At 57.2% G+C, this 51362-nt stretch overlaps 5 protein-coding genes across 6 annotated transcripts; 3 read left to right on the top strand and 2 right to left on the bottom strand.

Annotated features, from left to right (window-relative positions):
• The first annotated feature begins 2232 nt into the window (after positions 1-2232).
• LOC102453687 (hemoglobin subunit beta) lies at positions 2233-3834 on the top strand. Its single transcript, XM_006130979.4, has 3 exons — positions 2233-2389; positions 2467-2689; positions 3578-3834. The coding sequence occupies exons 1-3, from the start codon at positions 2298-2300 to the stop codon at positions 3704-3706; spliced, it is 444 nt and encodes a 147-aa protein (XP_006131041.1). The 5' UTR covers positions 2233-2297; the 3' UTR covers positions 3707-3834.
• Positions 3835-17354: 13520 nt separating this feature from the next.
• On the top strand, positions 17355-19007 carry LOC142818157 (hemoglobin subunit beta-like). Its single transcript, XM_006130980.4, has 3 exons — positions 17355-17513; positions 17616-17838; positions 18766-19007. Exons 1-3 carry the CDS (start codon positions 17422-17424, stop codon positions 18892-18894), a joined length of 444 nt encoding a protein of 147 aa, XP_006131042.2. The 5' UTR covers positions 17355-17421; the 3' UTR covers positions 18895-19007.
• Positions 19008-22533: 3526 nt separating this feature from the next.
• LOC102455583 (olfactory receptor 51I1-like) lies at positions 22534-29827 on the bottom strand. Of its 2 annotated transcripts, XM_075919714.1 has the most exons (2): positions 28913-29827; positions 22534-22610 (listed from the first exon to the last, which is right to left on the bottom strand). In XM_075919714.1, exons 1-2 carry the CDS (start codon positions 29814-29816, stop codon positions 22570-22572), a joined length of 945 nt encoding a protein of 314 aa, XP_075775829.1. In that variant the 5' UTR covers positions 29817-29827; the 3' UTR covers positions 22534-22569. The 2 variants fall into 2 exon arrangements, with proteins under 2 accessions (XP_075775829.1, XP_075775828.1); XM_075919713.1 differs by lacking the exon at positions 22534-22610 and having other exon boundaries at positions 28872-29827.
• Positions 22555-24110, top strand: LOC142826610 (hemoglobin subunit beta-like). Its single transcript, XM_075919715.1, has 3 exons — positions 22555-22714; positions 22793-23015; positions 23882-24110. The coding sequence occupies exons 1-3, from the start codon at positions 22623-22625 to the stop codon at positions 24008-24010; spliced, it is 444 nt and encodes a 147-aa protein (XP_075775830.1). The 5' UTR covers positions 22555-22622; the 3' UTR covers positions 24011-24110.
• Positions 29828-49470: 19643 nt separating the features above from the next.
• LOC142827393 (olfactory receptor 51I1-like) lies at positions 49471-50415 on the bottom strand. The gene has a single exon (XM_075922792.1). It carries the CDS (start codon positions 50413-50415, stop codon positions 49471-49473), a length of 945 nt encoding a protein of 314 aa, XP_075778907.1.
• Positions 50416-51362: the final 947 nt, after the last annotated feature.

The following is a 51362-nucleotide window of genomic DNA, read 5'->3' as shown; positions in this document are numbered from 1 at the left end:
TCCCAGTTCTCCCCCACAGTCCGGAGGGCCCGTCAGCGAGGCGGGCGGGTGTGTACCACAGAGATGGAAACCAAGGCCGGCTGCGGCCCACATGGGGGTAGATTTATCTGCCATGGGCAGCCGCTGCGCCTGGCGAGTTATCAGCCCGGTGGGAGGGGGCTGCGCTCTTCTCTGAAAGAGGCCACCCGAGCTGGGTCCCTGGCTCGCCGTGCACCGCCGGTTTCTGTGCCGTGTGAGTGAGGCACAAAACGCAGCAGGCCCGGGCCGCCGAGCGGTTCCATCGCTGCTGCTCTGCTGGGCTCAAGGGAGCTGGGCTGACAGCGGAGGGGCCATGAATTCGTCCCCAAATTCATTCTGTGAAGAACCGCATCCTGAGGCCATCGCTGGTCACTGTGGGCTGTGCTCACCGAGGCTGGGTGAACGCCAGAGAGTCGGGACCCCAGGAGATCGGGCGGGATCACCTGCCCTGTGGGGAGCAGACCCCTCCCCCCTGAAAATTTTCACACCCCTTGTTCAGACTAAAGCCCTAAAAGGATGGGGAGCCACTCGGAATTGCAGGCCGGACCCTCTCCTGCCTGGGCAGTCCCCTGCAGCCAGGCCCAGGGGGTGCAAACTGCCATGGAGCCATCTGTCCGGGTTCTGTGCCCAGCTGGCCCTCCCACTGCACAGGGCGAAAGGAAATGGGAGCCCAGGCCGGCACAGAGCTCTGTGTCGCCAGGTCAGATCCTCAGCAGGCACAAACAGGCACCGTGCCATGGACGGGACTGGCGCCCATTAACCCCTGCTGAAACTTTGTCACCAAGGGAGAGTTGCAGCAGGCATGTGTCTGCACTGACCACACTGTGCACAATCGCAGTGAGAACCTGCCCCGGGGGTGCACGTCTGTCTGCACTGACCTCACTGCGCACAATCACAGTGAGAACCTGCCCCGGGGGTGCACGTCTGTCTGCACTGACCACACTGTGCACAATCGCAGTAAGAACCTGCCCCGGGGGTGCACGTCTGTCTGCACTGACCACACTGCGCACAATCACAGTGAGAACCTGCCCCGGGGGTGCACGTCTGTCTGCACTGACCACACTGTGCACAATCGCAGTGAGAACCTGCCCCGGGGGTGCACGTCTGTCTGCACTGACCACACTGTGCACAATCGCAGTGAGAACCTGCCCCGGGGGTGCACGTCTGTCTGCACTGACCACACTGTGCACAATCACAGTGAGAACCTGCCCCGGGGGTGCACGTCTGTCTGCACTGACCACACTGTGCACAATCACAGTGAGAACCTGCCCCGGGGGTGCACGTCTGTCTGCACTGACCACACTGTGCACAATCGCAGTGAGAACCTGCCCCGGGGGTGCACGTCTGTCTGCACTGACCACACTGTGCACAATCGCAGTGAGAACCTGCCCCGGGGGTGCACGCATGTCTGCACTGACCACACTGAGCACAATCGTAGTTAGAACCTGCCCCGGGGGTGCACGTCTGTCTGCACTGACCACACTGCGCACAATCGCAGTGAGAACCTGCCCCGGGGGACACACGTGTCTCTGCACTGACTGCACTGCACACAAACGCAGTGAAACCTGCCCCGGGGGACACACGTGTCTCTGCACTGACTGCACTGCACACAAACGCAGTGAAACCTGCCCCGGGGGGCACACGTGTCTCTGCACTGACCGCACTGCGCACAAACGCAGTGAAACCTGCCCAGGGCAGGTGCATGTGTCCAGGAGCCAGCAATGGGCCTTAGAGAGTGACCGTCTATAGACCCCAGCCTGGGCAGGTCCCAAGGGATTCACACCCCTGACCACAGGGCCAGACCCTTCCCCCGTGTGAATGGGTGTACTCGGCACGGCTCTGTCACTTTGCACCAGTCAGGGATCTGGCTTTCGGGTGCCCCTCTGGGCAGGGGGGTCTTCCCCCCACTTCACGGGCCCTGTCCCGTCCGACAGAGGACAAGGGCTAAGGGCCGGCGGGCTGACGTCCTGTCTGTGTGTCATTCTGCCCCTGGGCCTCGGGCCCGAGGGTGGGGGAGGCGCACGCTGTGCGGAAGGGGCAGTGAATGGAACGTGTCTATCGAGCCGGCCGGGGGCCCCGACGCACCAGAACACCCCCGGCCCCCGCGGACCTGGCCAGTGGACTGTCCCCTCCCCATCCAGCACAGACCCACCCCCGGGCTGACCAATGGCCAGGAGGGGGAGGAGCCGAGGCCAGAGGATAAAGGTCCAGCCGAGGGCCGGCCACTCATCTTCTTGTTCCCATCAGTCGCCTCTGCAAGCGACCCCCCGCCCGCTACCATGGTGCACTGGACAGCCGAGGAGAAGCAATTCATTACCAGCCTGTGGGGCAAGGTGGACGTGGCCGAATGCGGGGGCGAAGCCCTGGCCAGGTAGGCTCAGCCCCCTGGCCTCTGCCCCCCGGCCCCCCGGCCGCTCCCCCGCTCACCCCGGGTGTGTCTCTCCCTAGGCTGCTGATCGTCTACCCCTGGACCCAGCGGTTCTTCTCCTCCTTCGGGAACCTCTCCAGCCCCACGGCCATCCTGGGCAACCCCAAGGTGCGGGCCCACGGCAAGAAGGTGCTGACCTCCTTCGGGGAGGCCGTGAAGAACCTGGACAGCGTGAAGGCCACCTACGCCAAGCTGAGCGAGCTGCACTGCAACAAGCTGCACGTGGACCCCGAGAACTTCCGGGTGAGTCGGGCGGCGGGGTCCCCTCCCCAGGACAGGACAGGGCCGCACGGTGGGTCTCCCCTGGGGGCTTGGCAGAGCACGGTCCCAGAGGGGCACCGGGTGACCATCCAGTCCAAGGTGCCAGGCCTGCGTGAGCAGCGTCGTCCCTCGGGAGGGCTCCAGGCCGCAGTATCGCAGCTGGCACGCTGCCGAGGCCGCCTGGGAGCAGGATCCGGAGGCAGGCATGGGGCGCTGAGGGTGGGGTGATATGGGTCGGGGCCATGAGAAATAGCAGCGACGAGGGGAGGGGATTGAGAGGGGTCTATGGATGGGGGGGGTAGGCTTGGTGGACTGGGCCCTTTAGTGGGTGCCATGTGCTGCTCCCCCCAAAGCCGCTGACCCCATAGAAGCCCCCCTTCTTGGCTCTCTGGGCTGGGGCTGGCAGCAAGAGGGGAAGGTGCTGAGGAAACCCCGAGGCAGACCTGGGGTGCAGGGCTCTCCAGGGGGAGCCCCCAGGGTCCTGGGGAGATGTAGGCGAGGCTGAGATGTGCAGGACAGAGATGCTCAGGGATGACGGGGGGTGGGGGGTGGAAGGAAGGGGAAGGCCGGCAAGGGGTGGGGGGCCAGGAGGGGGGAAGGCTTGGTGTGAGAGGAAGGGGTCTGAGCCAGTCGGAGTCACCTTCCCCTGGTGGGGTGGGGAAGTAAAGGCCGAGAACCCCCCCCCCCCCCCCAGCCCCACTCCTGCCCCATTGTGAGCACCGAAGTCGCTTAACAGCCCTGTGCTGTCCGGGCCCCCCGAGAAGAAGCCGACAGTCGGGGGGCTGGGAGGCACAGAGCAGCCGCCCAGCAGGACCTGGGGGGGTCGGTGCCGGGTTGACCGGGGCCCGTTTTCTTCCTTCTCCCCCTCAGCTCCTGGGCGACATCCTGGTGATCGTCCTGGCCTCCCACTTCGGGAAGGAGTTCACTCCGGCCTGCCAGGCCGCCTGGCAGAAGCTGGTGGGCGTGGTGGCCCACGCGCTGGCCCACCAGTACCACTGAGCCCCCGCAGCGCCCCGCGGGAGGGAGAGAGCCGGCCTCGGTCCAGGCACACCGGCGTGGCGCGCGTGGAAAGGCCCCTCCGGGCACCAATGGCTGTAACAGTCCAATAAAACCCACCCTGCGCTTGCCGACAGTCCCTGTGTCTCTGTGCACGGGGAATCCTGGGGGTTGGGGGCAGCAGGGAGGGACTCGGGGGGCTCACTCAGAGGCTGGTTTGTCCCCTGTGTTCTCTAAGGAGCGTGGCCTCCTCAGTCCCCGTGTTCGAGCCGCTAGGCTGGTCGATTGGCCACACAACAGGCCACAAAATGGAGTTGCCGCCGTCTGGGCCGCTCGGTTCATCAGTAACGTCTTCTAAAGTCGCTGTATCGGGAGGCGGCTGGTCTCCCCTCCCACACCATGCCCAGTCCCTCGCCCCTCGTCTGCTTCTTTGTCTCTCTGGGATGCCAGGCCTGCAAAGAGGAGCACACAGAACGAGTGGTGGGCTTGGAGGCTGTGAATCCGTGCGTCTCCCTGTTTGTTCTCTGCCTCCCTGGCCCGTGGGGAGAACAGGAGGGCTTGCATTGCCCCCCAGCAACGGCTGGCACTTGCAGAGCTCCACTAAGGTCATGGCTGTAATCTACTCTCATGCTTCAGGGCTTCAGCTTGCCAGGGTCAGGAAGGAATTTCATTGAGTCATAGAATCCCAGGGAGGGCAGAGACCTCAGGAGTCATCAAGTCCAGCCCCCTGCCCAAAGCAGGACCAACCCAACTCCATCATCCCAGCCAGGGCTTGGTCAAGCAGGGACTTAGAAACCTCTAGGGATGGAGATTCCACCCCCTCCCTAGGGAACCCAGCCCAGCGCTTCCCCACCCGCCTAGGGAAACAGAGACAGGCAGCTGTACATGGAAGGGGGTAGAGGAAGAGGTGGTCCTGATCCCTTCTGCCCTGCAGAGGGCAGGGGGCTGACTGAAGGGGGAATTTGTAGTCCCTGAATATGGCTGGGGAGAGACGGGTGGGGTGGGGGGATGCCGCACAAGGTTGAGTCCTTTCCTCTGACTCACAGAGCTGGAAAGCAACCAGCTGAAGGACACGGGCTTGCGACCAATACGCCCCTCCCCTACAGCCCGCTCGCCAGGCTGAGATGCCCACGGCTGTGGGAGTTGGGTTTGCTGAGTCTGCGGAAGAGAAGAGTGAGGGGGGATTTGAGAGCAGCCTGCGACTTCCTGAAGGGAGGGTCCAAAGAGGATGGAGAGAGGCTGTTCTCAGTAGTGACAGATGCAGAACAAGGAGCAATGGGCTCAAGTTGATGTGGGGCAGGTTTAGGCTGGATATAAAAACGATTTCCCTAGGTGGGTGGGGAAGCGCAGGGCTGGGTTCCCTAGGGAGGGGGTGGAGTCTCCATCCCTAGAGGTGTTTAAGTCCCGGCTTGACCAAGCCCTGGCTGGGGTGATGGAGTCGGGGTCGGGCCTGCTTTGGGCAGGGGGCTGCACTCGGTGACTCCTGAGGGCTCTGCCCGCCCTGGATTCTGTGCTGATATGCAAACATTGCAAGTCAGCTCCCCCCTCCCCTCCCTGAAAGTTATGAGACTGGCTTCGACATCATCCGATTTTAACAACAGGGCCCCCAGGGCCCCTTTCCTTTGCCTTTTGGTTCCCGAACCCGGGGGCGTCACAGTTTCCAGCTTGTCTCTTGCCCCAGAGCAGGCTGGGAACAGCCCACTGTCTGTGAGACAAAAGCTGAAATGTTCACCTCCCCACATGACTCCAGCAGCTGGGGCTTGCAGACCCCCCCAATATCCGCACAGCCGGGGCTAAGATGGGGAGACCCGGCAGCCCTGGTTCTGCACCCCGCTTCTGACCTCTCTGCAGGCCTGCGCTCCCCGGGAAGCCCAAGTTCTCAGCGCCCCACATGAGGCCGGCGCCCGCCTCGTTTCATTGCTGCTGCGAATCCTTCCAGGCGGTGAAGCAGGAACACGGGGCTCAGGGAACTGGCGGCCTTTGGTCTCGACAGGTTTCTGCGCACAGAGCGGGAGGCTGAAGGCCGGGGGAAGGGGCTGGTCTGGCTCCCCCAGGCCTTGGGTGCCCACCCAGGGCTCCCTGTACAAAGTGGCCTTTCTCTCCCGCCCTGTCGCGCTTGAGAGAAAGCTCTTGGAGAAGGGGCTGTCCTCCCGGCTGGGCCTAGGCTGTGGAGGTGTGTGAAAAAAATCCTGCACACCCCCTCCCCCAGAGTGGAGCCAGCCAAAATCCCAGTGTAGACAAATTGGGGCGGGCACCGGCACGCTCTGGTGCGGGTAGTTATTCGGATGGCAGGAGCGATGCTGGAGAAGGACATCGGTGCCTGGCCTAGGCTGCATCTCTAGGCGGCTTTCCAGTGCCGACAAGGCCTTGCTCCGTGTCTGTCCGCAGGCTGGACCAGCCCCGCTCCTGTCCGTGGGCCTAGGAGCTGGCGTGACGCAGGGTCTGGGAGGTGGGGTGGGTCACGAGCCAGCAATGCCATGCGGTTGCGAAAAACGCCAATGCAAGGCGAGGGGTATGAACAGCGGCGTAGCAAGCGAGACGCGGGTGGGGACAGTACTTCCCACTGGTTAGACCCCGGCTGGAGTGCTGGGGGCCAGTCTGGCCACCATTGTGTAGGAAGAGTGTAGAGCAGGGGTGGAGAAAATGAGTCAGGGGCCGCACACCAGGGAGAAGGGGGCTGGTTCCAGGCAAGTCTGGGGGCCCCGGGCCTAAGATTCCCCACCCCTGGACTGTAGAGAAACTGGAGACGATCCAGAGGCGAGAGACAAAGACGATCCAAGGGATGGCGCCCAAGAGGGAACTGGGGGGGGGGTTAGTTTGGAAAAGAGGAGAATACGGGAGCGGGGCACAGGACAGCAACCCTCAGACCCTCGCAAGGCTGCCGGGCAAAAGGGGAAACGTCATTTAGCGTTGGAAAGGGCGGGGTTACAGGTTGGTACCCCCCAGCCAGCCCTCAGCGCCGCCCTGAGCGTGCTGCACGGGGCGCCGGCGGCGATTTATAGGGCCCACGGCTCCGGCTGCAGCTGTTGCCGCGGTAACAGCAAACGCCACCCAGAGCTCTGGGCCCTTTTAAATCTCCTTTGCCCTTCGGCTTTCCCCCCTTCAGTCGCCCTGCTTAGAGCATCTGGCTGGGACACAGCCAACCCAAGATGGTGGCAGGAGTCAGACTAGCAGACCCTTGGTCCCCTTCTCCCTTGGGCTCTATGAGTCTAGGGTCACACAGGGCTCTCCCCAGCCCACACGCTAATCAGACCAAGGGACATGTGCTAGCCTCTGCCCCTCGCCTGCCTGACACCCATCAATCCATGGGCCATGGCCCCCTCACACACACTCCCCCGACGTGCCAAGGGCTTGTCAGCGCTGGCGCAGGAGACACTGACGGCAGGTGAAAGTCTTAAGCAGCAGCTACACCAAAGCATCCTGTGTCCTGCTCTCTCCCGAAGTCTGCGGGTATCATCTCTGCCCAGGAAAAGTTGGGGTATGTCTACACTACAAAGTTAATTCGAACTAACAACTGCTACATAGGCGCTACACATGCAAACCGCTAGTTCGAACTTAATTCAAACTAGGGGAGCACTTAATTCGAACTAGGGAAACCTCATTCCACGAGGACTAATGCCTAGTTCGAATTAAGGGCTGTCTAGCCCCTTAATTCGAACTAGTGGGAGGCTAGCCCTCCCCAGGTTGCCCTGGTGGCCACTCTGGGCACAACCAGGGAACCTCTTCTGCCCCGCCCCTGGCCCCGAAGCCCTTAAAGGGGCATGGTCTGGCTAGGGTGCCCGTGCCAGGTGCAAACCTGCCAGCACCCAGCCAGCAGATCCTGCACCTGGCACGGCACGAGCCAGCCACCCGCTGCCCCCAAGCCCTCCGCCTCTTCCCGGGACCAGGCTGGCAGTTCCCAGGAGCCTGCCCGGGGCCGCAAGAGGCGGGCGCCCGCCTGGTCTAGTGCGGAGATCGTGGACCTCATCGAGGTTTGGGAGGAGGCCTCCAACATCCACGACCTCCACACTAGGCACAGGAAAGTGGCTGTCTAGGGCAGGAGAGCTGCCAGCCTGGCCACCAAAAGTCATATGCAAACCCAGGAACAGGTTTGCATGAAAATCAAGGTGGTCCAGTGAGACCCCTGAACCTGAGCCCTGAGCTTAGAACATAAGAACATAAGAACGGCCGTACTGGGTCAGACCAAAGGTCCATCTAGCCCAGTAGCCTGTCTGCTGACAGCGGCCAACACTAGGTACCCCGGAGGGGATGGACTGAAGACAATGACCAAGCCATTTGTCTCGTGCCATCCATCTCTAGACTTCCATAAACAGAGGCCAGGGACACCATTTCTATCCCCTGGCTAATAGCACTCCATGGACCCAACCTCCATGACTTTATCTCACTTCTCTTTCAACTCTGTTCTAGTTCTAGCCTTCACAGCCTCCTGCAGCAAGGAGTTCCACAGGTTGACTATTTGCTTTGTGAAGAAGAACTTTTTGTTATTAGTTTGAAGCCTGCTACCCATTCATTTCATTTGGTGTCCTGTAGTCCTTCTAGTATGGGAACTAATGAAGAACTTTTCTTTATGCACCCTCTCCACCCAACTCCTGCTTTTAGAGACCTGTATCCTGTCCCCCCTCCGTCTCCTCTTTTCTAAGCTGAAAAGTCCCAGTCTGTTTAGCCTCTCTTCATATGGGACCTGTTCCAAACCCCTGATCATTGTAGTTGCCCTTTTTGGAACCCTTTCCAAGGCCAAAATATCTTTTCTGGGGTGAGGAGACCACTTCTGTACACAGTACTGAAGATATGGCGTACCATAGTTTGATATTTCCCCTCTTCCTTCTTTCCCTGGCTTCCCCCTTCCAGCTCCCTTCTTCCGCGTTTCCCCCTCTCCTCTTCCACTGTCTCTCTTCCCCACTCTCTCCTCCTTTTCCCAGTCTCTCCAGAGGTTAATCCCCTCACCCTAGTTTTGTTCAATGAAGAGAGTTTCCATTTTTGAACACATGTGTCTTTTATTTTGTACATCAGGAAGGGGGGCTAAGGAGGGGTAAGTGGAAGGAGGTGAGGGAGGAATGGGGCACGAGCCCCCGATGGGGAGGACTGGGGTGGCTCTGCAGGCTCCTCGGGGTGGAAGCTCTCCTGCGGCCCCCCAATTGACCCTCCCCAGATGACAGCCTGCGGCAAGTGCAGCCGGGCTGATGGCCGAGTGCTGTGATGTGCCGAGGGAGGGCACTCAGGGCAATCTAAGCCAGGACTGCTTTGCTGTCCCTCATCGAGTTAGACAAGCGAGCGGGGAACCCTGAGAACTGTCTGTCCGGGGTGGGAGTCGGGTCCCTCTAAGCACAACCCTCGGCTAACCTGAGACAGAAGCGCCATACTCTTAAGTCCTAACCTGATGCCCTGCCGGCACTGTTTCCGGCCAACCTTAACCTCGGTTCAGGGTCCGCTCAACGTGGACATGCTAGTTCAAATTAGCAAAACGCTCATTCGAACTAGTTTTTAGGTCTAGATGCCCTAGTTCCAATTAGCTTAGTTCAAATTAACTAATTTGAATTGTTAGTTCGAATTAGTGCTGTAGTGTAGACAGACCCTTATTTACTTGTTCCCATAACGTAAGAACTAGGGGTCACCAAATGAAATGAATAGGCAGCAGGTTTAAAACAAACCAAAGGAAGTTTTTTCTCCACGTCTTTCCCCAAGTGCAGTGCCCAAAACAGGAGGCAGAGCCCAGCCGAGGCCTCACTAGTGTAGGGCAGAGCCGGACAATGCCTCCTTGTCTCTCCCATACTTCGCTCTTGCTGATCCAGGCCAGAGAGGGCCGAGGGGGGACCTGGTAACAGACCTCAGCAGACCAGGCCAGAATCTCCGCTTGTTCACTGCAGCACCACACCACTACCGCAGTTTTCGTTTGTGATCTGCGCTATCCCCTGAGCAATGTTCTCTCTCATTTTTCCCCTCCATGTGCAGAATAAATTTTGTTCTGTGCACTGAGGCATGTGCGGATGGGCACCACCAGCAGAAACACAGGCTGCCAGATGTGGGCACTCTGCTAATCAGCTGGGCAGCACCTGCCTCTCCCCTGGGTGCCCACCCAAGTGCTCGGCTTACAAGGAACTCTGCCCCCCTGCTTTGGCAGGTATTCCCAGCTTGTCGGCGTGCTTGTGCGGTTCCCTTCCTACGAGCAGCATGTTGCGCTGGTCGTTAGTGCACTTCGTGGGGTTGGATTCAGACCCATTCTCCAGTCAGTGACGACCAATTGGAATTCAAACCCCAATCCCCAACGTGCTTCCAACCCCTCCCGGCTCGCTGTCAAAAGCAACTCTTACTCCCGTAGAGAACATGAGCTATGAGGGAAGGCTGAAAGAATTGGGCTTTTTTAGTTTAGGAAAGAGAAGACTGAGGCAACATTTAAACTGAAGCTTCTTTTGGAAGCTTTTTTCAGAAGAGATCGTCCGAAAAAGCTTCTTCTGAAAGAGAGTGTCCACACTGCAACAGCACATCGAAACAGCGGTCTGCTGTTTCAACAGATGGCGTCCTGACTGAATGGACGCTCTCTCGCACGTCCGCTGTGATTACTATGGACGGAGTGGCCACCAGAACACCTGTGCTTTTTCCTGGAGACCTCTTCTTTCGAAAAAAAACCCCTCTTCCCCGTCCACGCACGCATTTTTGTGAAAGAGCTCTTTCGGCTTCTACCTCGTAGAATGAGGATTACCAATGCTGGGAAAAACCCCTCTGTTCTTTCGATTTTCTTGCGGAAGAACGCAATTTCAATGTGGATGTGCCTCAAGTTTTGTCGGAAAAATGGCTGTTTTTCTGACAAAACTCTGTAATGTAGACATACCCCGAGAGGGGACACGATAGCCGTTTTCAAGTATCTAAAAGGATGTTATAAGGAGGACAGAGAAAAATTGTTCTCTTTGGCCTCTGGGAATAGGACAAGAAGCAATGGGCTTAAACTGCAGCAAGGGAAGTTTAGGTTGGACATTAGGAAAAAGTTCCTACCTGTCAGGGTGGTTAAACACTGGAATAAATTGCCTAGGGGGGTTGTGGAGTCTCCATCACTGGAGATATTTCAGAGCAGGTTGGACAGACACCTGTCAGGGATGGTCTAGACGGTGCTTGGTCCTGCCATGCGAGCAGGGGACGGGATGCAATACCTCTCATGGTCCCTTCCCGTTCTAGTGTCCTAGGATTCTATGACATGTGGAGTGGAGAGGGCTCCTTCTGCTGCTACCTTAAGTAACTAACTTACCAGGCCATTAGCAACAGAGGCCAAGACAAACACACAGCCTCTGGCCTCATGTTCCCTGCAGGCTCCCACCCAGAGACAGCTGCACCCTCCCTCCATGGAGCTGCCTGAAGCAGCTACCCTACTCATGGCCAAGACAGCCAGGCGCGCCCAGGTTCCTGAGGCTGGAGGGGGTTTATGCCAGAGGAGACAGAAAGGAAAATCTTGCAGCCTCCGCCCAGGACTGGGACTCAGGAGGGGCTCATGTTCTGTGCAGAATCCTGGGCCAGACACTTCGTGCCTCGATTTCCCCCCTTCCACTGGGTACAGTGACACAGCTTAGCCATGTCCAGTGGGGGGGCGCTGAGTTGTGAGCGTGTCTCTACCCGCCTTTCCACAACTGCTGAGCGGTGACCCCTGGACCCACAAGTTTTTCTGCTTTTCTGGAGAATGTCTCCAGCCCCGCCGCCAGCCTCGCTACCCCCAGGTGCGTGCCTTCGGCACCAGGCTGCTCAGTCCCACACAAGGGCCAAGCCCCGTTCATAGAATCGTAGAATACTAGGACTGGAAGGGACCTCGAGAGGTCACCGAGTCCAGCCCCCCGCCCTCATGGCAGGACCAAATACTGTCTAGACCATCCCTGACAGACATTTATCTAACCTACTCTTAAATATCTCCAGAGACGGGGATTGCACAACCTCCCTGGGCAAATTATTCCAGTGTTTCACCACCCTGACAGGTAGGAACTTTTTCCTAATGTCCAACCTAAACCTCCCTTGCTGCAGTTTCAGCCCATTGCTTCTTGTTCTATCCCCAAGGCCAAGATGAACAAGTTTTCTCCTTCCTCCTTAGGACACCCGTTTAGATACCTGAAAACGGCTCTCACGTTCCCCCTCAATCTTCTCTTTTCTAAACTAAACAAACCCAATTCCTTCAGTCTTCCTTCATAGCTCATGTTCTCTAGACCTTTCATCATTCTTGTTGCTCTTCTCTGGACCCTCTCCAATTTCTCCACATCTTTCTTGAAATGTGGTGCCCAGAACTGGACACAGTACTCCAGCTGAGGCCTAACTAGTGCAGAGTAGAACAGAGCTCTGTTTGTCTAGCCCTGTGAACCGTGCTGAGGTAACCTGCCCCTGGATCCCCAGAAGCTGGGGATGAGGCATGCTCCGTGCGGGGCAGACCATGCGCACACGGGACACGGCTCCAGGGAACTTCCGAAGTGTCTCCGAGTGGGTAACGTGCCGAGTCGGTAACGGGAAAGGGGTGGGGCTCAGGGACACGGGAAAACCTGTGAGGAGACAGGTGCAGTCGGGCTGACTGGGCGAAGGTGCAGTGGGAGGTAGCTAGAGCAAGGAGTCGCAGGTGCAGTCGAGAGTGGAGGAGGGAAGGGAAAAGCGGAGCGCGAAGGCCCGGAGGTGGTTAAATCCCAGGGTGGCCAAAAAAAGGAGGAGGAAGTAAAGTGAATGCAAGCGCTGGAGAACAGACTGGTGGCTTGAGCCAGAGAAGTGAGGAGAGAGGCTGGAGCCAAGGGGAGGGAGGGGTGGATCCCCATCCCTAGAGGTGTTTAAGTCCCGGCTTGACAAAGCCCTGGCTGGGATGATTGAATTGGGGTAGGTCCGGCTTTGGGCAGGTGGCTGGATTCGATGACTCCTGAGGTCTCTGCCCGCCGGGGGAGTCTGTGGTTCTATGATTCTATGTCGCCGGTGATGGAGAGAGGATGGGGCAAAGACAGGAGAGGCCCAGAGGGCAGGATCCAGGGGGGCTGTGCCCGGTCTGGGCGTCCCAAGGTTAAAATCCTCCCAAACAAGCCTGGAAGTGGCTTGAGCCCTTCTGGGAGGTCAGCCTTTCCCTGCCTGGGAGGGAGGGTGAGGTGGAAGGCACCAGAGAGAGATCTAAAGGGGGGAGGGGAGGGGAGGGTTATTTTCTTCCTTCTCCCTCCAGGTCCTGCCTCACAGCCTCATAGCTGCCCTAATGCCTCCCCTCCCCCAGCTGCCCCCCAAAAGCTGGTCCGTGGGGGGGCCCACAGGTGGCATGAAACTGTCCGCCCGGAGGCACGAGACCAAGAGATCCTGCTAGGTTCCTGGCACATCTGCAGGCAGGGACCTCACCATGGCCGTCCCAGTCACATCACAGCCCTGAACAGCTGTGGGTCCGGAGCCCCCGAGTCTGTGTGCGCGGCGGGATGGAGGAGCACAGGCAGCGGAGGACAGACATTTCCTGCCCAGGAAACCGGGTCACTCACGTGTTGGTTTCTAAGAGCTGGTGGGAATGAGACTTCCCTGCACTCGGAAAGTTGCACAGTGAGAGGGGCCAGAGCAGGGGCTAATCACACCTCTCACAACTAAATACACTCAGAACTACACACACAGAACTACACACACAGAGACACACGCAGAAATAAATACACACAGAACTACACACACAGACACACGCAGAAATAAATACACACAGAGACACATGCAGAAATAAATACACACAGAACTACACACACAGACACATGCAGAAATAAATACACACAGAACTACACACACAGAGACACATGCAGAAATAAATACACACAGAACTACACACACAGAGACACACACAGAAATAAATACACACAGAACTACACACACAGACACATGCAGATATAAATATACTCAGAACTACACACACAGAGACACGCAGATATAAATACACACAGAACTACACACACAGAGACACACACAGATATAAATATACTCAGAACTACACACACAGAGATAAATGCAGATATAAATACACACACACACATACACACACAGAAATATGCACACAGAGAAATACATACGCACAGAGAAATATGCACACAAATACACACCCAGAGAAATACACACACCCAGGAGCAAACACAGAAATACACACAGAGAGAAATAAATACACACACAAATACACATAGAAATACATAAACAGAGAAATGCACATAAAGATATGCACACAGAGAAATACACAGAAATATATACTCACATGGAAATACACACATCGAGAAATACTCACAGACACACAGAAAATACACACACATCCCAAAATACACACAGACACGTACACCACACACCCAGAAATACACACACACACAGAGAGAGAAATACACAAACTGAGATGTTTGAAGGAGGCACCGTATAACATCCCACAGGTGTCATGTAAGATTTCTGCAGCAGTTTCTGCAAGTCCAGTGGGGCTACTCACGTGTGTAATGACACTCCCACACAGAAGTGTTGGTGGGAGCTGGCCCTTGCCCTAGGGTGGGAAAACTCCTTCTCTGCCTGCACCAGTGTGGCCAGCATAAGAAACAGAGGGGGAGCCGTGTTAGTCTGAATCTGCAACACCGAGGAGTCCTGTGGCACCTTAGACACTAACAGATGTATTGGAGCATAAGCTTTCATCTGAGGAAGTGGGTCTTTGCCCAGGAAAGCTTCTACTCCAGTACATCTGGGTATGTCTAAACTACAAAGTTAATTCAAGCTAACAGCCATTAGTTCAAATTAACTTCCAGAGGTGCTACACATACAAACCGCTAGTTCAAACTTAATTCAAACTAGCCGAGCGCTTAATTCGAACTAGGGAAACCTCATTCTACAAGGACTAACGCCGAGTTCGAATTAAATAGTTTGAATTAAGGGCTGTGTAGCCCCTTAATTCGAAATAGTGGGAGGCTAGCCCTCCCCAGCTTGCCATGGTGGCCACTCTGGGCCAAACCAGGGAAACTCGTCTGCCCCCCTCCCGGCCCCGGAGCCCTTAAAGGGGCACAGTCTGGCTACAGTGCTTGTGCCAGGTACAAGCCTGCCAGCACCCAGCCAGCAGACCCTGCACCTGGCACGGCACGAGCCAGCCACCTGCTGCCACCCAGCCCTCCACCTCTTCCCGGGACCAGGCTGGCGGCTCCCAGGAGCCTGCCTTGGACCGCAAGAGGCGGTTGCCCTCCTGGTCTAGTGCAGGGATCGTGGACCTCATCCAGGTTTGGGGGGAGGCCTCCAATATCTACGACCTCTGCACTAGACGCAGGAAAGTGGCCGTCTAGGGCAGGAGAGCTGCCAGCCTGGCCACCAAAGGCCACATGCGAACCCAGGAGCAGATTTGCATGAAAATCAAGGTGGTCCAGTGAGACCCCGACCCTGAGCTTAGAACATAAGAATGGCCGTACTGGGTCAGACCAAAGGTCCATCTAGCCCAGTAGCCTGTCTGCCGACAGCGGCTAACACTAGGTACCCTGGAGGGGATGGACTGAAGACAATGACCAAGCCATTTGTCTCGTGCCATCCATCTCCAGCCTTCCACAAACAGAGGCCAGGGACACCGTTCCTACCCCCTGGCTAATAGCACTCCATGGACCCAACCTCCACAGGTTCCACAGGTTGGCTATTTGCTTTGTGAAGAAAAACTTTCTGTTATTAGTTTGAAGCCTGCTACCCATTAATTTCCTTTGGTGTCCTCTAGCCCTTCTATTATGGGAACTAATGAAGAACTTTTCTTTATGCACCCTCTCCACACCACTCATGCTTTTATAGACCTCTATCCTATCCCCCCTCAGTCTCCTCTTTTCTAAGCTGAAAAGTCCCAGTCTCTTTAGCCTCTCTTCATATGGGACCTGTTCCAAACCCCTGATCATTTTAGTTGCCCTTTTTGGAACCCTTTCCAAGGCCAAAACATCTTTTCTGGGATGAGGAGATCACATCTGTACACAGTACTGAAGATGTGGGTGTACCATAGTTTGATACTTCCCCTCCTCCTTCTTCCCCTGGCTTCCTCCTTCCAGCTCCCTCCTCCCAGGTTTCCCCCTCCCCTCTCCCACCCTCTCTCTTCCCCACTCTCTCCTCCTTTTCCCAGTCTCTCCAGAGGCTAATTCCCCCCCCCCCCCAGTTTTGTTCAATAAAGAGATTTTCTATTTTTAACACACGTGTCCTTTATTTTGTACATCAGGAAGGGGGGCTAAGGAGGGCTAAGTGGAAGGAGGTGAGGGAGGAATGGGGCACGAGCCTCCGATGGGGAGCACTGGGGTGGCTCTGCGGGCTCCTCGGGGTGGAAGCTCTCCTCCAGGGTCTCCTGGATCCTGCAGCCCCCTGAATGACCCTCCCGGATGGCAGCCTGCGGCAAGTGCAGCCGAGCTGATGGCCGAGTGCTGTGATGTGCCGATTGTGGGCATTTAGGGCACTCCAAGCCAGGACTGCTTTGCTGTCCCTAGAAAAGCGAGTGGGGAACCCCTTAGAACTGTCTGTCTGGGGTGGGGGTCGGGTCCCTTTAAGCACAGCCCTCGGCTAGCCTGAGACAGCAGCTCCAGGCTCTAAGTCCTAACCTGATGCCCTGCCGGCACTGCTTCCAGCCATCCTTAACCTCGGTTCAGGGTCCACTCAGTGTAGACATGCTAGTTCGAATTAGCAAAACGCTAATTCGAACTAGTTTTTAGGTCTAGATACGCTAGTTCAAATTAGCTTAGTTCGAATTAACTAATTCGAATTAAGTTAGTTCAGATTAGTGCTGTAGTGTAGACAGACCCTCTGTTAGTCTCTAAGGTGCCACAGGACTCCTCGTTGCTCCAGCATAAGAGAGATATCACTGATATACAATGTCTTACCCGAGCAAACACCTCACGGCAGGACCAAGCACCATCTAGACCACCCTGACAGGTGTCTGTCCAACCTGCTCTGAAATATCTCCAGCGATGGGGATTCCACAACCTCCCTGGGCAATTTATTCCAGTGTTTGACCACCCTGACAGTTAGGAACTTTTTCCTAATGTCCAACCTAAACCTCCCTTGCTGCAGTTTAAGCCCATTGCTTCTAGTCCTGTCCTCAGAGGCCCAAGAGAATCATGTCCCCCTCCTCCTCCCTGTGACACCCTTTTAGGTGCTTGCAAGCTGCTATCATGCCCCTCAGGATAGCGAGCAGCTCTGCCAGCTAACACGATTCAAATACTGAGTGTCTCCATCGCTAGGACCTGCACTCCCAATCTTCCCTGCCTAGCTCTGTCCTTGCTTCTCCGAGGGAGGGGCTGCCGGGCGTGTCCAGGCCCTGGGGCCAAGCTTTCTTGGGACACCTGGAATAAATCGTAACTCCTCTGAGGACTAGTGCTAATAATCAGAGACCAAGCCATGCCCGGCGCTGGTTCAAGCCAAGGGGTAAAGCAAACGTTTCCATCCCGCCTTTGCCGGGCGCGCTGGCCGGCCCGCGGTGGCCATGTTGCCATGGTGAGGAGGCAAGAGGGAGGCCATGCTGGCGTCCCGGACAGGACCTCTCCTTGGCAGCAGCCTGGCTGTAGCTGGGAGGACGGAGCTCTCCCGTTGCATTGCCCTGGCATTTTGCCCCGGAGACCACACCCTGCTCCGCCCCCAGGTTGCCCCGGCAGCGTTGGCCCAGGGCCCATCCAATGGCCCCATGGGCTAAGACTAGGAGGAGCTGCGGGGAGGGTATAAAAGTCCCCCGGGGGACCCCGGCTCAGCTACGGGTTTCTCACGCAGCTGACGCGCCGAGCACACCCACGCCTGCCACCATGGTGCACTGGACGCCCGAGGAGAAGCAGATGATCACCAGCCTGTGGGCCAAGGTCAATGTGGCCGAATGCGGGGGCGAAGCCCTGGCCAGGTAGGCTCAGCCCCCCCCGCCTCGGCCCCCCGCGGCCGGAGAGGTGCCTGCTCCCGCGTTCACCCCGGGTGTGTCTCTCTGCTTGTGCCCCCCTATCTCTAGGATGATGATCGTCTACCCCTGGACGCAGAGGTTTTTCTCCACCTTCGGGAACCTCTCGAACCCCCAAGCCATCCAGCACAACCCCAAAGTCCTCGAGCACGGCAAGAAGGTGCTGACCTCCTTCGGGAACGCCGTGAAGGACCTGGACCACATCAAGGAAACCTTCGCCCACCTGAGTGAGCTGCACTGCGAGAAGCTCCACGTGGACCCTGAGAATTTCAAGGTGAGCGCGACGGGCGGGGGGAATTCTGGGCCCCTGTCGCCAGCCTGCGCACGCCCCCTGCGGGAGGGGGCCAAACTCGAGAGGGACTCGGTCGGCAGGGGCACGTTGTGCGTGGGGAAACGGAGGGAGGTGTCCCGGGGCAGGCCGGTGGGAAGGGAAGTCCCGACTGTGCTGGGTGGGTGCAAGATCCGTGGCCTCTCCCCACGCTCTGCACGGCCCCGGGTTTATGGCATCTCCTTCCGCGCGTCGGGTGAGTCACGAGGCTCCCGGGCTGGGGGAGGAAACCACGAAGAACTGAAGGGTGAGAAGGGAAACGGGGGGGACATGGAGCAGCAGGGAAAGGGTGGTGGGGGGGCGTCAAAGTGCACTTCGGGGTGTGGACAGGCGACCGGAGGGTGAAAGCAGCCATGGGCGCCTCGGGGTGAGCCGGGGATGACTGGCGAGGAACCATCAGCCGGGAGGAGACCCAACGGGCAGGACAGGAGAGTCCCAGGAGGAAAGGAAAAACGGGATGTAGGGAAGAGAAAACGCAGGAGCTTTCTGGGGCGAAGCCCATTTTCAGGCACCCTTTGGTCTCGGGCAGAACAAAGCCCCACCTCCCAGCAATAATGGGGGGCTGTTTGGGCCAGCGGAGCCCCCAGGGCGGTACTGGACCATCACGCTGGGAGGCAAAACGGATCAGGCCATATTCTCTATATGGGCCCCGACTCTACCGGATTAATGTTCTTTACTGGGGGAGAGACGGGGGGGAGTTTAGGTTATGGGGGGGAGTTTAGGTTACGGGGGGGAGACCCGCCCAGGCTCTCGCAAGATGTAGGGCCCCGAGAAGAGCTGGCGGGCTCCCCAAGCCAGACCTCCCCCCCGAACAGGGAGAGGCAGGAGTTTTGCTGACCGGGGGGGCCTGTTCTCTTTCCTTCTCCCCCGCAGCTCCTGGGCAACGTTTTGGTCATCGTCCTGGCTGCCCACTTCGGGAAGGATTTCACCCCCGCCTGCCAGGCCGCCTGGCACAAGCTGGTCGCCGCAGTGGCCCACGCGCTGGCCCTCAGGTACCACTGAGTCAGCAAGACGGACCGCTCAGCAGAAGATCCCAGCTTCCTTCTGCGCCCCGGGAACCGCCTCGGGCAGCGACAGGCTGTGACAACCCAATAAACACCTTCTGCTGAAGTCTCCCGGAGTGTCTGTGTCTGTGTGTTGGGCAGGGGGGGCCAGGGGCTTGGGGAGCTTTGTTCTCTTCGACTGGCAGGGCGGGGGGGGGTCTCCGGAAGGCTCACAAACCCCCAGGGCCAGGTGGCAAACAGACCTGCAAGCACTAAGCAAGAGTGTCACACACACACACAAACACACAGACACGGACACACGCACATAGACACGCACACACACAGACACAGACACGTACATGCACAGACACACACACACAGACATGCACACACACACAGACACAGACACGTACACACACAGACACACACACACACATAGACACACACACACACGTACACACACACACACATACACACGTACACACACAGACACACAGACACGGACACACGCACATAGACACGCACACACAGACACAGACACGTACATGCACAGACACACACACACAGACATGCACACACACACAGACACAGACACGTACACGCACAGACACACACACACACATAGACACACACACACACGTACACACACACACACATACACACACACACGTACACACACAGACACACAGACACGGACACACGCACATAGACACGCACACACAGACACAGACACGTACATGCACAGACACACACACACAGACACAGACACGTACACGCACAGACACACACACACAGACACGCACACACACAGACACACACACACACACAAAGGACCAGCTCGCTTGAGAAGAGGGACCAGGTGCTCCAAGCAGAAAGCGGCAGCCCCTGTGTATTTCACTCCACCCCTGACTAATTTTCTTTGTCGCCTGGGGAATAAGGAAGATCCACCCGGGCAAGGGAAGGTTTTTTTATCAGCCCAGCCGTCTGCTTTCTTGTGCCTCTCAGGGCAGTTTGCTGACTCATCCCAACTTGGGCAGGTCTGGGTGGGGGCGGCTTACAGATAAACTCGTTGCATGGAGCTATCAGGATCTGGCCAGACTTGGTTTAACACATCCCTAGCCCACACCCTTCTGCTGTTGTGTAGCCTGCCGGGCCCGATCCTGCCAGCCGAGATCCAAATGAGTCACTGAAGGTCGGGGCAACTTTGTGCGAGGGGTTATTCGCAGGTTTGCAGGGGAGCCCGGAGGCTGTAAATAAATGCAAAGTGATGCAGCTGCAAGAACAGAATCCCAGCCCCGCAGACAGAAGCATGGGGCCTAGGTTCGCTGTTACCACTCGGGAGAGAGGGAGATGGTGGAGTCGCCGTGGGTAGTTCTCCAAAAAACATCCCTCAGTGAGCAGCCACAGTCGACAAAGGGAACCGAGTGGAGGGAACCGCTAAGAAAGGGTCAGAGAATCAGACAAAAACGATCCTTCGGCCTCTGTATCACTCCGTGGTAGGCCTGCCCCTTGAACACCGAGCGTAGATGTGGTCACCCCCGCTCAGAAAAGGTGTATGGGAACTGGGAAAAGGGTCAGAAACAATTTGTGACAGGCAACCTCCGTCCCTAGGGGTGTTTAAGTCCCAGCTTGACCAAGCCCTGGTTGAGATGGGTTGGTCCTGCTTTGGGGGGCTGGACTCGATGACTCCTGACATCTCTTCCAGCCCTGGGATTCTAGACCCCTATGAAACAGGAGAGATTAATAAGATGAGGGGTTTTCAGGTTGGAAAAGGGACAATTAAGGGGAGGTATGAGATGGGGTCTAGAAAACCATGACTATTGTAAGGAAGGTGGCTAAGAAAATGTGATTTCCTCTTTCTCATCAGACAGGAGACACCCAATGACATTAGTAAGTTGCAAGGTTAAAATACGCACAAGGAAGTGTTTTTTCATGCTACACACAGTCAGCCTGTGGAACTCCTTGCCGGAGGATGTTGGGAAGGCCAAAACTATAACAGGGCTCAAAAAAGAGTGTCCCGAGATCCTAGTGAAACTGCCTCCCCTCCCCGTGCACACACTTGTGCACATGGGCCGTGGGTATAGACGGCAAGGGACGGCAATGTCTTCTCCCCTGGGTCTTAGCGCTCAACCTCTCCCATCTTCCTCACCATTCCTGCAGGCTCCCACAGCAGGCTGGTGCAGAATGGCAACTTTTCCCTCAAAGAGGATCTGTTAACTTAAAAGTAAAAAGCCTTCCAGCTCACCAGACTATTCGCATCCCAGTGAGCCTGTGAACGATCCATTGTGTGGTAATGAAGCCATTTAAAAGTCCTGTGCCCACCCTATGTACTGACAAACAGGTCAGTGCATTGCTCGGCTGACAGGATCTTAGTTTAAAATTTGCTCTAAATATTTCATTCGTGTGTGGCTGACGTTTATAAAAAATCCTGTCATCGATACTTAGACACACACGCTGAGTATTTAGCTGTAGCTTTAAAGGCTTGGATCTTCTGACATATAGATTTAAAAAAACTCCCCAAAAGGCCACTCTTATCTAAAATACATATTTTAATTTCCGTTACTATAGTACAAAAATTTGCTTCCAAAGTCTTTCTGTCCTTTCTACGCATGCACACATACACCGCCTTTTGGAGAGAGCCCTAAATGGGATAAAACATTCAATTTCTTCCAGGGAGTTGGACAACTGAGTTTCCCTTTTACTTCTCATTATTCAATGAACCAGTTATAAGAGCATCCCATACCAATATCAGCATCTTACGAAGAGATAAAACAGCTAAAACCTTTGGAAACAAACATACAGTGACATTTCATATGCATGCCTTTTTATGAACATCTCACAAAATACATGTTCCCCTTTTTCTAAAAGCAAGGGACTTTGTTACGAACACACTAACCCGCTCTGACTGATGAGCTTAAAACAATGTCTTTGTTTCAGTAAGTTTAATAAGTAATATTCTGGAATAATTATTTTCAGAAAGCTTAAGAGTCCAGTTACAATATAAAATGAGCTTAGAAATACTGATGAAGAATTTGTAAAACAGAGAAGAGCTGCATCTTGCATTCCCCAATATTTAATGTTGTGTTCAGCAGGACAACTGACTTGCCCTTACTACGCAGTTTTTGCAAATAAATCTCTGACAGATTTCAGGGTATATTAAAAACCTGCGAGTGACAGTTTTATTTCCAAATGCAGGGCTTTTAAGCAGGTGCCAGTATTTACAATCTGGCCTGGAGTGTAAAACATGCCCCATTTTCTTTAGAAAAACATCTGAGAAGACTGTGGTTTTTTTTTTTTTTTTTTCCAAATATCATTTGCCACATTTGGGTTGCGGGATGTGGCTGGCGTGGGTGAGCAGAGAAAAGAGGGCGATGGTGGGGGGGAGGCAGGGTCATAGCAGGCCCAGTGCAAGGGTCAGCCCTGTTTGGAAGGACAGAATTGGGACCTATCCCTCAGGCCGGCCCCCTCGCCGGGATCAGAGCCCCCCCTTTTGGAGAGGTGGACGGCTGCGAGAGAGAGGGGGATTCCTCCTGCACTCTGCCCCCGTGGTGACCTGGGCCCCCCTCCTTGGAGATCACACTCTGCCCAGCCAGTCCCCTCCCCAGCCAGCGCAGACCCACCCCCGGGCTGACCAATGGCCAGGAGGGGGAGGAGCCGAGGCCAGAGGATAAAGGTCCGGCCGAGGGCCGGCCACTCATCTCCTCGTTCCCATCAGCCGCCTCTGCAAGCGACCCCCTGCCCGCCACCATGGTGCACTGGACAGCCGAGGAGAAGCAGTTCATTACCAGCCTGTGGGGCAAGGTGGACGTGGCCGAATGCGGGGGCGAAGCCCTGGCCAGGTAGGCTCAGCCCCCCCGGCCTCTGCCCCCCGGCCCCCCGGCCGCTCCCGCGCTCACCCCGGGTGTGTCTCTCCCCAGGCTGCTGATCGTCTACCCTTGGACCCAGCGGTTCTTCTCCTCCTTCGGGAACCTCTCCAGCCCCACGGCCATCCTGGGCAACCCCAAGGTGCGGGCCCACGGCAAGAAGGTGCTGACCTCCTTCGGGGAGGCCGTGAAGAACCTGGACCACGTGAAGGCCACCTACGCCAAGCTGAGCGAGCTGCACTGCAACAAGCTGCACGTGGACCCCGAGAACTTCCGGGTGAGTTGGGCGGCGGGCCGGCCCGTCTTTCCAGCCCCCTCCCGGCCTGCACACCGGGCTGGTCTGATGCCTTTGGGCTGTGGGGGGGTGAGGGGGCGGCTGAGGGGGGGAGACACTTAGATGGTCCTTCCAAGAGAGACCTGCCTCCCATGGGAGTTTCGAGAGCCCCACGCTCCATGATGGTGCCTGACGAGGGGTGAGCAGTTGGGTAGGACGGGCCTGGTGCCCAGGGGAGCAGAGAGCTTGTGGGAAGGTCTATGCAGAGGGGACCCCATAAGGAAGTCCGGGAAGGATTGTTACAGCCTGGTGGGCCCTCCGCCTGCCCCCACCTCCTCCCCACTGAGTACGCCGAGGTGGCTCTTTTTGGAGGGGGAGCCAGGGAGCAGCATCCGAGCTGGTCCTGATCACAGGTCCAGATCCTGCTGGGCAAGCCAGGGGGCTGAGGTAACAGGGGGAGGGAGCCGGTGCGGCCGGGGAAGCCCGTCTGGGGTTAGAGAGCCGGGGAGAAGACGGAGGAAGGCGGGTGCGGGGTGGTGGGCCGCAGGGGAGCTAGGGCAGGTGTGGCCGGGGGATGCAAAGAAGCCAGGGGAAGAATGAGGCAAGTGCAGAGAACCTGGCATGGGGGGACCCCCGGGGGTCCACGTGGGGGTCTAGAGCCCATGACCAGGACTCTGCATAGAGTCTGTAAGGCCGAGAGGGGCCAGAAAACCTTCGACCGGCTCTTGTACCCCCGAGCCAAGGCCCAGGCTGGCCTCCGCGTGTGCGCAGAGAGAGAAAGGGGGAATGGGCCGGGGGGCGGGGGAAGGGACACGCCCCACACTGGGGTGCAGAATTCAAAAGGCCGTTTTCTTCCTTCTCCCCCACAGCTCCTGGGCGACATCCTGGTGATCGTCCTGGCCTCCCACTTCGGGAAGGAGTTCACTCCGGCCTGCCAGGCCGCCTGGCAGAAGCTGGTGGGCGTGGTGGCCCACGCGCTGGCCCACCAGTACCACTGAGGCCCCGCAGCGCCCCGCGGGAGGGAGAGAGCCCGTGTCGGCCTCTGCCCCCCCTCCGGATGGCTGTAACCGTCAAATAAACGCCTCCCGCTGCAGCCTTCCCCGCCTCCCTGCGTCTCCGTGGGCACTGGGTGGGACACGGGAGGTGCGGGGGTGCCGGCTGCCCGGCTGGCTTTTTGTTTTCGAAGGGTTGGAGCAGGCAGAATGCGCAGCCCCTGGAAATAAACTTCCGGGACCCACAGCCCTGGGGCGGTGCTACCCACACCCCGCCGGCCCCCTCCCTGCATGCCAGTCCATAGGGCGCTCCTTAGGGCGGGCGGGCACAGGACCCACTCCCCGAGCGCCAACCGGGGCAGATGCAGCAACGAGCCAGGCCTGACGCAGAGCCGGGTCGCTCGGGAGCTAGGCTGCCAGGCCGGCCCTGTTGGGTGCTCAAAACCCTGATGCTCCCCTGCCCTAGAACCAGCCCACCCCAGAACCTGGCTGAGGGGGTCCAGCATCACTAGAATCCAGGCCCAGGTGCTGGGGGCGCCATGCTCCCCATCCTGAGGCACGTATCTCCTCACACGCCCCCCTCTCCCGGCCCATTCGCTCCCAGCCATCCTGAGGGGCTGGGGCCTCCCACCGTCAGGCCCTGGGGTCCCCCGCCAGCCCAGGGGTACCCCACTGTGCTCTGTGGAGCTTTGCTGGGGCCTGGGACAGCCGCGTCCGGGTGTTGCCTCCTCTGGGACGCTGGGGCCGGGTTTTACTTTCCCCTCCACTGGTTTAGAGCAGGGGGAAGTTTTGTTTGAAAAGACACCTTGGAAAAGGGGCCAGGGCTCCTAAGGGGCTTCTACAAGGAGAGGGGGCGGAGGGATGGCCCCCAGGGATGAGGCAAAAGCCAGTCCTCGGCTGCGACTGACGATATTGGCTCGGGTTGGCGGGTGGGGGGGTGTTAGTGGCCCCCTCGCTCTCTGGGAGAGAGCTGCTCTGACCGGCGTGGGTCCCCCCTAATTCTTGGCCCGCCCGCCACTGGCTGCCGCGTGGGGCTGGGGCTGTGCTTGCAGGGCACGGTGCTGAGTCCTCGGGCGGCCGAGGGGCTTTGGGTGTGGGCAGCTGCAGGCCCCCAGGCAGCCTGGCGGACGGGGGTAGCGGCTCCTCTTTGCTCAGCCCCTCGGGTCTCAGGCTGCCGGGTCCCACCAGGAGCACAAGAGGGAAGCACTTGTGGAGTATTGCGGCCAGGTCTGGGGCCCCCTTACAGAAAGGATGTGGGCACATTGGAAAGAGACCAGTGGAGGGGACCAGGAATGCTGAGGGGGCTGGAGCACATGGCCTACGAGGAGAGGCTGAGGGGTTTGGGTTTGTTCAGTCTGCAGAAGAGAAGAGTGAGGGGGGATTTGAGAGCAGCCTGCAACTCCCGGAAGGGGGGTCCCAGAGAGGCTGGGGAGAGGCTGTGCTCAGTGGGGGCAGCTGGCAGAACAAGGAGCAATGGGCGGAAGCTGCAGCGGGGGTGGTCCAGGTCGGATAGTAGGAAACATCCCTGCGTGTCTGGGTGTCTCTCCTGTGGGCCCCGCATGCTCTGCTGCCAGCGTAACCCCTGGGTGGGGAGGAGGACCCAGCTTAGGGGTGTGGGTCAGAGCCCTGCCCTCAGCCAGACCCTTTCTTACCCCCAGCCCCACCCCGGGACTCACCAGCTTCCTGTCACCTTTGCTCCTAGCTCAGGAACCCGGCACTGCTCGGAGCCCGGGAGACGGGTCTGGAGGGATCCCGGCTAACGACGGGTAAACGGTTGGCAGAGAAATGCAGCCTTGTGCTTCCCGACGCAGGGCGACTGGAGGCCGGGTGAGCTCCATGGGAGCGGAGACAGGCCCCCTGTTCCAGCGCTCTTACCCCCCCCCCCAGCATGTGGGGCAGGATTGCTTGTGGGGCTGGGGGAGGGGATGCTGGTTGGGGGTCATTTTGCTGGGAAAATGCTGTGACCCGTAACTACCTTTGCTGAAGGCTCCAGCCCTTCTGCTGATATTCTGGTAAGAGAGAGAGAGAGAGAGAGAGAGAGAGAGAGAGAGAGAGAGAGAGAGAGAGAGAGAGAGAGAGAGAGAGAGTGTGTGTGTGTGTGTGTGTGTGTGTGTGTGTGTGTGTGTGTGTGTGTGTGTTATTAGTCTCACAGAGCTGGGGCAGCCGATTTCTTTGAATCAGGCCTGGCCTGATTCAGACGAGACATGCGGGGGGCACAGATGTCACCGGGCCCTAGGCCCTGGGCTGCCATAGCTTAGGGAAGCGCCTCTGACTGCTCCCCAGAGCTTGTTCCGGCGCTGGGGCCTGCTGTGCTCAGCCTCCGTTAGCTCTTCGGAAGAGTTTTGCATGTGTATCGCCAGGCGGAACCGCACCTGGGACGCCTGGAGCTCGGTGCATGAGCCTCTTCCGCCCGAGCTAAAAGCCAGCTGGCTCTCGGCTAAGGCCGTAGAGCAAGCTCAGTATTCTCTCTGCAAGTGGTCTCGGTGCCGCTAGGCGTGCGGCTTCCACGTGTGCGTAATAGCAGCACACACGGGACAAGGCGGTGCCGCACAAGGCCGAGAGAGTCAGACAGAAGCTCAAGCTCTTCCCAACTCCCTGCTCCCTGCCTCGGTTTCCCCGCCCGTCCTTGGTCTACCTTGTCTAGTCAAGCAGGGAGGCTATTGGGCTGTCCTTGACGATGTGTGTGGACGGTGCCAACCTCACTGGGTTCTCCGCCGTTCCTGGAATGTCACCCGTAGCAACGGGGCCTTCCTCTGGTCCGCAGCCATCCTGACAGACTGGGCGCTGGGTCGGAATGGGAACGCCCCGCTGGGCTCCCCGTCTGCCGGCCGGCCATGGGGAAAGGGAACATCATTTCAGGGACTAGTGTCTGGGCCCCCTGAAGCCCAGGCCATGCTGCCCAGCCCCCCACTTCTCCCTCAGCATAGATGGTCCGGTGGAGCCCACGCAGCAGGGGTGGCAGGCTGCTGCGGCTGTGGATAACCTCAGACGCTAGGTGTGGGGACACCAGCCTCTCCCCTCTCTCTTTCCAGGGGGATGAGGTCTGGTGTCTGGGATACCCAGTGGAGTAGACATGGGGAGAAAGCAGGGCCGGTAAAAATACAGCCCACGAGAGCCAAGAGTAGTTCTGTGGTGTCGGGCACTAGAGGGCCAGGAAGGGCTGGAGACGCCTTTCCCACCAGCCCCACATGCCCCAGGTGGGGTGGGGCGTATCTCTGACTCCCGTCCCAGCCGTCTGTCACTTGTGGGTGGGTGATTGTTGCCAGGCTGCTTAGACCCAGTGGAGGACTCCACCCATAACCCATCACCCGGCTGCCCTGACATCACCCCCTGGGCCTGGGGGAGGTTGAGTCCTGGGCTTTGCCCAGAGGCAGGTGCCTGAGGGCCGCAGCCTCTCCTGAGCACCCCAGGAATGGGCTGCCCCCAGCTGCCTTTGCCGCTGTTCAATGCGGAAAGCCTTGGGCAGCTCCTGGCTTCCCGTAAACCTCGTGGAGCATCGTGTGAAAGCGTTTCTGCCTGGCCCCGCTGTGATCTCAGCGCTGGGTGTTTCTAGGGGATGGAATAGCTTACAAGGACAGGCGGAGGGATTTGGGTCTGCAGAAGAGAAGAGTGAGGGGGGATTTGAGAGCAGCCTTCAACTCCCTGAAGGGGGGTTCCAAAGAGGCTGGAGAGAGGCTGGTCTCAGTGGGGGCAGATGGCAGATCGAGGAGCAATGGGCTCAAGTTGCAGGGGGGAGGTCTAGATTGGATAACAGAAAAAAACTATTTCTCTAGGCGGGTGGGGAAGCACTGGGAGAGGTTCCCTAGGGAGGGGGTGGAGTCTCCATCTCTAGAGGTTTTTAAGTCCCGGCTTGACCAAGCCCTGGCTGGGATGGATTAGTTGGGGTTGGTCCTGCGTTGGGCAGGGGGCTGCACTCGATGACTCCTGAGGTCTCTACCATCCCAAGGATTCTAGAAATCTCTCATCTATGCTTCTGAAGTCAAAATGCAATGGCTTTATTCACTCGTTTAAAGGAAACGGTTGACACTAAGTAAAACCGGAAAGCGAAAAGACGGCTCTAGAAATATCTCATCGAAATGGATCCATCTCTGTGGACTGGGCTGGGTCTGGAAATGGCCTTTTCAAGCAGGAAACCATTCAGGAGACCTGTCCCACCCGCTGGCAGGAACAGACTCCCCAAGGAAAGGGTGAGCAACAGACACCACTTGGCAACACTGCCCTGTGCTTCCCACTGCCCTGGCCAGGTTCTCTGTCCAAGCAGCAGCCACATACAATGTCTGGCACAGGCCTGCTGTATTGCAGCATGTTTCTGCCCATCTCCTTATTCCTCCAAGCCATTTTCTGCCAGGAAACGTTGATAGCCAGGCACAGGACAGTCAGCTACACAGCCCGGTGGCCTGTCTCTGCTTATTGATCTCTCTATAATGTGGTGACCTTTCATGCTGTAGCTGACCCATTACAAGGTTTCAGGGAATCTTCTAGCCACCCATGGGCCCAGCCCTGTGGGCCTTTGGAAAACCAGAAAAAGAGCAAAGGGGAACACAAGCAGGAATTCTTGGTGTCTGATTGGGAGTACCAGCAATGTCACTCCTTCTGGAACTGGCTCTAGATCAAAGCCATGGTTGCCCCAGGATTGCTTACTTCCCGATTGACTGATAGACTTTCATTTCCTTTCACATCGGAGACAAATGGAAAGCTATCAAAGGAGCTAATGGAATCTATTACAGGACGCTCACCATATGCAATTTAAGTGGCTTTAGTATGTTATTGATGTAGAGCTTTAAATAACTTCTGGAAAAATGTGGAGCTCTTCTAGCAAGGCACTCAATACTTGTTTCAGGAGACCATAACACATACAAACCCCTATTTACATCACCTCTCTAGAGAATAGGCGGAAGATTGCTTTGCGAATCTCCTTTGTTTTCACACTGTAAATGACAGGGTTTAACACAGGGGTGACAAACAGGTAGACATAGGACATGAGGATTTGCACAACATGAGGGACATTTTTCCCAAACCTGTGCATCACCGCAACAGCAACGATTGGGACGTAGAAGAGTAGGACGGCGCAGATGTGGGAGATGCAGGTGTTCAGGGCCGTGAGGCGCTGCTCATGGGATGCGATACTTAAAACCGTCTTCAGAATCTTAATGTAAGAGAGGATGATGAACATGGAGTCTAAACCATACGTGAAGAGAGTGGCAAATAGTCCGTAGATGTTATTGACGGTGGTGTCTGCACACGCCAGCCTCATCATGTCCGAGTGCAAGCAGTAGGCGTGGGAGAGGACGTTGCTTTTGCAGATTGGCAGCCGTTTAATCAGGAAGGGGAAAGGGAAGATCATGCTGGTACTTTTAATCAGAACAGCCAGCCCGATTCCTACAATCCTGGGATTGGTCAAGATGGCCACGTAGCGCAGCGGGTTACAGATGGCCACCAAGCGATCGAACGCCATGGCCACTAAAATCCCTGACTCCATGAAGGAAAAGGAGTGAATGAAAAACATCTGGGCCAGGCAGGCGTGGAAAGCGATGTCTGTGAAATGGAAGCAGAAGGTGCCGAGCACGGTGGGCAGGGTTGACAGAGACAAACCGAGGTCGTTGACTGCCAACATGCAAAGGAACAGATACATGGGCTGGTGGAGACGCCGGTCTGCCCAGACAATGCAGAGAACAAGGCAATTCCCCGCCATGGCAGTGACGTATAACACAAGGAAGGGGACGGCGATCCAGTGGTAAGCCGCCTCCTGGCCTGGGAACCCGGCCAGCTGGAACGTCGCAGGGTGGAAGCTGGTGCTATTGAAACCCACCATGCTGAGCAGTCACTGTCCCGGCCAGCTCCCAACTCCTGTGTAAATGCAAAATGAACTTTTGTCTTGCCCTGGGACCAGGGGACCGCGAAGGATCCGCCGTTCCGCACTGACTTGCCCAATCCCAACTCAATGAGCTGTTGTTTGGAATCGAGCCGGTAGAGTCGGGCTCTTAGAATGTGTTTTGTTCACTCCCTGGTTGAAAGAGAAGCAAGAGATTCTGCCCCCAGCTATTCTGCTGTGCACGGCATGAGAACCTGCTGGAGGCTGGTTGATTTACTGGCCACATGCTGGTCCTGTTCGGATTAGAGGGACACTGCACATTGTAACAGTAGGAGAGGGTAGTCCTTGGGTGGACTACCCGAGTCCTGGGCCAGTGGGCTGCTTTTCCACAAGTCCTGCCACAACAGGACCAGGGATTAATGCAGGGCTGCTCTCTGGCTTGCTGTATACAGGAGCTCAGAGTAGCTGCTTACACTGGTCCCCTCTGGCTTCATCCTGTGTCTCTCTGCCACCGGGTTCAGCAATTTTATTGAGCATGCTCAGCACAAGCCAAGCACCTAATGGGAGAGGGACAAACACCATCCGCCTTCCCTTCCCCCCGCCAACACACACCATCTCTATCCAGGGTCACTAAGACATTTGGAGCAAAATACAGGACTATGTAGCACTTTAAATGCTAACAAGATGCTCATCATCTAATAAACCATCTTGTTAGTCTTTAAAGTGCTACATAGTCCTGTCTTTTGTTTCAGCTACACCAGACTAACACGGCTACATTTCTAAGACATTTGGAAAGCTCTATTTTTTGGCAGAGAACTTAGCAGTGAGCCGACAGGAGCACTGTGTCTAATCCCTATATAAAAGAAAGAAAATTAAATCTATATTAGACCCACTCAGCTCCAACACTAGCATAGTCTGTCATCTTGTGGTAAGTCACTTAAGGGACACTGGTTAACCTTAAAATTGTAACGTGTATTCTTACTTTGTTACTAGCACCAGGGGAGAGAAAGAGACCCTTCAATCTTTGTTCTAGTAAGGAGGAGGGGATGGAAGATGATAAAATATGGGTAGAATCATAGAATAGTAGGACTAGAAGGGACCTCGAGAGGTCATTGAGTCCAGCCCCCCGCCCTCATGGCAGGACCAAATACTGTCTAGACCATCCCTGATAGACATTTATCTAACCTACTCTTAAATATCTCCAGAGACGGGGATTGCACAACCTCCCTGGGCAATTTATTCCAGTGTTTGACCACCCTGACGTCCAACCTATACCTCACTTGTTGCAGTTTAAGCCCATTGCTTTTTGTTCTAAACTCATAGGCCAAGATGAACAAGTTTTCTCCCTCCTCCTTATGACACCCTTTTAGATACCTGAAAAGATCAGATGAGAAACGATCAAATGAAAAGGAGTCGAACACATCAAGAAATGGCAAACAGATCAATAGTGACACATTTTTAAAGAGTTTATACATTAATCTAGAAGTCTACATAATCAGATGGGTGAACTAGAGTATGGCTCATATTAAAGGAGGATATTGTTATAACAGGCATCATGAGAACGTGGTGGAATGAGGACAATCAATCGGATATAGTCGTACCAGGGAACAAAATGTATCACAACATGTCATGCTGGTGAGGGTGTGGCACTAGACATGAAAGAAAATGTAGAATCAAATGAAGTAGAAATCTTAAATGAACTAGAATGGAGAGAGGTAACTAGTGGTGTCCCCGAAGAGTCCGTACTGCGACTCATCCTATTCAACCTATTTATAAATAATCTGAAGAAAGGGGAAAACAGCGAGGTGACAAAATTGGCAGAGGATACCAAACTGCTCAAGTTAGTTAAGACCAAAGCAGACTGCAAAGAGCTTCAAAAAGATCTCACCAAACTAAGTGACTGGTCAACAAAATGGCAAATGAATTTTAATGAGGAGAAATGCAAAGTAACACACTTTTGAATGTATACTATACATACAAAATAATGGGGACTAATTTAGCTACAATTACTCAAGAGAGAGACTTGAAGTCATTGTGGATAGTTCTCTGAAACCATCCGCTTAATATGCAGAAGCATTCAAAAAAGCAAACACAATGTTAGGAATGATTAAGAAAAAAAGAGAAAATAAGACAGAGAATATATTGTTGACTCCATCAAAAAATCCACGGTGCCTCCGCATCTTGAATACTACGCACAGACGTAGTCGCCGCATCTCAAAAAGATATATTAGCACTGGAACATGTCCAGAAAAAGGAAACGGTTCCCATATGAAGAGCGATTAAAAAGCCTGGGACTGTTCCACTTTGAAAAGAGGAGACTAAGGGGGATATGATAGAGGTCTAGAAAATCACGACTGCTGTGGAACAAGTGAATAAGGAAAAGTTAGATACTTGTTCCCACCATATAAGAGCTAGGAGTCACCAAATGAAAGGAACAGATGGTAGGTTTAAATCATAGAAATGGATGTTTTGGAGGTTAGGCCCATCAGAGGTTGTTAGCCAGGACGGGTAGGAACGGTGGCCCTAGCCTCTGTTTGTCTGGGGCTAGAAATGGGTGACAGGAGAGGGATCCCTTGATGGTTCCCTGTTCTGTTCACTCCCTCGGGGCACCTGGCGCTGGCCACTGGGGGCAGACAGGACACTGGACTAGATGGAACTTTGGTCTGAGCCAGTCTGGCCGCTCTTGTGTTCAATTGCCTGATTGCTCAGCCTTGTGTTATTCTTAATCACCTGCCTCCCTCTTTTATAATAAACTCCCTGCCCCAAAGGCAAAGCTGCAACAGCTCAAACTCTGTTGGATTCGATCATCAGGTCATGGGCTTTGAGTAGATCTCAAGTGGGAAATCCAGGGCTTTAATCTTTCAAGGGGGGGCTGCTGCCCTCTGCCCTCTGCCTCCATCCCCCCATAAGTGGCACCCTTGGCGGGGAGCTAGTCTGTGTCTGCGAGTGCTGGCAGAGGATGAACCCCACTCCTATGGGCATCCCGAGGGAGCCAGAGTGAAGCCGGGGGAGAAGCCAGCGGCAGAAGGTGAGCGATTGGAAGGAAGAAGCAGGTGGGGAAATGTGCTGGCCTGTGTGTCTGTTCCCCGGGCACTCCTGGGTTTTATTGCCCCTTGCAGCAGGGTGTGAGCATGTGACTCTTTGAGTGTGTGAGTGACTCTGTGTGTGTGTGTGTGTGTGTGTGTTAGTGTTTGTGTGTATGTGTGTGAGTGTGTTGATCCCTGGATGTTTCTCTACTTGTGTCTCTATCAACAGAAATGACTGAATGTGTGTGAGAGAGTTAGGGTTAGGGTATGTGTGTCTGTGTGTGTGTGTGTCTGTCTGAGTGTAACATGCTGAGATGTTCGTGGTGAGGGGAGGGGAGGCGCAGTCGGGGGGGCAGGCTGAGGTGCCGGGCTGAGGGGTAACAGGGAACACCAGGGAGAACAATGAGAGCTGGATGAGATTTTCCACTTCTGCCAAGGCCTGGTGCTCCCAGAGCCACCCACCTCCTGCACCAACCAACCCCAAAACACTGGCCAGCGGCAATTGGACAAATATCCAGCACACAACAGAGCTGAGGGACGTGGACTCTCACACAGAGCAGAGGAGATCTGGGCCTGTAAAGACTCATGTAAAAAAGTCCACCCATGCCCCTTCCCCAGCTGCCTGGTTTCCTGCCTGGGGGTGACGGGGCTTTGCTGGGCACCCGGCGTTTGGGCTCCTCTGCCCTGAGGGGACTTGCCTGGAACTGACTGACCAGCGAGGGGCAGAATTTGCCCAGCACAGACGAGAAAAGGAAACGTTTGACGCTTTGTGGGGCTGGTCTCTGCCTGGAGTCTCCCCACAGAGGGGTCAGAGAATCACCCCCCGTCTCTCCGCGCAGCCGACTCACCGGGTGGGCAGGACAATGATCTTCAGTGGAAGGAACAAGCCCCCGGCCCCGGCTGCCTGGAGCGCAGGCTGCAGCCTGCCAGGCACCGGGAGTATTTATCCAGCATCCTGGCAGCAGCGCCGGGGACTCCCCCCGCCCCTGGGACACAGGCGGAGGCTGAGGTGTGACCAGGGGCTAATCAGGCACAGACGCCTCGTACAGCAGCAAGAGCTAATTGCCCCCGGCCTGGAGCCTGCCCAGGGACAGAGGCCCGGCCGGCGTGAATCAGACCCAGGGTCCATCTAGCCCAGGATCCGTCATCTGCCAGGGGCCAGGGCCAGGCGCCTCCCTGCCGGCTGGGTCCCTGCCAAGCACGGCCAGAATCCAGGCTCTGCTCACCCTGCCTGGCTCGGTGTTTTCTTCACTTGACTGGCGTGTGGAGAGTCTAAATGTCGGTCGTTGCCCAGCCTGCTGGGAAGGGCGCTGACCCCAGGGCTGTAACCCAGCTGGGAACCCATCCCCAGACCCCCCCACTGTACAATCTCCTGCCGGGCCCACACAGGAGGGCCTGTGAGCTGCCGCTGCGGTTGGGCACCTCACCCCCAGAAGCTAGACGTGGGGACACCAGCCTCTCCTCTCTCTCTGCAGGGCGCTGAGCTCTCAGGGCTGTAAACCCCCCGTGGGGCAGACATGGGGGGAAAGCAGGGCCCCTAAAAACACAACCCACAAGAGCTAAGATCCCTTCTGTGCTGTGGGGAGCAGAGAAGGCCAGGAAGGGGAGGAGACGCCCTTTCCCTCCAGCCCCACACGTCCTCAGGGTGGGTGGGGAGTTTCTCTGACTCCAGTCCCGGCCTCTGTCACTTGTGGGCCAGTGATTGTTGCCAGGCTGTTTATGACTCCACTCACAACCCATCACCGGGCTGCCCTGACACCACCCCCAGGGTCTGGGAGAGGTGGGCCCCAGGATTTGGCTGCCCCCGTCTTCCTTTCCTGCTGCATAATCTTGGACAGCCCCTGGCTTCTCAAAAACCTTGCGGGCCATCGTGTGAAAGTGTTTCTACTTTGTCGCACTGTGATCTCAGAGCGGGGCGTTTTAGGGCACAGAAATAGCTTACAAGTGTAAGCGGGGTCAGGGTAAACTCTACCCTGACATCTGGTGGTGAACTGTGGCAAGTGGTGCAAAGAGACTTCAGGGGCTGATTGCAATTTGCATAGACACACCTACCCTGTCTAATAGTGATAGAAATGTAGCCGTGTTAGTCTGGGGGAGCTGAAGCAAAATGCACGACTATGTAGCACTTTCAAGACTAACAAGATGGTTTATTAGATGATGAGCTTTCGTGGGCCAGACCCACTTCCTCAGATCAAATAGTGGAAGAAAATTGTCACAACCATAGATACCAAAGGATACAATTAAAAAAATGAACACATATGAAAAGGACGAATCACATTTCAGAACAGAAGGGGGATGTGGGGTGGGGAGGAAGGAGGGTAAGTGTTTGTGAGTTAATGATATTAGAGGTGGGGAAAGGTAGATGTCTGAGTTAATAGTATTAGAGGTGATAATTGGGGAAGCTATCTTGGTAATGGGTAAGGTAGTTGGGGTCTTTGTTCAATCCCCCCCCCCGGAGAGTGTCGAATTTTAACATGAATGACAGTTCAGAGGATTCCCTTTCAAGTGCAGATGTAAAAGGTCTTTGTAGCAGAATGCAGGTGGTTAAGTCATTGAGAGAGTGTCCTTTCTGGTTAAAATGGCAAGAAATAGTTTTTTCTTTGTGATCTTGTCTGATACCTGTTTTGTGGGCATTAATCCTTTGGCGAAGTGTCTGAGACGTTTGTCCAATGTACGTAGCAGATGGACACTTTCGGCACATGATAGCATAGATTATATTTCTGGATGCGCAGGAATATGTGTTCTTGATCTTATAACTCACTTGGGGTATGTCTACACTACAAAGTTAATTCGAACTAGCGGAGCACTTAGTTTGAACTAGGAAAACCTCATTTTACGAGGACTAAGCCTAGTTCGAACTTACTAGTTCGAATTAAGGGCTGTGTAGCCCCTTAATTCGAACTAGTGGGAGGCTAGCCTTCCCCAGCTTGCCCTGGTGGCCACTCTGGGCACCACCAGGGAAACTCTTCTGCTCCCCTCCCGGCCCTGAAGCCCTTAAAAGGACACAGGCTGGCTACGGTGCCCGTGCCAGGTGCAAGCCTGCCAGCACCCAGCCAGCAGACCCTGCACCTGGCACGCCATGAGCCAGCCACCCGATGCCCCCCAGCCCTCCACCTCTTCCAGGGACCAGGCTGTGGTTCTCGGGAGCCTGGCCAGGACCGCAAGAGGCAGGCACCCGCCTGGTCTAGTGCGGACATCGTGGCCCTCGTCCACGATCTCCGCACTAGGCACAGGAAAGTGGCCGTCTAGAGAAGGAGAGCTGCCAGCCTGGCCACCCAGGAGCAGGTTTGCATGAAAATCAGGGTGGTCGAGTGAGACCCCCGACCCTGAGCCCTGAGCTTACAATGGCCGTCCTGGGTCAGACCAAAGGTCCATCTAGCCCAGTAGCCTGTCTGCCGACAGCAGCCAACCCTAGGTACCCTGGAGGGGATGGACCAAAGACAGTGACCAAGCCATTTGTCTCGTGCCATCCCTCTCCAGCCTTCCACAAACCTTGGGCAGGGACACCACTCCTACCCCTGGCTAATAGCACTCCATGGACCCAACCTCCATCACTTTATCTAACTTCTCTTTAAACTCTGTTCTAGTTCTAGCCTTCACCGCCTCCTGCAGCAAGGAGTTCCACAGGTTGACTATTTGCTTTGTGAAGAACAACTTTCTGTTACTAGTTTGAAGCCTGCTACCCATTCCTTTCCTTTGGTGTCCTCTAGTCCTTCTTTATGGGAACTAATGGAGAACTTTTCTTTATGCACCCTCTCCACACTACTCTTGCTTTTACAGACCTCTATCCTGTCCCCCCTCCGTCTCTTCTCCTCTAAGCTGAAAAGTCCCAGTCTCTTTAGCCTCTCTTCATATGGGACCTGTTCCAAACCCCTGATCATTTTAGTTGCCCTCCCCTCTCCCAGCCTCTCTCTTCCCCTCTCCCACCTCCTTTTCCCAGTCTCCCCCAGTTTTGTTCAATAAAGACAGATTCCATTTTGGGAGACACGTTATCTTTATTTTGTACATCAATAAGAAGGGGGGCTAGGGAGGGGTAAGTGGAAGGAGGTGAGGGAGGAATGGGGTACGAGCCCCCGATGGGGAGGACTGGGCTGGCTCTGCGGGCTTCTTGGGGTGGAAGTTCTCCTGCAGCCCCTCCATTGCCCTCTCCTCCCGGATGGCAGCCTGCGGTAAGTGCAGCCGGGCTGATGGCCGAGTGCTGTGATGTGCCCAGTGCGGGTACTCCGGGCACTCCAAGCCAGGACTGCTTTGCAAGCGGGGCACCCCTGAGAACTGTCTGTCCGGGGTGGGGGTCGGGACCCTTTAAGCACAGCCCTCGGCTAGCCTGAGACAGCAGCTCCACGCTCTAAGTCCTCAGCTGATGCCCTGCTGGCACTGCTTCCGGCCATCCCTAACCTCTGTTCAGGGTCCACTCTGTGTGGACATGCTAGTTCAAATTAGCAAAACGCTAATTTGAACTAGTTTTTAAGTCTGGCTGCGCTAATTCGAATTAGCTTAGTTCGAATTAACTAATTCGAACTAAGTTAGTTTGAATTAGCGCTGTAGTGTAGACATACCCTTGGTTAGGTCCAATAATGGTATCAGAGGAGTGAATGTGTGGACAAAGCTGGCAACGGGGTTTGTTGCAAGGGAAGGTACCAGGGTTGGTATTAGTGTGGTATGTCCTGTGGTTGTTGGTAAGAATCATCTTGAGGTTAGGTGGTTGTGTATAGGAGACTATGGGTCTGTCTCCCTGAGCCTCTTGGAGTTTAGTATCCTGTTCCAGTATAGGCTGTAATTTATTGATAATGTGTTGGACAGGTTTAAGTTGGGGGTTGTAGGTGATGACAAGTGGTGTTCTATTGTTGGGTTTTTTGGGTCTGTCTTGAAGTAGATGGTTTCTAGGTATTCATTTGGCTCTTTCAATTTGCTTTTTTATTTTTCCGGGTGGGTAGTTGAGGTTTATAAATGCTTGGTAGAGATCCTGAAGTTTCTGGTCTCTGTCGGTGGGATTAGAGCAGATGCGGTTGTATCGAACGGCTTGGCTATAGATGATGGATCGTATGGTGTGTGCTGGATGGGAGCTGGAAGCATGTAGGTAACTGTATGAGTCAGTGGGTTTTCTGTAGAGGGTGGTGTCTAATTTTCCATTGCTGATTTGTACTGTGGTGTCCAGGAATTGGATCTCTCGTGTAGAATGGTCCAGGCTGAGATTGATGGTGGGGTGTAGGTTGTTGAAATCTCTGTGGAATGTCTCCAGTGTTTCTTGGCCATGCGTCCAAATCATAAAGATGTCATCGATGTAGCGTAAGTAGAGAAAGAGTAAAAGGGGACAGGAGTTGAGGAAACGTTGTTCTAGGTCAGCCATAAAGATATTAGCATACTGTGGGGACATGCGTGTACCCATGGCTGTGCCGCTGATCTGGAGGTATAAGTTGTTCTCAAACTGGAAATAATTGTGGGTGAGAACAAAGTTACATAGGTCTGCTGTCAGCTTGGCAGTAGTGTCCTCTGGGATAGTGTTTCTAATTGCTTGTAATCCGTCTTCATGTGGGATGTTGGTGTATAGAGCTTCTTCATACATGCTGGCAAGGATGGTGTTATTGGGGAGGTTATCGATGTTTTGTAGTTTCCTTAGGAAGTCAGTAGTGTCTTGGAGATAGCTGGGGGTGTTGGTTGCGTAGGGTTTGAGGAGAGAGTCTACATAGCTGGATAGACCAGTAGTGAGTGTGCCAATACCAGAGATGATGGGGCGTCCGGGGAGTCCAGGTTTATGGATCTTGGGAAGCAGAAAGAACAATCCTGGTCGGGGGTCAGAAGGTGATTCTGTGAGGATTTGTTCCCGAGTAGCTGTAGGGAGGCTTTTAAGGAGACAGTGTAGTTTCCTTTGGTATTCCAAGGTGGGATCAGAGGAGAGAGGTTTGTAAAATGTGGTGTTGGAGAGTTGTCTGGTTGCTTCCTGGTTATAATCGGCCTTATTCATAATGAGCACAGCACCCCCTTTGTCAGCTGGTTTGATTACAATGTCCAGGTTGTTTTTGAGACTCTGGATGGCATGGTGTTCAGCGCGGCTGAGATTGTGTGTCGCTTGTTAGCTCACAGACATTTACCATCTCCCGCCCCCCCCCCGCATCCCCCTTCTGTTCTGAAATGTGATTTGTCCTTTTCATATGTGTTCATTTTTTTTTAATTGTATCCTTTGGTATATATGGTTGTGACTATTTTCTTCCATTATTTGATCTGAGGAAATGGGTCTGGCCCACGAAAGCTCATCATCTAATAAACCCTCTTGTTCGTCTTTAAAGTGCTACACAGTCCTGTTTTTTGTTCCACCCTGTCTAGTGTGTGCTCACAGCAGCCCAAATGGTCACTTTGGCCACTGTGGGAGCCCCAGTCTCTCTGTTATTGAGGCAGGGGGGATAAAAGTGTTGTTACCCTGATCGTGCGAATCAAGGACAATGGACTGGTGGAACTGTTTACGACAGAGGGATTCGCCATAAACTAAGTAGCACTCGCTAGACAAGGGGCCTGGGTTCCAAACCCCGTCAAATTGAGAGAGGCTGGGGACAGGTCTTTGTACCTGGTGGTGGGGCCCTGTATGAGAGCCTGGACAACACTGACTGCACCCCCGCCTCTCTCCACTGTGGAATAGCAGAACTAATTTGGATTCTGTTAGGAGTCTAGTTGTGAGCTGCGGAGTTAGCTTCACTGTGGGCCAGTGGAGCACTAGTGCTGAGGCTCCTCTGTTATGAGCTGAAATCGCCGTGTGCTGTGGGGCGCCTGGCGCTGGGCTGCGGGCGAGCTGAAATCGCCGTGCGCTGCGGGGCGCCTGGCGCCGGGCTGCGGGCGAGCTGAAATCGCCGTGCGCTGCGGGGCGCCTGGCGCCGGGCTGCGGGCGAGCTGAAATCGCCGTGCGCTGCGGGGCGCCTGGCGCCGGGCTGCGGGCGAGCTGAAATCGCCGTGCGCTGCGGGGCGCCTGGCGCCGGGCTGCGGGCGAGCTGAAATCGCCGTGCGCTGCGGGGCGCCTGGCGCCGGGCTGCGGGCGAGCTGAAATCGCCGTGTGCTGCGGGGCGCCTGGCGCCGGGCTGCGGGCGAGCTGAAATCGCCGTGTGCTGCGGGGCGCCTGGTGCTGGGCTGCGGGCGAGCTGAAATCGCCGTGTGCTGCGGGGCGCCTGGTGCTGGGCTGCGGGCGAGCTGAAATCGCCGTGTGCTGCGGGGCGCCTGGCGCCGGGCTGCGGGCGAGCTGAAATCGCCGTGTGCTGCGGAGCGCCTGGCGCTGGGCTGCGGGCGAGCTGAAATCGCCGTGTGCTGCGGGGCGCCTGGCGCTGGGCTGCGGGCGAGCTGAAATCGCCGTGTGCTGCGGGGCGCCTGGCGCTGGGCTGCGGGCGAGCTGAAATCACCGTGTGCTGCGGGGCGCCTGGCGCTGGGCTGCGGGCGAGCTGAAATCGCCGTGTGCTGCGGGGCGCCTGGCGCCGGGCTGCGGGCGAGCTGAAATCGCCGTGTGCTGCGGGGCGCCTGGCGCTGGGCTGCGGGCGAGCTGAAATCGCCGTGTGCTGCGGGGCGCCTGGCGCTGGGCTGCGGGCGAGCTGAAATCGCCGTGTGCTGCGGGGCGCCTGGCGCTGGGCTGCGGGCGAGCTGAAATCGCCGTGTGCTGCGGGGCGCCTGGCGCTGGGCTGCGGGCGAGCTGAAATCACCGTGTGCTGCGGGGCGCCTGGCGCTGGGCTGCGGGCGAGCTGAAATCGCCGTGCGCTGCGGGGCGCCTGGCGCTGGGCTGCGGGCGAGCTGAAATCGCCGTGTGCTGCGGGGCGCCTGGCGCTGGGCTGCGGGCGAGCTGAAATCCCCGTGTGCTGTGGGGCGCCTGGCGCTGGGCTGCGGGCGAGCTGAAATCACCGTGTGCTGCGGGGCGCCTGGCGCTGGGCTGCGGGCGAGCTGAAATCACCGTGTGCTGCGGGGCGCCTGGCGCTGGGCTGCGGGGAGCTGAAATCACCGTGTGCTGCGGGGCGCCTGGCGCTGGGCTGCGGGGAGCTGAAATCCCCGTGTGCTGCGGGGCGCCTGGCGCTGGGCTGCGGGCGAGCTGAAATCACCGTGTGCTGCGGGGCGCCTGGCGCTGGGCTGCGGGCGAGCTGAAATCGCCGTGTGCTGCGGGGCGCCTGGCGCCGGGCTGCGGGCGAGCTGAAATCGCCGTGTGCTGCGGGGCGCCTGGCGCTGGGCTGCGGGCGAGCTGAAATCGCCGTGTGCTGCGGGGCGCCTGGCGCTGGGCTGCGGGCGAGCTGAAATCGCCGTGTGCTGTGGGGCGCCTGGCGCTGGGCTGCGGGCGAGCTGAAATCCCCGTGTGCTGCGGGGCGCCTGGCGCTGGGCTGCGGGCGAGCTGAAATCACCGTGTGCTGCGGGGCGCCTGGCGCTGGGCTGCGGGCGAGCTGAAATCACCGTGTGCTGCGGGGCGCCTGGCGCTGGGCTGCGGACGAGCTGAAATCGCCGTGTGCTGCGGGGCGCCTGGCGCTGGGCTGCGGGCGAGCTGAAATCGCCGTGTGCTGCGGGGCGCCTGGCGCTGGGCTGCGGGCGAGCTGAAATCGCCGTGTGCTGCGGGGCGCCTGGCGCCGGGCTGCGGGCGAGCTGAAATCGCCGTGTGCTGCGGGGCGCCTGGCGCCGGGCTGCGGGCGAGCTGAAATCACCGTGTGCTGCGGGGCGCCTGGCGCCGGGCTGCGGGCGAGCTGAAATCACCGTGTGCTGTGGGGCGCCTGGCGCTGGGCTGCGGGCGAGCTGAAATCACCGTGTGCTGTGGGGCGCCTGGCGCTGGGCTGCGGGCGAGCTGAAATCACCGTGTGCTGCGGGGCGCCTGGCGCTGGGCTGCGGGCGAGCTGAAATCCCCGTGTGCTGCGGGGCGCCTGGCGCTGGGCTGCGGGCGAGCTGAAATCGCCGTGTGCTGCGGGGCGTCTGGCGCTGGGCTGCGGGCGAGCTGAAATCGCCGTGTGCTGCGGGGCGTCTGGCGCTGGGCTGCGGGCGAGCTGAAATCGCCGTGTGCTGCGGGGCGCCTGGCGCTGGGCTGCGGGCGAGCTGAAATCGCCGTGTGCTGCGGGGCGCCTGGCGCTGGGCTGCGGGGAGCTGAAATCGCCGTGTGCTGCGGGGCGCCTGGCGCCGGGCTGCGGGCGAGCTGAAATCCCCGTGTGCTGCGGGGCGCCTGGCGCTGGGCTGCGGGCGAGCTGAAATCACCGTGTGCTGCGGGGCGCCTGGCGCTGGGCTGCGGACGAGCTGAAATCACCGTGTGCTGCGGGGCGCCTGGCGCTGGGCTGCGGGCGAGCTGAAATCACCGTGTGCTGCGGGGCGCCTGGCGCTGGGCTGCGGGCGAGCTGAAATCACCGTGTGCTGCGGGGCGCCTGGCGCTGGGCTGCGGGCGAGCTGAAATCCCCGTGTGCTGCGGGGCGCCTGGCGCTGGGCTGCGGGCGTGCTGAAATCACCGTGTGCTGCGGGGCGCCTGGCGCTGGGCTGCGGGCGAGCTGAAATCACCGTGTGCTGCGGGGCGCCTGGCGCTGGGCTGCGGACGAGCTGAAATCACCGTGCGCTGCGGGGCGCCTGGCGCTGGGCTGCGGGCGAGCTGAAATCACCGTGCGCTGCGGGGCGCCTGGCGCTGGGCTGCGGGCGAGCTGAAATCACCGTGCGCTGCGGGGCGCCTGGCGCTGGGCTGCGGGCGAGCTGAAATCACCGTGCGCTGCGGGGCGCCTGGCGCTGGGCTGCGGGCGAGCTGAAATCGCCGTGTGCTGCGGGGCGCCTGGCGCTGGGCTGCGGGCGAGCTGAAATCACCGTGTGCTGCGGGGCGCCTGGCGCTGGGCTGCGGGCGAGCTGAAATCGCCGTGTGCTGCGGGGCGCCTGGCGCTGGGCTGCGGGCGAGCTGAAATCACCGTGTGCTGCGGGGCACCTGGCGCTGGGCTGCGGGCGAGCTGAAATCACCGTGTGCTGCGGGGCGCCTGGCGCTCGGCTGCGGGCGAGCTGAAATCGCCGTGTGCTGCGGGGCGCCTGGCGCTGGGCTGCGGGCGAGCTGAAATCACCGTGTGCTGCGGGGCGCCTGGCGCTCGGCTGCGGGCGAGCTGAAATCACCGTGTGCTGCGGGGCGCCTGGCGCTGGGCTGCGGGCGAGCTGAAATCACCGTGTGCTGCGGGGCGCCTGGCGCTGGGCTGCGGGCGAGCTGAAATCACCGTGTGCTGCGGGGCGCCTGGCGCTGGGCTGCGGGCGAGCTGAAATCACCGTGTGCTGCGGGGCGCCTGGCGCTGGGCTGCGGGCGAGCTGAAATCACCGTGTGCTGCGGGGCGCCTGGCGCTCGGCTGCGGGCGAGCTGAAATCACCGTGTGCTGCGGGGCGCCTGGCGCTGGGCTGCGGGCGAGCTGAAATCACCGTGCGCTGCGGGGCGCCTGGCGCTCGGCTGCGGGCGAGCTGAAATCCCCGTGTGCTGCGGGGCGCCTGGCGCTGGGCTGCGGGCGAGCTGAAATCACCGTGTGCTGCGGGGCGCCTGGCGCTGGGCTGCGGGCGAGCTGAAATCACCGTGTGCTGCGGGGCGCCTGGCGCTGGGCTGCGGGCGAGCTGAAATCGCCGTGTGCTGCGGGGCGCCTGGCGCTGGGCTGCGGGCGAGCTGAAATCACCGTGTGCTGCGGGGCGCCTGGCGCTCGGCTGCGGGCGAGCTGAAATCACCGTGTGCTGCGGGGCGCCTGGCGCTCGGCTGCGGGCGAGCTGAAATCGCCGTGTGCTGCGGGGCGCCTGGCGCTGGGCTGCGGGCGAGCTGAAATCACCGTGTGCTGCGGGGCGCCTGGCGCTGGGCTGCGGACGAGCTGAAATCTCCGTGTGCTGCGGGGCGCCTGGCCCTGGGCTGCGGGCGAGCTGAAATCGCCGTGTGCTGCGGGGCGCCTGGCGCTGGGCTGCGGGCGAGCTGAAATCACCGTGTGCTGCGGGGCGCCTGGCGCTGGGCTGCGGGCGAGCTGAAATCACCGTGTGCTGCGGGGCGCCTGGCGCTGGGCTGCGGGCGAGCTGAAATCACCGTGTGCTGCGGGGCGCCTGGCGCTCGGCTGCGGACGAGCTGAAATCACCGTGTGCTGCGGGGCGCCTGGCGCTGGGCTGCGGACGAGCTGAAATCACCGTGTGCTGCGGGGCGCCTGGCGCTGGGCTGCGGACGAGCTGAAATCGCCGTGTGCTGCGGGGCGCCTGGCGCTGGGCTGCGGGCGAGCTGAAATCGCCGTGTGCTGCGGGGCGCCTGGCGCTGGGCTGCGGGCGAGCTGAAATCGCCGTGTGCTGCGGGGCGCCTGGCGCTGGGCTGCGGGCGAGCTGAAATCGCCGTGTGCTGCGGGGCGCCTGGCGCTGGGCTGCGGGCGAGCTGAAATCACCGTGTGCTGTGGGGCGCCTGGCGCTGGGCTGCGGGCGAGCTGAAATCACCGTGTGCTGTGGGGCGCCTGGTGCTAAGCTGCTGGGCTACAAGCAGAGCAGCTTGCAAGGGACAACCAGCAAGCACAGGCGGACAGCAGAGCGGTTTGCCAGGACGACTGGTGGGTGCAGGCGGACAGCAGAGCAGCTGGCGGGGACGACCTGCGGGTCCGGGCAGAAAGCAGAGCGGTTTGCCGGGACGACCGGTGGGTGCAGGCGGACAGCAGAGCAGCTGGCGGGGACGACCTGCGGGTGCGGGCAGACAGCAGAGCGGCTGGCGGGGACGACCTGCGGGTGCGGGCAGACAGCAGAGCGGCTGACTGGGACGACCTGCGGGTGCGGGTGGACAGCAGAGCGGCTGGCGGGGACGACCTGCGGGTGTGGGTGGACAGCAGAGCGGCTGGCGGGGACGACCTGCGGGTGTGGGTGGACAGCAGAGCGGCTGGCGGGGACGACCTGCGGTTGGTAGGAGCGGCAGCCGACAGCCAGTGGAGCAGCGGCAGGAGCAACCAGCTGGCAGCCGGGGGCATGGACCGAGACAGCTGGCGGAGCCGGACAATGGAGGCAGCTCACTGGACGGCAGGTGGAGTGTGGCGGAGTGACTCGTGTCGACAGCGGCGGCAGAACCCCATGGAGAGGCGGAGCCATCGGCAGACCACGTAAGGTGTATCGATCCCCGCCCCTCCAGGTTGGGATGGTGAAACCCTGATGGGTGAACTTTTGAACCCTGGGGCAGCACTGACCCGGGGCAGAGACTGTGGTGTTGGACTGTGGGTGATTTTTTGGGTTGCTGGACTCAAGAGACTCTTGGGGTGTTGGACTTTTGGGGCTTTGGGGGATTCATGGCTGGGGGGGTGGATCTTTGCTCATGTTTGGGCTGTAAATCCGAGTTGTGGTGTTTTCCCAATTTAATGCTGATGTCGGTTACCTCATGTTATGAAAGGTTTGCTGCTATACTGAGGCTCTGTGCTTGCGAGCGGGGAAGAATTGCCTCTTTGAGGCACCCAGAGGTGTATGTAAGATATCCCAGGTCACTGGGTGGGGGCTCGAGTCGCTGCTGTATTATCTTGTTGGGAGGAGACCCCTAGATACCGAACCCGGCCCTTGCTGCTATTTACTCGGCCTGGCGGAAGGGTTACACAAGGAGAGGCTGAGGGATTTGGGCTTGTTTGTTCTACAGAAGAGAAGAGTGAGGGGGGAATTGATAGTAGCCTGCAACTTCCTGAAGGGGGGTTTCGAAGAGGATGGAGAGAGGCAGAATGAGGAGCAATGGTCTCCAGTTGCAGTGGGGGAGGTCCAGGATAGATATAGCCGGGAAAACTAGTTTACTAGGCGGGTGGGGAAGCCCTGGGATGGGTTCCCTAGGGAGGGGGTGGAATCTCCATCCCTAGAGGTGTTTAAGTCCTGGCTGGACCAAGCCCTGGCTGGGTTGATTTAGGTGGGAGTGGTCCTGCTTTGGGCAGGGGGCTGGACGCGATGACTCCTGAGGTCTCTGCCAGCGCAAGGATCCTATGAGTCTATGATCTCTGATTCTATGAAATGGGTTTATTCATTCGTTTAAAGGAAGAGGTTGGCTCTCAATAAAACTGCAAGCCGAAGAGACGGCTCTAGAAATGTCTCCGTCAACATTTCATCAAAACAGACTCATCTTTGTGGACGGGGCTGGGTCTGGAAATGGCCTTTTTAGGCAACTGTTCAGGAGACCTGTCCCACCCGCTGGCAGGAACAGACTCCCCGAGGAAATTGTGAGCAACAGACAGCACTTGGCAACACTGCCCTGTGCTTCCCACTGCTCTGGCCAGGTTCTCTGTCCAAGCAGCAGCCACATACAATGTCTGTCCCGGGCCCACTCTATTACAGCGTGTTTCTGCCCATCTCCTTATTCCTCCAAGCCATTTATCTGCCAGGGAACCTCGATAGCCAGGCACAGGGCAGACAGGTACACAGCCTGGTGGCCTGTCTCTGCTTATTTATCTCTCTGTGACGTGGTGCGCTTTGAGTGCTGCAGCCAACCCATTACAAGGTTTGAGGGAATCTTCTAGGTGCCCATAGGCCCAGACCTATGGGCCTTCCTCCCCTCAGAAATCCAGAAAAGGAGCACAGGGGAACAGAAGCAGGAGTTCTTGGTGTCTGGTTAGGGGCACCAGCAATGTCAGCCCCTTCTGGAACTGGCTCTAGATCGAAGCCACGGCTGTCCCAGGATTGCTTACTTCCCGATTGACTGATAGACTTTGATTTCCTTTCACATCGGAGACCAATGGAAAGCTATCAACGCCGACAGAACCTATTACAGCGGGGGGAGAGGCGGGGGGGTTTTGTTGGGTCGGGGAGTCACTAACCCACAGAGGTGTTAGTCAGGGGCCACACAAAATCACTGAATCACAGAATACTAGGACTGGAAGGGACCTCTAGGGGTCATCGAGTCCAGTCCCCTGCCCTCACGGCAGGACCAAGCACCGTCTAGAGTCCCTGATAGATGTCTGTCTAACCAATGATGGAGATTCCACAACCTCCCTGGGCAATTTATTCCAGTGTTTAGCCACCCTGACAGGTAGGAAGTTTTTCTTAATATCCAACCTAAACCTCCCTTGCTGCACGTGTCGTCCTGTCCTCAGAGGCCAAGGAGAACGATTTTTCTCCCTCCTCCCTGTGACCCCCTTTTGGATACCTGAAAACCGCTCTCGTGTCCCCTCTCAGTCATCTCCTTTCCAAACTAAGCCAGTCCAATTCCTTCAGCCTTCCCTCATAGCTCGTGTTCTCTAGACCTTTTGTTGGGGGTCACTGGGCGTGATCCTAGGTAACTCGGGGGAGTGGAAGATCACAAGGATTGATGAAGCACCCCCGCTCTAGGCCCAAGCACCCTTCCCCCCCTTCCGCCCCTTTCCCCTCCCAGACATAACTTTTCTCTAGCTCGCTAACAGCTGGGAACAGCAAGACCTTGAAGTTGCCTAGTTACTATCAGTGGTATAGAAGAAGAATTCAGATGTGTTTCTGTAGAGGGGGAGGAGGAGGAACATGTCCCAGCGTGGGAACCTTGCTACAGTTCACTATATTCCTGCAAGTAAACAACCTGGGTATATAAGGAAGGAAAACTGCTTACGTTGATGTGCTTGATCTGAGGTCTAGTCTCCTGGCACCTATTTGAGCATTCAAATAAACTTTTTTTTGCTTCTCCACACCGGTGCGTTTATTGGAGCGTGCACACCGGGCAACGAACCCAGCTGTTGCCCTCCTCGGGCACTGTGTGCCGGCAACACTTTCATCATTCTTGTTGCTCTTCTCTGAACCTCTCCAATGACTCCACATCTTTCTTGAAATGCGGTGCCCAGAACTGGACACAAGACTCCAATTCTGAGCAATGTGAGAAGCAAAAACCAAAACCAAAAGAACCCCCTGCACCCTCACACAGTTCCACGCAGCACCTTGCGGTGGTACAATGTGCTTTTTAATTTTTTTTAATATAGAATTTTAGTGTGTTTGGTGGGTTTTTTTGCTTTTTGCAGGGAAGGGATTGTGGGGGGGGGCCTTCCCTTCCCTCCCACTCATGCAAGGGACTGCCCCCCACCCCTTCCCTCAGGGCCTGTGTGACTCCTTAACTGTTAAGGGGGCGGCGTGACTCCAGTTTCCTCCCTGCTGAAACGTGGGAAACTTCAGGCCTGGGGGTCAGATGTGGCCCCCCGCTTGCTTGGATCTGGCCTCCTAAGGCTCAGGGGCTCCCCAGCATTCGGAAGCCCATGCTGCCCCCCCAGCCGTCCCACTGAGGGGCTGCAGCTCATAAAATGGACCCACCTGGGCCCCTCCGGGCTCTGCTGTGTGAAGGGGATGTGGGGCGAGCTTTTCTTTTTCTCACGTGGCGACCCTGCCACTGAGGAGTTGGTGTTTGGTTCGTTGGGTTTTTGCTCCTCACTTGTGTGCGCCCCCCGACTCATTTATCTCCGCGTCAGTGGCCCCCAACTCAAAAAAGTTTCCCCACCCCAGCTGTGGCCACCCCTTCCTCCCTAAAGGCACCCCAAGCAGGGAAGGGCTTCCCTTCCCTCCCACTCTGGGAACTGAGCCCCCCCCCCTTATCCTCTGGGCTCGCAGGCCTCCTTATCAGCAAAAGGAGTTTTGCCAGAGGTTGGGAAGCAGCTCCAGCCTTCTCCAGCCTGTTATTTATTTACTAGCCAATTAGCCCAGCATAAGGCGGGATTTTCAGGTCTCTCCTCCATGTCGGTCTTCTCGCCTGAGCCTCCGGTCTCTCGCTCCCTCTCTCTCTCTCCTCCTCCTACTGCCTCCCCCTCTCTCTCAGCTCCCCTCCGCCTCCTGCCTCTCTCTGTCTCTCTCTTTCTCTTCTCCTCCCCTCCTGCCTCTCACTTGGGGGACCGCAGAGCCCAACCAGCCGTTTAGGCTCCACTCTCCCCGTGCTGCACGGGGAACATGGAGCCCAAACAGTCGCTTGCGCCACTTGCTCCCACGCGGCGGCCCGGCTGAGCGGTGCAGAGGTCAGCGGAGCACCACGGCAGAAGGCAAAGGACGTGACTCAGGCAACAGCTCCGCCCAGAGGGAACAGCCAGCATTTCAGCGTTACAGAGTCACAGACATTGGGCTGCTGTTATTTCTTTATATTTATTTTTTTGCTGCTGCCTCAAGCCGCAGGGCTGCAGCATGAGGAGCGTATCCCTCCCACCAGATCTCTTGCGCACCTCATCCACGTGCAGGAGAGGAACGGGAAGTACCCCCCATGCTAGCGCTAGCCTTGTTAGAGCATCAGGCTAAAGCCACCCCTTTTATTCGTGCTGTTGTTAATGTTTGAGTTTGTATGTGTGTCTTCCTCCTCTCTAGATGTTTTTAGCTGGTTATGTCCCTCTGGGGTCTCCTTTTTTACATTGTTATATCTATTTGTATTGCAGGGGTTTTTTTTTGTAAGCCGCCCTGAATATTTTAAATAGAAAGGCCGAGTAAAAAGATGCAAATAAATAAATAAATAATATAAATGCTACAGGAGCGGCTGGGGAGGTTTTTAAAGCGACCCCCGGCGGAATTTCATGGCCGCTGGACTCCTCCGAGGGCCGGATGAAATTGTTTGGTGGGCTGGATTGAAGGTTCCTCATCCCTGCATTATAGGACACTCACCAGACACAGCTTGAATGGTTTGAGTAGGTTTTTTTTGTGGGAAAGTTTTAAATAACTCCTGGAAAGACGTGGTGCTCTGCCATCGAGCAATTTACCACTTGTCAGAGGAAACCATAACGCATACAACTCCCTGTTTACATCACATCTCTAGAGAACAGGCGGAAAATCCCCTTGCGAATCTCCTTTGTTTTCACACTGTAAATGACAGGGTTTAACACAGGGGTGACAAAGAGGTAGAGATAGGACATGAGGATTTGCACAAAATGAGGGACATTTTCCCCAAACCTGCGCATCACCGCAACGGCAACGATTGGGACATAGAAGAGTAGGACGGCACAGATGTGGGAGATGCAGGTGTTCAGGGCCGTGAGGCGCTGCTTGTGGGATGCAATGCTTAAAACTGTCTTCAGAATCTTAATGTAAGAGAGGATGATGAACATGGAGTCAAAACCACAAGTGAAGAGAGTGGCAAACAATCCGTAGATGTTATTGACGGTGGTGTCTCCACACGCCAACCTCATCATGTCCGAGTGCAAGCAGTAGGCGTGGGAGAGGATGTTGCTTTTGCAGACTGGCAGCCGTTTAATCAGGAAGGGGAAAGGGAGATTTGTGCTGGTACCTTTAATCACAGCAGCCAGCCCAATTCCCACGATCCTGGGGTGGGTCAGGATGGCTGCGTAGCGCAGCGGGTTACAGATGGCCACCAAGCGATCGAACGCCATGGCCAGTAAAATCCCCGACTCCACGAAGGTAAAGGAGTGAATGAAAAACATCTGGGCCAGGCAGCCGTCGAAAACGATGGCTGTGAAGTGGAGACAGAAGGTGCCGAGCACGGTGGGCAGGGTTGACAGAGCCATCCCGAGATCGTTGACTGCCAACATGCAAAGGAACAGATACATGGGCTGGTGGAGACTCCGGTCTTTCCAGACAATGCAGAGAACAAGGCAATTCCCCACCACGGCAGTGACGTATAACACAACGAAGGGGACAGCGATCCAGTGGTAAGCCGCCTCCTGGCCTGGGAACCCGGTCAGCTGGTACGTCGCAGGGTGGAAGCTGGTGCTATTGAAACCCACCATGCTGAGCAGTCGCTGTCCCGGCCAGCTCCCAACCCCTGTGTAAATGCAAAATGAACCTGTGAGTTCCCCTGGAGTCAGGGGACAGGGAAGGGACCTGCCGTTCCGCACTGACTTGCCCATCCCAACTCAATGAGCTGTTGATCGGAATCGAGCCGGTAGAGCCGGGCTCTTAGAATGTGTTTTGTTCACTCCCTTCTTGAAAGGGAAGCAAGAGATTCTGCCCCCAGCTATTCTGCTGTGCACGGCACGAGAACCTGCTTGAGCAAGGTCGATACACCGGCCCGACACTGGTCCTGTTCGCATTAGGGAGACACGGCACATTGTAACAGCAGGGGAAATCAGCGCTTGGATGGAGCAGCCGAGATCAGCTGGGAATTCCTGGTCCTGGGCAAGTGGGATACTTTTCCACAAGCCCTGACCCAGTAGGAACAGGGATTAATTCAGGGCAGGTCTCTGGCTTGTTCTACACAGGAGCTCAGAGTCGCTGCTCACACTGGTCCCGTCCGGCCGTATCCCGTGTCTCTTGGGCAGCCTGCGAAGGAGACACGTCACTCCTCTGCATCGCCCCTTGCTCACTGCAGCTTCCCCTGCCCTCCCCATAAAGCAGCAAGAGGCCCAGAGACCGCAGGCCACGTCTGGCTGGCCAGTGCAAAAGGTGACTCCTGCCCACTGAATCCTTCAGCACTTCTGCATCTGCCTCCAGCCCTGCGATGGGTCGGAACGTGTCGGGCAGGGGACCCCGGCCACAGCGAGCCCAGCGGCCCTGCAGGTGACACACGCCCAGCGTCCTAGAAGCAGGGCACCATTTCAGATTCTGCAGGGTGGGGGGTGACCTGGGCAGGGCAGGATGGGGTGAGGGGAAAAGAGTGAGGGCTTGGGGGGAAGGGCGACTGAGAAGAGAAGCTTCAATAGTGTTACTGAGCATGCCCGGCACAAACCAAGCACCA

Source organism: Pelodiscus sinensis, chromosome 1 (genome assembly GCF_049634645.1).
Source record: "Pelodiscus sinensis isolate JC-2024 chromosome 1, ASM4963464v1, whole genome shotgun sequence".
Taxonomy (NCBI): domain Eukaryota; kingdom Metazoa; phylum Chordata; order Testudines; family Trionychidae; genus Pelodiscus; species Pelodiscus sinensis.
This window is presented reverse-complemented; position numbering and strand designations above follow the sequence as displayed.

What these genes read in the sequence shown, in the direction of transcription:
- LOC142826610 (XM_075919715.1), top strand. Translation starts at nt 22,623, where the DNA reads ATGGTGCACTGGACAGCCGAGGAGAAGCAGTTCATTACCAGCCTGTGG. An exon ending in GGGGGCGAAGCCCTGGCCAG is followed by an intron (nt 22,715 to 22,792) that starts GTAGGCTCAGCC and finishes GTCTCTCCCCAG; the next exon opens with GCTGCTGATCGTCTACCCTT. An exon ending in TGGACCCCGAGAACTTCCGG is followed by an intron (nt 23,016 to 23,881) that starts GTGAGTTGGGCG and finishes TCTCCCCCACAG; the next exon opens with CTCCTGGGCGACATCCTGGT.
- LOC102453687 (XM_006130979.4), top strand. Translation starts at nt 2,298, where the DNA reads ATGGTGCACTGGACAGCCGAGGAGAAGCAATTCATTACCAGCCTGTGG. An exon ending in GGGGGCGAAGCCCTGGCCAG is followed by an intron (nt 2,390 to 2,466) that starts GTAGGCTCAGCC and finishes GTCTCTCCCTAG; the next exon opens with GCTGCTGATCGTCTACCCCT. An exon ending in TGGACCCCGAGAACTTCCGG is followed by an intron (nt 2,690 to 3,577) that starts GTGAGTCGGGCG and finishes TCTCCCCCTCAG; the next exon opens with CTCCTGGGCGACATCCTGGT.
- LOC142827393 (XM_075922792.1), bottom strand. Translation starts at nt 50,415, where the DNA reads ATGGTGGGTTTCAATAGCACCAGCTTCCACCCTGCGACGTACCAGCTG.
- LOC102455583 (XM_075919714.1), bottom strand. Translation starts at nt 29,816, where the DNA reads ATGGTGGGTTTCAATAGCACCAGCTTCCACCCTGCGACGTTCCAGCTG. An exon ending in TGTGAAAACAAAGGAGATTC is followed by an intron (nt 22,611 to 28,912) that starts GCAAAGCAATCT and finishes GGTGGCGGGCAG; the next exon opens with GGGGTCGCTTGCAGAGGCGG.
- LOC142818157 (XM_006130980.4), top strand. Translation starts at nt 17,422, where the DNA reads ATGGTGCACTGGACGCCCGAGGAGAAGCAGATGATCACCAGCCTGTGG. An exon ending in GGGGGCGAAGCCCTGGCCAG is followed by an intron (nt 17,514 to 17,615) that starts GTAGGCTCAGCC and finishes CCCTATCTCTAG; the next exon opens with GATGATGATCGTCTACCCCT. An exon ending in TGGACCCTGAGAATTTCAAG is followed by an intron (nt 17,839 to 18,765) that starts GTGAGCGCGACG and finishes TCTCCCCCGCAG; the next exon opens with CTCCTGGGCAACGTTTTGGT.